A 66358-nucleotide genomic window follows, 5' to 3' on the forward strand; every position below is an offset into this window, starting at 1 on the left:
TTTTTTTTTAATGTTAGTTCATTAAGGGCTTAAACAATGATTGAAAATTGTTGCGGAGGATGAGAAAATTGGTCTGGGACACATTTATATTCCTTATTATTGTCTCTACATTTACCAATGATCACCAAATAGCACATGTTTCTTTACTGTAAATGTTTTAAGTATAACATGCATTGAAGCTTTTTATTTTTTAGATTTTTAATTATAAATATTTCCATGTCAAAGATCCAAAATCCAGTCATGGACACGTTGCGGTAATGAAAATTTCCCCCTTAAATCTGAAAAAAAGAACAAAATTGGTTTGTATGATGTTATTTAAAATCATGTGCAAAATAGTATGTGAAGAGATGTTTGTAACTGTATACTTCTTATTTTGATTTACTTTTTTATCAAAATGTTTCATGACACCTCTGAAGTCTATTTCGCTAGAATAGTGCCTGCTTTCCTGAACTCTTATGCTTTGTAAAACTTTGCAGGACTGAGCAACTTTCCCTTCCACACCTGAGGGATTTAAAACAAACACAAAACTTCACTAACTTACAATAATTGTTCGGGTCGTGTTAATTAACCCGTGAGTCTATTTAATCCTCCACAGAACACAGTTTAAGGAACACTGCACAAGAGGAAATGCAAAGCAAGCATGCATGAAATGACAAGACTATTAGAAAGGCCACCAAAGGCTGAAGACAATGATAGGAAGCTTTTAAAAGCAGCAAGTCCTCTCAAACAATTCTGAACAAAAACATCAACAATCCATACAAACCAAAGTGAGGAAGTAAAAAAAAGATGAGGAAGCTAAGGGGCTCAGAAAGGAAATTTTTAAATATTTGAACAGAAAGGAGAAATAATAGATTCTTCATTTTACTTTTTAACTCACTTCATCAATTTATAATCACTTACCGCACAAAATATGTTTCAGGGAAAAAACACTTTTTTTAAAATAGTTACTGTTCCAAAACTGACTGTTAAAGGGATAGTTCACCCAAAAATGAAAATTTGGTTTTCATTTTTACCAAAATCTTGACCAGATTTGTAATCTTCACCTGGCAGATGAAAACAGGCAAAAACATCCAAAACACTTAATTAAGGGACCTGAGCTATACAGAGACTACACCTTGGCAACTACCCATTGCATTCAAAGGGATAGTTCACCCAAAAATGAAAATTCTGTAATTGTTTCTTATCCTCATTTGTTACAAACCTGTATGAGTTTTTTTTAGAGCTGTTAAAAGATTTATCGCATACAAAATAATCTGTGTTTGCATAATATATTTGTGTGTTTATTGTGTGTAATTATTATGTATTTATAAATACACACTTACAATAAATTTAAGAAAAATGTTATGTATATTTTTTTAAATATATCAAAATCTAAATAAATACATATACATGTAAATGTTTCTTTAGTACAATCATGCATGCGTGTGTGTTTATAGATGCAAAATAATTACACACAGTGCACATATTATGCAAAAAACAACTTTTTTGTATGCAATTAATCACAATTATTCTTTTGGCCTAGTTTTTTATTTTGATGAACACAAAAGAAGATATTTTGATAAATGATGTTAAGAACACAGCTGATTGTAACTATTGACTTCCATAGTAGGAAAACAAATTTCATGAAAGTATTTTGATAAATAAGGGTAAGCACACAGTTGATGCACCCATTGAATACTATTGTATTTGTTTTTCCTACTATGGAAGTCAATGGTCACTATCTGCTGTGTGTTTACCATCATTTCTCAAAATATCTTCTTTTGTGTTCATGAAAAAGAACTTTATAAAGGTTTAAAACAACATGAGGATGAGAAAATGATGACAGAATTTTCATTTTAAAGTTAACTATCTCTTTAAATGCAATGGGTAGTTGCCAAGGTGTAGTCTCTGTATAGCTTCCCTATCCCAAAAAAACCCAACTATAATAATTTATACATTATTATGTTACGTTGTAATCTATTTTGACATCAATAGAGTAGATAAAAACCTAAAAACAAATTTTAATTTAATAAAATATTAAATTTAATTTTGAAAACAGATTTGTTTTAAATGTCTAAATATTCATCAGTTAAAAATAATAAAATGCAGAATAATAAAACAACAGCCTCACGATTAAAGGTTCAGTAAAAATGAGCACAATGCTTTTATTGTTCAGTTTTCACTTTGAAAATCAACTGAGTTACACATAAAACAATTCAACATACTAACTTTCAGCAGCCATTTGTCATAAATGTACATAATATTTGGGAATGTCACCTCAGTCAAATACTAAAATGATAGAAACATGAAGTAAAAAGCATTCTTCTATTGTAAGACGATGATGTTTGGAGTCTTTATTTAAGGGTTTTGCTGATGTTGCTGTATCCGGCTCCAACACACGTCATCAGAACTTTCTCTCCTCCTATTCGCTCATCATCTCCGGGTTTCTGTGGTTCCATTTTAAACATAATCTGAAAGAAGTCTCGGATGTGTCGGAGAAACTCAATACTGCAGGGGGGAAAGAAAACGTAATTAGTTTTCAACTTATTTATCACTTTTAAACATCAATTTAACTTATAGCAGCTTGGTTTACATTACAGATTTGCACAAAACTTTGCGATATTTTATTCAATGTTGTGGCAATGGATGTTGGTAGGTCTACATTACTCAAGCATTAATGGTAAGGAAAGCACACATTCGGGAGAAGCAATGTATTTTTACAAAGGAGGTAAAAACGTGTATGTGTGGACTAGGGCCTCAGTTTTGTGATGTATTCCTCTTTCGAACTGCCTGAAAAACCACCTCACCCAAGCGTAAACACATTTTGGCTATATATGGGAGTTAATGCATACTTTTAATTTGTGCAATTCGAAGAGTAATGGAAATGCAGCTAGTAAGACCTCATACCTCACTATCCCCTATTTCAAACAACTTGAAAAAAAAAACACTATGGTAAAACTATAGTACATGTACAAGTACATAGTACAGAGCCATACAATTGTTCTGTGCAACATGACACATGGTTTTAATCAAATTGAAAATAATTTGACCCCCCTCGCCAATGGGAGCGATGCCAGCATTGAAAATCATGCATTAAAACCTTTTATTAAACAAAATCACAGACTTCCAGAACTTAGATCGTAATGAAAAATGAATTATTAGACCTTTATACAAGATATATAAAGTTATTTATCTCTCTTCAGAACTGTGTCAACACCTAAAATATTCCATCAAAATGTCTGGACCCTGTACACAACTAAAACATCATAAAAGGAGGTTTCATAAAACGAACAAATTCACAAATTCCTGCAATGAAAGTTGGTCCAGCACAGATGAAACATGTGTTGGCACGATCAATCTTCAGTTATCATAGTACTGTACTTGATAGACATACAGCACCGGTACCATGATAACTGAAAATGGACAATTCATGACCGCTTGAGCCACAGGATGTCTCTGACCCGAACCGCTAAAAACTAGAACAGGATTAATACCATAATAAACATATCTTTATTACTCATGTTATTAACAGTCAATAAACCAACAATAACAATCACAGAAGAATAACAGGTGATGATGAAAGGGTAAAGACTTACGTGTAGGGTGAAAGGGGTCCTAGAAGAAATTTGGAAACATCTTGTTGTCCTAATGTCATGTATAACAACGCCAAACTCTGATTGGTTGAATCTACACAGCCACCCTGAAAAGAAATAATGAAAACGAGGTTAAAATCATGGGGTCAAGAGTTACGCTGGTTAGTTTGGTCCAGTTAACCTCTACTGGTAGATGCTGTAACTGCGTAACTAAATCGCTGTGGGAATGTTGAAAATTTAAGCTAATGTTTGTAATGCACGGCTCTAATCGATCATCTTTCCAAAATCTGATATGAAATTAAACCAATACATTTAACAGAATAGGGCTGAAAAACAATTAATCGCAACTAATCGTTTGCAGAATTATTTAGAAAAATTATACTTGCATCTCTGTGTATTTATATATACATAATTATTGCACATCATACACACACAGATGTAAACAAAAACATTTATTCTGCAGATGATTAATCGCAAAACAAAAGCAATTTTTATATTAAGCAATTATATTAAAACAAATTCAATCGATGTGCAAATAGGCAAATCTGCCAATACCTACCAATCTATTTTTGTTTCTTTATCTTGCACAAATAAACCATGTGGTACAGAAATGGTATTCAATAGTTTTTCATTGATTCCATATGAAGTAACATGGTGTGTAATAGGCCTGCATGATTTTGGGGGAAACTGACATTGTGATTTTTCTGCAATGTATAATACGATATGACAAATACTACTTGACATCTGCAGACGACTTGAAAAGCTCTTTGCATTTAAAACTGTTTTTAATAGTGTAATACAGGCAAAGGCATTCAGAAAAAACTGTCTGTTTTGTGATTTGAACACATTGCAATGTCGAAACGAAATCTTATGCTGCCCTAGTATGTAATCAATAAATGTAATATAATCTATAAACCTGAAGAATGATAAATGATACCGTTCATGCATTTCAATGATCGGTCCATCAGATTCGAACATCACACTTGTTTGGTTTACACCAAATCAAACAAAAAAAGTCCCTATAACAGTAACATGCAAAACAAACATTTGATTTAAAACAAATAGACTGAAGAACAATAAGGTCAATCCTCACCAAAAAATGCTGAATCTATTCAAGTAACATCCAAGAGTGAACATTCACATCCAGATCAATGTCAGTGTGTTTGAAATGTTCTTCATCTGCTTTAATACTGCAGCAATTGATATTAGTTTCATATGAGCCAATGTCTCATGATAGAGACGAAACGGACAAAAACTTTTACGGAACGGCCAACGACTCCTGGAAAAGTCCCAAACATTTTCCTCAACCTACATAAACAAGTACAGTAGAGGAACATCTCCTGAGATATCAAACCCTGACACTTCTGTCCTGTTACATAAAACCTCTCCCTGATCCAGAGACCACACCGTGTTTCTGTCTTACTGACCGTCTGACGGTGTAGAAATTGTCAAATTTAATTATCCGATAGCTCACACTGGATGTCTTTGTCAGACTTGCGTAACCAGAAGTCTCATGTTTTTAACCATGAGATCATCAGAATGAGAGATCAACAGACCCGTGTTTAGTGTTATTTAGGAAATCTCATAGAAGCAAGAACACAATCCAAACTTAAAATTAAAGCCTATTTTAAAGACCATTCAAAAAGTATTATTATTGGACCAATATCAGACTTTAAATAAAATATATAAATGTCTTTATAAAAAAGGGGTCAATACTCCACCGTCTCTGACATAACCCAAGGACACAACGTGGCAGTAACCTCACAACCATGCCAAAACACACCGTACACAAACAACCGCATACGTCAATCATTCTGATTCTAAACAACATCGACCAATAAAATAACAAAACATCTACTGATAACGCAGTGTATGATGGTCGTCAGACCACATTTAATGCCACATTACACACACACAATGCAAAAATCAAGACATTTGCATATTTATAATAGTGCTGTCAAACAATTAATCGCATAAATAATAGAAGTTTATATAATAATACAGCCTATAGTATGTAAACGTTTCTTAAATACTTTCATAACATGTGTGTATTAATATGTAAATAATAATTATTCACAGTAAACACACATAAATTCTTCAAACACAAACTTTTATTTTGTATGCAATTAATCACGATTAATCGTATGACAACACATAACTTAATTTGGAAGATTATTGATATCAGTATGGTAATAAATTAATATTAATTATATATTATGCACTGTTCGCTTTGGATATAAGCACCTGCCAAATGCATCAATGTAAATTTTTTAAATGTCCAAATACCTAAACAAATAAAAAATCATGTTATGTTTGAAATTTTCAATTTGGCTGTAATAATTTAATAACAAAAAAAGACATGACTTTCTGTTATTGTGTCAGCGATGCAGCATGAAATAACACAAGGTTTCAATACAACCCCATATGTCACTGGTCAAACAAACACGTACACATTCAGTCCAGCAGTTAAAACATTTGTGCTACCAAACAAGCAGACTGCAATTCTGTATCTTGAATCAAAATAAAATGCTTTTAAAGATTTGTGTTATTGTCTTTTTATAATAACACTATTTTGATCAGTTATGTGCAACTTTTTTGTGCAATTCCCTTACCTAATTATTAATGGCTTATTTTAAGACAATTTATTTTCAAATAATTTCAAGAAACCAAACAGGAATAACGGAAGTTGTATATTAGATTCACTTTAGTGCATAAAAAAATAAGTTTTAAATAAATATTAATTTAGAATATTAAAAGTGGATCTTTAATAGCAAACAAAATGTTATTGTGGCAAGTTAATTGCAACAATTAAAGTTAAATTAAAATCAGTTTGCGAAGAGAACAAGAAACTCACGTGATGTTTTTCAGTGTGGCATCAGATCTGATGTGTGTTCATGAGATGTTTACTACAGAGACTCAACATTAACTACTTATTAACCTCAACGCAAACACATGCACAGATCTGAGGGTGGTTGTGTGACGGCTGGAGCTCCTTCAAACATTAACTGATCTGATTAAACACCCCAACATCCCATAATACACCTTCTGGGCAAGTATTCACAATAAAATAGAAAACACAGAATCACCAGATTTAAACTCAAATCATTTACATTTAGGCATTTAGCAGACGCATGCAAGGAAAACTGCAAAGCCAGCATGTGGGAGAAAGTCTTTATAAACTACTGTACACCGCAGGGATGGACAATATGTGCAAAAAAATTAGGGATCGACCGATATTGCTTTTTCAGTGCCGATGCCGATTTTTGTTTCATCAGCCTTAGCCGATGACCGATACAGGCTGCCGATTTTCTTAAGCCGATATTTGGAGCCGATACTGCTTTTGCTTACTCAAATTTACATCACAAAAATTATGTAAAAAATGGCATGTTGTTAAAAAGAGATGTTATTAGTTTGGACAGACATTTATTTTAGTCTAGGACTAGTCTAATCCCTGTCTGGGAAACTGCCCAATAGAGATGAGAAATAAAAACCCGCTTTGTTCAGCTATGATCAGCTGTTAGGCAGAGCTTTCGATGTTGTCGTAGAAAGGTTGGTTGTTTTTAGTCACATGACCTGCAATTGCTTGCGGCTTCCAGCACTCTGTCTGATGCCGATACACATAAAACTCGCAAATATCGGCCCGTGCGTCTATCACTAAAAAATTATCATGAAACACTTTAATAAACACTTCATGTGTCAAACACAACTATGCAAAAAAGCATTTTGATATCAATCAACATTCGCATACAGAAGATATGAGCATTTAAAGCGAACAGTTTAGCACGTGTGCTTAAAGGCTAGAATTTTTATGATATTATCCTACACTTCACAGGGAATAATATGGATTTTTTTCCAGAAAACTTCTTGCAAAAAATAGATTTAAGCACTTTCAATGACTTGTATCTATTTATGTTTATTTTCAAAAACTTCCCAGGGCCTTGAACTATTTTCCAGATTCACAAACTTTCAAGGATTTCAAGGACCCATTGGAACCCTGAATATAAAACTAACTAGATAAAAACCTTTTAGTTGCCTGAATTATGTTATATGTAATGTATATCAAAACATAAAAAATACATAATAAAAAAAAAAAAAAAAATCATATCGCCGTTTGTGAAAAGTATTGATATTGAATTATTGTCCAGCCCTACTACTAAATTATTCTTGGGTGTTTTTGTTATCAGTACAGTAACTTACAGACCAATATTAGATTTCCCAGCATGCCTCTGCACCAGTGGACTGTAAACACGGCCATAAAATGCCTTTCATTGATTTCTGGGTGTCAAAGGCAAAACGCTTCAGTGGATTTCAACAACATCTCAGTATGAAGCCTTCGAGGACAAAATGTTGAGCACGAAACAGCTAAACATCATGGTTTATAACATCTTAAAGAAAATAACTAACATTCTGCATGACTGCTTTTGTGTCATGGAAGAGAAACTGTCTGATGTATGGTTGTCCGAGTCATACTCACCCTATAGATCTCCTCCAGCAGCAGTTTGGCACATTTCTTTCCCAAATCCTCCGGCAGAATTTGATCACCCTGTCCTTGTGGTGTGGACATGACCTCGGCGCTGAGGAAAGTACCATTCAGGGTTTCTGCCACAAGAACCAGACCAAACCCCGGAGACCTACAAACAGAGTCGACGAAACTTTACATTAAACCAATAACCTACGAGAAAGTGTGCGTTACAGTGATTTTACCACAGTTAAAGGAAATTTGTCCATGCACCATTTAATGTGTAAAACATGAAACCAATGCTAAAGAAATCATTATGATACAAAATCAACATTTATTCTGCCAAGTATTAAATGTATACCTTAAAATAAACTCTTTCTAAAGCAGTATCACCCAACCCTGTTCCTGGAGTGAAACAAACACCACACATTTTCCAACTCTTCCTCTTCAAAAACACCTGAATCCACTCATCAGCTTATTACTAGAGACTACAAGATGGAAAATAACGGGAGATAGCCAAAATGTGCACTGTTGGTGTGTCTCCAGGAACAGGGTTGGGAAACGCTGATCTAAGGGAATGTCGCCATCTACAGGCATTGATCAAATTTAACTTACTTTCCAGAGTTCAACCCCTTCATGTGATCTGTGTAGATATAAATGTCTGGGATAAATTTATTTAAGATGCTCCTAGCGGAGTCCACGATCCTGTTGGCTATCTGAGGAGAAACCCGCACGGACACGCTGACACAACGGGTCAAGAAATCAAACAAAACTATAGGTACAAATATATAAAACAAGCAATTCATCAATTAAAAAGAAGGTCTATAAATCCCTAAAGCCAGATTTTATCTGTGGTGAATGAGGAAAATGAATGAATCATCTCATTGGAAGGATACGCTGTTCCTCGGATCCGCTTGATTTTTCCAGGCTCTGTCAGCTGCACGGGTTTCAGGGATTTACGTACCGGACAGGAGAAATGCACCTCACCACCACCGCTGGGAGCCATGCCCCTCTTTACAACCTACAAACAGACAGGAAGATTTGAAAGCTGTTCAACATGCCAATATTTTGGGGGTCCTGAAAATGCAAACTTTTGAAAAGAGGTTTTTAAGATTTTTTTGCACCAGCCGTGTGACGTGCTAGCTTGACCTCACGTAATGCATCATCACGTCAAAAGGTCACGAATGATGTATGCAAAACTACCGCCCCAATGTTTACAAGTAAGGAGAAAGAGTAGCGTTCAGACGTGATTGTATGTCGAATGATAATAATTAATGTCTTTTGGTCAGTGAAGTTTATGGTGTAAAATGTTCCTCAAATGTGCATTTTACATTTGTAATGCGTGACCTTTTGACGTGATTACACATTACATAAGGTCGTGCTGGCGCGTCACATGGCTGGTACAAGACGTTGAAGTTGTTGTTAAAAAGTAAATATTTTTTATTTTTCTTTACGAAAATAATAATTGATTTGTTAGATAAGACCCTCATGCCTTGGTTGGGATCGTTTAGAGGCCTTTGAAGCTACTGTAAACTGTTGGGATCCAATAAAGTCTATTAAAATGAGAAAAATCCTGGAATGTTTTCCTCGACTGAATTAATAAAGACAAACAGTTTGGATGACATGGGGTGAGTAAATTAGCAGATTTTTATAAGAAAGTGGACTAATCCTTTAAACAAATACAAACTCATTTATATTAAAGGACGAAATGAAACCTTTATTAACCAGCATTCGTTTGCGCTTCTGCCATTGTCCATCAGGGTTGCCAGACCCACATAACAAAACCAGCCCAACGGCCATTCAAAATTAGTCCAAAAGCACCCAAGGACTATTCACAGCCCAAATACCAACAACTTATAAATCCTTACCCCCACAGAAAAACGTCAAAGTAGTCTAATTTAGGACTCTGTATGAAGAAACAACGCCCGACTTTAATTATAAGCTTCATACATTATTGTTGTCTGACGGTGGTTTTCACTAGTGATTTTTATTGAAGAAATTGATTAGTTGATGCAGCCCTAAAAAACATTGAATATTTTGACAATGTTGTTGTTTAAATGTAAATTTCTTTAAACGTCACACATACATGATTCTTCCTCATTTCACAAACACAACTTACAGGACTAGAACCGAAATGTCAAGATGCATTTACAAAATGCTGAACTAGATTTAGCTGTATGGCGGATAACAAAGTTAAGTCACAGAGATGACTGATTTGCTTTAGAAAGCATTTCTGTTGTTGGTTCATTTACAAGTCATACCTTTATTTCTAGACCATCTCCATCAATACCAAACCTCTTCATCAGAGGAAGAGCGGTAACCTTCAAAAGATCAACCTTCAGAAAAAAGAAAGAAACAAAGTATTACATATCACAAATGAAGAATTAACGGGGACATTTCACAAGACTTTTTTTAAACGTAAAATAAATCTTTTGTGTCCCCAAAGTATGTATGTGGAGTTTCAGCTCAAAATACCACATTATTTATTATAACATGTTAAAATTTTGGGTGTGTCCTTTCAAATGCAAATGAACTGATCTCTGCACTAAATGGCAGTGCTGTGGTTGGATGGGGCAGTATTTTCCCCTTCTGACATCACAAGGGGAGCCAAATTTTAATGACCCATTTTTCCCACATGCTTGCAGAGAAGGGTTTACCAAAACTAAGTTACTAGGTTGATCTTTTTCACCTTTTCTAGGTTTATACAAGCACTTTCTTTTCTACACCCAATTATAGCACTTAAACATGGATAAAGTCAGATTTTCATGATATGGCCCCTTTAAATAACATGATTACAGTATAACAGAATTAAAACATCTCAAACAAAGTGTTTTGCTGTCATGGGTCGATGCAAATAGCAGATAGACTGCCGAGACAGAGAGCATGATGCTTTCTTTCCCAGATATTTTCTTCAATATCGTCCAATCATACTGTAAATATGCCATCATCAGGTGACTTACAGATGGGTCTGTAGGGTCATTGGTGATTCCCTTTAACACAGCTTTGAGAGGACTCTTCATGAAGGGAGCCAACATCAGCAGACCTTCCAGATAATAACCCACCGACCGCTGGGGATTACATTCATGTTCGACAGATCCTCCATACAGCAACCCAGGCTGATAGAAGAGCATCGTTCCTACACAATACAATATACACGACACTTACATCATGGCTGTTTCCATGGTTACTCACTCAACATCCAGAACTACCAATCAAATTCTAAATGAACGGCACGTATCATAACACAGGCATTCACTAGGACTGACCTGTTTGGTTGATTTCAATTCTTGTGCCATTGGTCACCTTGTCAAGTAACCGGATGAAGCTTGCTTCAAAATCTAAGAGACAAAACACAAGAAATTGATTACAATAAAAATATCCTGACATATAAAAAGTCATTTATACATTCACGTGCTGTGCAAACATGTTTTATACTGCATGTAATGTGTTAATCGCATACATCAATGATTGTCTACACAGGCTAACTTACTGCGTCACTCGTGTTTAATGACGTGTAATTATATTAAAGTTATGCGTTTGCCCACCTCGCATGCCGGGGTTGTCATCTTTAGATCTGATGTTTTTGATTTTCACGCGTTTTCCGCTCAGTGTGGACAGCACGAGTCTCTGTCTGAAGCAACTGCAGCCCTCAAACTCCATGATGTGATAAATACACACACTACGCACGTGTTTCCTACTGCGCCTGCGCTCGCTGCTGTGCTGACGCGTTACGACAAACCGCGAGGGACAAACCAACAATAAGAACGCGAGAGCCAAAATAATTCCGTACTTCTCAGAGCCATTTATCTCTATGGCTCTGGTACTTCTAATGACCGCGAGATGACGCCAGAAAAACTACAACCAACAAACTTAAGACAATGATTTGCGAAATGAAATATTTAAAAATCTTAGTATTTTAGTTTAGTTTATTTTTATGCCATTTTGTACTAGTTTAATGTCATCTTGAGGCCCCTGGTTGAAAAGCTCTGCTTTAGAGGAATTAAAATCTTCATTCATTACAGGTGAATTGACATTATATAAAATACACTTTTTATTTTACATTGAATACATATTATAACATTAAATATAATTACACAGCACTACATTTGTTCTTAAAAACACACTTCTAAAACCTTGATACAATATTTCGATATTAATATCTCTATATCATGTGTGGTGCTCTTGGCAGTGAATTATAATGTTAAAAAAAATTATAATACAATAGTTCACAGAAACCATTCAGTCGTTTATAAAATTTCTAAAAACATTGATACCATTGATAAATAAGAAACAAGAAAGAAAACTATTGAAGTGCAATGTAACAAACTAGAATCAAATGGGCTTTTCAGCATATCATTTGTTTTCTTGAATAGTGAGGAGTTGCTTTAACTTGTCACATAAAGTCATGGTGAAATAAGTTGTGCTTATTTAAGTTTATATGTTATGGCATTCAGTACATTGCTTATTTGTAGTAATTATTTGCAGTTATATCTTAACATTTATATCTTAACAGTTATATCTTAACATCTTGTCTCTCTCAGCATTTGTATTAATTTATTCATTCTTCACACCATTCCAGCATCTACTGTATGGCTACATTAGAAGAGCCATAGTTTTTCTGACAGCTGTTTTGGTTTTATTTTATTCATAATGTTCTATTTGTTTCCTTGATGTTCTACATCTCTTAAAGAATATATTTGGCAGTAGACCTTGTTTTCTACATAGGCCTACTAATGTAACAAATTAAGGGCTTTTCAGAATACGTGTCAATGTTATAATAAAGAAGTATTCTGATGAGTGTCACAATAATATCCATATGCCAAAAATGTACAGCTATAAGATAACACAATGTGTTTTTAGTTTTTAGCATTTTGTTTATAGCTATTTAAGCAGAGACAGTGAATGTGTTTTTATGAACTCGTTATAAAAATTATGATGATAAACAACTTTTTGAAGAAAAAAAAACACTTTTTATTATAAAAAATTACATTCAGTGGTAGTTTGTGAAAGTTGATATTGTGAAATATTTTAAACAATACATTTTTGGGATGTAATTGGATAATTATTGGTTAATTAATGTAATAATTAAATGATTGCAAAAAATCATATGATGTGTTGGATATATTTAAAATATATAACTAAATTCAATTTGAGGAGCTTTTAATTCAAAATAACAAAAAAACCAAAAAATTTAAGTTTACTCAACCTTCTTTACTAAAAACTTATAATGCTCATATAGACTGTAATCAAATTAATTTAACTTGGTGGTCATGTAGGATACAAATGCATAATAAAGAGTATTAAAGACGATAGGACTTTGTCTTGTATGACTGAAACAAATGTCGGAGTGCGGAGACTTTTCTAATTTTTTTATTCTAATTACAACGTCTTCACATACACACAGCTCATTAATATTCATGAGCTAAGCTTGCGAGCTGCGCTGATATATGTCAGCGAAGTCGTACAACGTCACCATCTAGCGGTTGATTTGAAGCATTGATATGCATCGCTGGTTGCCAAGGTCAACGCGGTTCAAATTCATACACCTTACAATTACAAAGTATTTTAACCGAAACCTTGTTTTGAAATAAAATTACGATTAATGTCACTCTAAAGATCGTTTGTCGTTTAGGTTTCTGTGAATTTAGTTTCTCCTCAGATCATGGAGAGCGTGTGCCGGAGCTCTGTACCGTTAGATCAGTGCAGTGAGAAAACTGAAGATGCTGCGCAGACGACTGCAAACTCTTTATTGCAGAAATACGACAGCACGGACCTGCAGGAGCTACTCAGCATGACCACCTGCAGTTGGCTGTTCGGTGGAGGAGAACACAGCCTGCATCTGGATAAACATCCGGGCATCATCAGGCAAATGAGCGTCACCTCAGACCCAAACATAACTATTCTTGCTCCCATCGACTCACGTCTGCCCCTAGACTACAAGGTTGTTCATCAGATTGTGAGAGAGCTGACTGTGGGAATATATGGGTTTAACCAGCTGCCAGTTATCAGTCTTGAACCCAACTATGACCAGAGCTCCACGTGCCAGTTACCACCAGCATATTATGATACAAAAGTTGGCCAGGTTCTTATAAACATCGACTACTCAATGAAGACCCTCTGGCATGGTTGTTATTTTCCAAGAGAAAAACGTGTAGTCTTCTCAGACCAATGGAGAAACAGCATGGGTGTGAATGCAGATGGTTTGCCACAGACTAAAAAAGATATCCTTGCTGAGTTTCTTAATGCAGGTGAGATATTTAATCTTTTGTTACTAATGCAGTGAATCTTAACATTTTATCCATCAGCCCAACATTTAGGGCAACAATCAGATCCTTTAATAGATCTTGAATAAAGATGTGTATTTGTTAAATGTAACCAAAATAACCAAACACTAAAATGTATCTTGATTTTAAGTTTTTATTTTTTTAGTATTTTGATGTGGAGGCCCCTTATGGAGGTTCCCTGGTTGAGCAACACTAATCTGAAGTTAACAATATATATTTGTCTTGATGTTAATTAATGTAACCCTCTTATAATTCTTCTCACCAGGTTTAATGGACATCTCAAATAATCCCTGTTATCAGGACATTTATAATGAGGACATTGATGTAGACCCAACCTTCGATCCCAACCGCGTCGAAGAAGAGACCCTCTTCTCACGATACTCTGAAGACATCCTGATTAAACTGAGCTCGTACCTGACATCTGTCTGCCAGCACCAAAATCTGTTTGTGTTTGAGGGGACTCATAGCCTCTCTAATGTTGTTCGACTCACCGAGGAAGAGGTCGATCTCGCCACCTACCAGAGGTTGCAGAAAAAACTTTCTGGTCACATCAGACTGGTGAGAAATCACCTCAGAAGAAACGCAGAAGTCTCCACGGATCTTGCCTATCTAAAACTGATCACGTTCCTGGTACCCCTGCTGATTTTCTTGAGAAAAAAGATGCTGATTCCTAATCTGTCTCAAATGCTTCCACCTTTGTCAGGTTTGTTAGCCTTTTAAATATAATTCTATAAATAAATTCTGAAGATTAAATTAGGGCTGTCACAATTATGAAATTTGGCTGAGGGTTAATTGCGTAATAAATTGTGGCCATTATGACGATTAATTGTCTATTTAATTGCTTTGACATTTAATTCTCATACATTTGTTTCTTTGTTTATAAAATAATTTTCACATATTGTTGTGATTATTTAAATTAAATCTTTTGCAACGTTTCCCTGGCAGTAAATATTAATACACATAACACATAAAAGTAATCTGATACTGTCTCGTTTATATAGGCGCTGCAGCTCCCCCTTGTGTTTTTAGAGAGATGTGCAATCATTGCGGTGATCTGAAATCATCGCGATTATTTTAATATTGTGACAGCCCTAAATGAAATTTTCTATGTTATTTATTCATATAATGACCATTAATATTGAACATTAAACTAGTGATGTTTTTTACATTTTCTATACACAGTGCTCAAATTCATTGCATTTTTGCTGTTCTCTTTTGATTGACAGGATATATCGGCCATGACATTCGGCTGTTTTTGAACTATTGGCCAATAGCTAATAGGGTTAAAAATGGCTTTTTTCTGACCAATACTAATAATTGGCCGATATATTGTGCGTCTCTAGTATGTGTATGCAGTGGGGGCGGTGCCTCTTTTTTCGAGAAGGCAAAAAAGGAAAATATGTGTTCGGGTTTTAATGTGTGTAGCTCGTCATGTCAAAATATATGTTCATGGGAACCTGTACATTGCGCGTCATGTCAAAATACATGCCTGCTGCACATGCATTGAAAGGGTTCCTGATAAAAGAGACGTCTTACAAGACACTCACTTAACCCTTAATCTGTTTTTTCTCGATCGCCTCCTAGTGACTGGTCCCAGTATAGGTCATAAACCGCGCCTCCCCATGTTATTCAATGGGACTTGAGAACAACTCAAAAATTTAATTACACTTCAATTATCTTTTTTCCGAAGCTGGTTTCTGTCATTTACTGTAGTTTTTATCACGCTGATGTAAATTCAAATGTTTGTTTTTAAAATAAGTTTGTGTTTACTTAGTTATTTAATGATATAAAAACAGTGGTGTCACATCATGATTGACAGCTGTGATATCGTGTGATATGCGCATTATGCGAGAGCGAGGGCAGGGTCTTGATTTCGTGGCTTTACTTCCTGTTCTGGTCCTGAAATCGCTACTGCGCAGACTCAAGACCCAAGATGTCAGCGCCATATGGGGACAGTGGCGGCTTCACTTTTCACCAATGGAAGAGAGCGAACGGGCATCGTCCATCTTTTTTACAGTCTATGGGTCATAAGCATAGACCGTAAAAAAATATGGACATAGTGTCCGTGACGCCACCCATTGGTTTGCGTAGAGCGTTTTTGAAGCGTAAAGTAGGCGTTGCCTGCCATTGCCATCTTGGAAAACCGAAAATGGGTAAAGAGGCGGGACATGGGTGAAGCTGAGGTGAAACCACGCCCGCCTTTCGCGAGTCTAGTGACAGCAGTGGCTGTTTAACCGTCACTCAAGCGGCCACGCCCTTAATTATGCAGAAGTTTAAGGCTTAATATAATTTAAACGAATGGGTTACAATGAAATTCACCCCCCTCACAGTTGTCATGAAGGGCAAAATTAGCTATTTAGACCAATAAAACTTTATGTACCAGACTGTAAACATATTATTTTCTACTGTAAAGTTGGGCATTTGTAACATGAAGTCTATGGGAATTGACTCCCTTTTGGAGCCATCCTCAAGCGGCCAGTCGATGAATTGCAGTTTAAGTCACTTCCGTATTGGCTTCATTAGAGAGATCGGAAGATTGCCCCTCGGTCATAAGTGAATATGGACCTCTATTGGATATATGTGGTCATTGCACTTTCTTTCTTTAATTATAATTTCTTACGTTTTTCCACAAACCAGCAGATGTCAGTATTATATCTCTAACACATAGAGCAATGTCCAAAAACAATTTAGATTTAATTAAATTTTAGATATAAAATAAATTTTTTTCATGAGCCAATTTATAGCCTAGTTATAGTAACTGTGCAGTAAATAGATAAAGAACTTCCAAATTTTCACAAAAATACAGCATAAATGTATAGTTGAGAAGTAAATAAAAAAATATATATAGATATCCATATAAAAAAATTATATTTCCTTATGCAATCGCTCTTTAAAAGTTTGGGGTCTATCAAACACTAAAAAGTTATCCTTTATGAACACTGATTAAGGGTTAACACTAAACTCTGATTATACATTAGATTAAGCGAGTATCTTGCAAACGCGAGCGTCTCTTTTATCATAAACCCTTACGAAGCATCTGTAGCAGGCCCATATTTTGACATGACACGTGACGCACATAACGAAGAGTTTCGCATTCGTGCCTCCTCGATAAAGAAGTCACAAGTCGCCACTGAGTATATGTGATTATTATTGACTTTTCTTTATTTGTTTGTAAAGATGAAATGCTGAAAACCGAACGAGAGGTACCGCCACATATCGTCGGACCAGAATTTGCATGCAAGCACTTTCCATACAAGCAGGATCAATATTTTCATCTACATGGAGGGATTGAATTCGATGTTTCACCTCCTCCCCTGGAGGACATTACTGAGGAAATGGAGGTGCCACAGTTCACATTTAAAACTTTTTACAGTTCTTTGTGATACTGCAGAAATGACCCATTTCTCCTTTGAATGAATGCTTTTTTGAAAAGGTGGCTTTTAGGACTCTGCACACAGACGCTGTGAACTACCTGCATGAGCTTCTTCAACAGGACCTCACTTACAAAACAGACTTTCTAATACCACGCAGTGAGATCGATGGAAAAAGGTCAATAGGCCTTTATTTTTTTTTAAAAAACACTTCCAGAAATATCATTTTACATTTCATTGCATCTAAACATACATTTGTTTTGCAGCTATAATGTCATCTGCTTTGAGTTAGAGTCACTTTATTCCCAGAATAAGTGGTGGGGAGCCTTGAACTCGAGCATCAAAACTCTAAAAGCAGAAAGACTTCCCTTGACAGACACTGAGCTACACGAACAGTTAATGAGAACGTTTGGCCACGCTAAAACTATGAAGTACAAGGTGATAAATGGCAATTCGTTTTTGGTTTCTGAATATCTCCATGAACGTGTTCTGTATTGAAGCTAATGTGTTTGTAATGCAGAATGTGAAGTTTGCACTGAAGGCAGCAGCAGCGAGAGGACTGTGTGCAGTGTTTTACTCATTAAGTCAAAGGGAATCATATCTGAATGGACACGATGAGAAGGGTCTCTTTCTGTTGCACCACGCTGCAGCCAATAACAAAACACACATCATCGTCCAGCTCGCTGCAGCAGGCGTGAACATCAATCAAACACGCAGCATCAGATTCAGAGCAGGTCCAAACATTTAACATGTTGTCTGCTAATGTACAGCTGTATAAATCCAATCCATTACTATGTCTTTAGACTGTAGGAGAAACCTAGTTTCTAAACAAATAACTTCATTATTTTTTATGAATACCAAGAGATTCACCTCACTTTACTTCAAACCAAGGGGGTCACTTCATAGAAGGAGATGGTAAGTGAAACTTTAATGTTGGGAAAATATATTTTGTTTGTACATACATGGATTATACATTTCAAAAATAATGTAATAATTGAATTATTTAAAAAATAATGCACACCTGATGTTGCACACAATATAAATATATATTTTTTCTTTCTTTTGTAGGTCTCACACCAATGCACCTCGCTGCACAATGTGGATCCCTTGAGTCTGTAAACTGCCTTCTTGCACTGGGAGCGTGCTATAAAGTTGTGAACCGGAGAGGTTGGATGCCCATTCATTTTGCAGCCTTTTATGGCCAGGTGGCTTGCATCCAAGCACTATGCAGGAAAGACCCTACTTTACTGGAGATTAAAACTTCTGCTGAGTATGTGATATATTTACAAAAGAAAGTGAAATGCATATGTTTTCAATAGGAGTTTTAGCTCCATACTCAAGTAAAGATGATGCATATTTCACAGGTATCGCAGTTCACCACTGCTGTTGTCAGCTACCTCGGGTTCAGTGGAGGCGCTGAGCTTCTTGTTGTCCATAAAGGCAAACTGGAGAGATGAAGACAGCATGGGAAATAATATAGTCCATCTAGCTGCACTTTACTTTCACACAGATGTTCTTAGACTTCTCATTCAGCTGAATCTGGATGGGCTTCATGTGTGGAAGATTCTTGTTGGTATGGTATTGTATATTTATATTATGAAACATTATTTCCATCTTCACTCTTAAACATGAAGTGCTACACGATGCCATAGATGAACTATGTGTCACAAAATGTTAAAAAAAGCTCTGCAGACAATAAAAAGGTGCAAGAAATGATTCTTGAACTGGCTTTTTGGGGAACCAAAAATGGTTCATGGCTTCGTTGTTAAGAACCTTTTGCAGCACTTTTATTTTCAAGAGTGTTTTAAATCATTCTCATTAATAAATGATTTTTAAAAGTATCTTCACATTTGATTCAAATCTTGTGAATGTGTAAATCCTCATTGTGCTGATGTCCATGTTTTTCTTTAGAGATGATTCAGGGTGAAGACTCCTGGCGATTGGAGATGGCTCTCAGGTCCCTTGAGGTTCTTTGTATAAACACAGAGTCCTTCTGTGAAGACATCATGGAAGCAGGTCACAGGCATACACTTTTTAATATTGTTTCTGTCATTTAGTTTTGGATTGTACTTTTGCATTTGGGGAACAGTAGGATAGGATAATGCAATTGTTTTGTGATTTACAATAATTTAATGTAATGATCATTCTGTGAAATATAACCTTGATATCTTTAGTATTGACTGAGTGGTCATGTCAAAGATTGAAATCAATGATTGAAATTAGAGGTCGACCGATATGTTTTTTTTTTTTTTTAAGGCCGATACCGATATTAAGAAAGCTGATTGGCCGATATGAGTCCGATATGAGACAAACAGAAAATTGGTGAAACTAAAAAAAATTGTTATGCATACCATACCTTTTTGACAAACTTATAACATATTTATATGATATAGTTAAAGGCACAGTGCATGATTTTTGAAAAACACTTTGGAAAAAAGTCGGGCGACTACCACACTTGTAGCCAATCAGCAGTAAGGGGCGTGTCTACTAACAGACATCATTAGGTTTGTTCGACTTCATGCGGCGCTGCGCAGACCGATCGGCGGCTGACTTGAAGCAGTGCATTCCGGTTAGTATTTTTGTCCGACATCAGCTGGCGCTGCAGGCACGTGACTGTCATAAGGTTTTTAAGTACCGCGAGAGCGTTTCGAGAGTAGCCGGCTAGCTCAGCCGGTGCAGCTTCTCCAGAGCGGCTGCACGGAGTTGTGATGACGTAACAGCTTTACGTGATTGGTCGCCTCACTGATGACAACGATCACGTGCGTTTCAAGTTTAATCCAACCTTTACCTCCACTAATAAACATTATAAATTCATGTTTTAAAACAGGAAAAAACACTTTAATATGCTTAAATATGTTGTATTGTGTCGTGTAATAAAATAAAAATGAAAATAACAAACTCTATTGGTATTTTAATAATATAGGCTTGTTTCCCGTTATTTTCGGGTATACAGTATAAGCAGCAATTAAAATATTCGATATAAAATGTTTCTGGTTGCAACTTTTTATTAAAAGGTTTGTTTTTATCAAATTCAGCATCTAATTCACTTCGATCGCGATTAAAAACAAGGAAACACGGCGCACACGTCACTACGGCAAGCAGCAGGTGTCCGGCTTGACGGCTCCGTTTTCAGTTCCTCCCTTGACTGCAAGCGGCAAACCTCGCCGATCGGTCTGTGCTGCACCGGATGATCTCGAACACACCTATTGCCTGGGTTGCGTATGTGTGGGGTGGGTCTATCAACAACAGAAGGTCCAGAATCTATTGGGGTAGGGGCGTGTTTGTTTAAGTGATTTCAAATGTCAACATTGGCTTTCAGAGATCATGCACCCCGCCTTTAATCTGACATCTCAAGGTACTGTTAGTGTGTTAAACTTAGTGTGGTGTTGTGTGTGACACAACGTAACGTCATGTTAAAAAGTGAATAATGTTTGGTCATTTTATGGTCTGGCAGACTTTGGCTTTACTTTGAGTGACACAGAGGGCTCTATCATACACCTGGTGCAATGCGGGCAATGCGCGACGCAAGTGTCTTTTGCTAGTTTCAACCCGGCACAATGATCTTTTTCACGTTTAGCGGCACGTTGTTTAAATAGCAATTGCATTTGAGCCCAATTTTGCACCCATGGGCGTTCTGGTCTGAAAACGAGGTGTGGTATTCTTTATTGTTGGTATTTTGAGGCAACTAAAATAGACTATGCCATTGACCAACTAAAACCTGGTCTTAAGTCTAAAGTCAGTGGCGCAATAGTTTTTTTTTAATTTAATGAGCGCGTTAGTAATATGCGCCTAAACGGGGCGACAACGCGGGTTTGCTCATCACAAACATGAATGCGCAGTAGCACAAAAACGCTTTTAAATATGAAAGATTAAAGAATTAAAATGTAAAAGATTATTATTGAGTCTCTTGGACATAAATGAGAACCGATTATGTGACGTAAAGATTACGAAGGCGTAAAGAGCTGCTTCACCTGTAGCCTGGTAAGTAATTAAATGCTTTGCTTTAAACAAATGCATCTGTTTTCAAATGTTTTTAAATGCTACCCTACAGATTTATTGTATATGATGACTCTGTACCTGTGGATATGATGAGATGAGACACATCTTTAAGTAATGCTTTGTAAAAAATCCCATGGCGCTGTCCGAGTGCTGAAACACTTCGGCTCTCTGCACGTTTGTCAATTCTTCATCCCTTGTTTGTATTTTTAGAGTACAAACCTTTTCTTGCATATTTGCAAATTATTTTGTGAGATTACAATGATTATGTAGGATATCAATACATTTACAGCAATTAAAAGCCTGCTTTTTACATTCATGACTGAAGAAAACGGCTTTTAAAGGTTTTAATCCAAAAAAATAACAATTTCGATAAAATGAAAACAACAATTTTTTTTAACATTAATCTTAAATTGGTGGTCTTTTTCCCCCGCATAGTATTTCAGTTTATAAAACCCGCTTTCTAAATGGGGATTAGACATAGCACCAGACGCAACTTGCTTTTAAAAAGGGTATGAGAGACTCTCATTGGTTTATTGCACGTTACGCCCAAAACACACCCATTACTCATTAGGAGAATATGATCAACCCTTTTAGGCTGTGCGTTTGGCGCATAAACTATTTTTCCCGTCGTTAAATTAGCAAAAGTGGGTTCGGACACGTCCGTTTATACCGTACCCGTGCGCTTTAGACCATTCGCTTAGATTGTTAAAATAGGGCCCAGAGTTTCATTACAAACAACAAATTTAAGTAATAGAGAAGTTTACTGGTCAATTGAAAAGATTTATCACCTGATGTTATCACCCAAAAAAATAAATAAATCCAAATATTGTTCGATATATCGAAATCTGCAATATATTGTCCTATAACTAATTGAAATTAAACTTTGATGTTCCTAAACTCATCATTCAATTTTAAGACTTTAGCCGGGATTTCACAGAAAGGAGTCACCAATAATACTTTCTATGTATATCACTGTACCACAGGAGGTGTTCCCGTTCTGCTGGGGCTCCTTTCTTCAGATAAACAGGTGGTGCAGTGCATGGCTGCAGCTGTGTTGTGTCACATCTCAGAAAATGTCAAAGCTGCTGAAGATCTGGTGCATCTTGGGGCCATATCGGTCATCATCAACCTCCTCAGCAGCCGCCAGTCAGAGCTGCTGTCTCACTGTGCCGTCATACTGGCTGATCTGGCAGGACATAGTGATCAGTACAAAACCCTTATTGCTCAACTGGTAAGATAAACAGTGCTAGAACTCTTTGTGCAATAACAAACATTTAGATTTAGGCATTTGGCAGATGCTTTTATTCTTTACATCGTGCACTGAATTGATTATATAAATTTTTTTCTATAGGGTGGGGGGCCTTTGGTAGTGAAGCTCCTCCTGACCTCTGACCTCCAAGATGTTCTGGTAAATGCCATCAGGTGCATCAGTACATTATGCACCAAAAGCCCATGCAACCAAACTGCTGTCGCACACGCTGGAGGAATCCCACATCTTGTAGAATTCCTGTCTTTGAACTCTGGTACTGTTTACCTACAGAAAAGAGAGATAAAAATGTGCATTAACGAAACCAAAAAAATGCACTTGCTTGGACTTTTTTTTTTAAATATGAGAAAGGAATATAAGCAATAGCGTATTGTTTTTGACAAAAGTACTGCAGGAGGAGGCCTGCTTGGCTCTTGCAGAGTTGGCTTGGGATCACAAGGAAAACCAGGAGCTCATCTGTGAAGCAGGAGCGATCGATGCATTGGTGACAGCTCTTCAAGAGAGGCAGATGTCAGTTCGGGTCAAAGCAGCCAAAGCACTTGAATCCATAGCCAGCCATAATCCAGCCATACAGCAGTGCTTCCTTAAACAATCAGCTGTTAAACATCTTTTACAACTTTTAATGGTAATTTCCGCTTTTGTACCATATTTAAAGGAGGGGTGCATGATCTCTGAAAGCCAATGTTGATGTTTGAAATCACCTAAACAAACACGCCCCTAACCCAATAGAATCTGGACCTTCTATTGACAGACCCGTCCCACACATAGGCAACCCAGGCAATGATGTTGGTTAGTAGACACACCCCTTAATGGTTGATTGGCAACAAATGTTTTTTGGTACTCGGCACGGCTCCCTTTTCCAAGTGTTTTTCAAAAATCATGCAGCCCGCCTTTAACAAAAACATTTTTTTTTCACTTTGCAAGGACTTGATGCATATAAGACAACAACGAACTGGTAAACATTAACAAATTGAATAAAACAATAAAAGGCTTTTTATGGTCACACTACACCCTGGTTTAAATAAATATTTAAATATTTAAATAATATTTATTGAGAATCCATTGATTAAAACAACTCAACTTTTTTAAGTGTAGACTTAATTGTTGAATTATTTGAGTCATAAATATGTTATGTGAAATTGTTTAAATATGTAACCAGTTACCAAGTCAGCCTTTGGTAGAGTATTAACCTGCTGTACTTTACTCTCCATGTCAAGGTGTTTCAGGTGGACGTCCAGGAACAGGCAGCATCGTCTCTGTGGGCTTTGGCTGGACAAACTGCAAGGCAACAGAAACTCATGGCAGAACAGATTAGCAACACTTACATACTTGGCTTTCTCCTCTCCTCCTCAGATAAACTACAATATATAGGTATGGCCTGATGCATTTTTGCCGGCATTATGCACAGTCCCAAAAGTGATCAGCCAGTTCTGTTAACGCTTAACCCCCATTGACGAGTTATTTCGTCAATTAAGAGAAAACATTTGCATAAAAAACGTGTTCCTGATGAATTTTTATGTTATTCTGCAACACCCCGATTATTCACTAGATGGTGCACTTACCCATTTATGAAAAAACTGAAGCCAAAACGTTATTTATTAATTTTAAACTCTGTGTATGTATAGAATCTGATCTCTAACAAAGTTCCTTCACACAACTGCAATTATTTCAGCTTTTTGCTAATTTTTTTTTATTTTTTAAGAAAAATACCCATATTTAAGACTTTATAAGCAGAGAAAAAATATAGTTAGGATGAATTTTTTTCCCCCGTTTTGTTTGTTTGTGTGATTGTTTGAAAGCAGAGGGTCTGTTCTTTCATTTGATATATTTGTATGTTGATATATTTTTAGAAGATTTAGAAACATTTGTGAAAATCACAAAAAATACTGGCAAGCAACTTTTCAAAAAATGACTGGCAGGGAATGAGTTAAAGGCGGGGTGCACGATTTTGAGAAACGCTTCAGAACAGGGAGTCGGGGCGAGTACCAAACACACTTGTAGTGCAACATTATATCATGGAAATCCGTGTTATAGTCACGGAAAATGTAATCACTTTAACCGTGACCATGTCACGGAATTCAGCTTTTTTCGTGTAACTCCCACGGATTTCTTGTGTCATTTTATGTATGGTTTTCACATTGTTTTTTTCTATTTTCAAATTATTGTCATATGGGGATAAGGGTTAGATTTGGAGTTTGGGCTTATGTTAGGATATACTTTTATTTACTGGTTTCTAAACTATTCTCACCTGGAGTTGGGGTTAGAGTTGGGGTTTGGGTTAGGATGTCTAAAAATGTAACAGAAAGTGATTCAAACCCCAACCCCAAGAGACAATGGTAAAAAAAAAGGAAAAAAACAATGAGAAAACAAAACATAAAATGACACGAGAAATCCGTGGGAGTGACACGGAAAAGACATTCGTGGTCCCGTCACCGAAAAAAGCTGAATTCCGTGACATGGTCTTGAATAAAGTGATCAAATTTTCCGTGACTATAACACAGATTTTCGTGATATCAGGTTGTGTAGCCAATCAGCAGTAAGGGGCGTGTCTACTAATCGACATCATTGCCTTGGTTGCGTATGTGAGGGGCGGGTCTATCAACAGAAGGTCCAGATTCAATTGGGGTAGGGGCGTGTTTGTTTAGGTGATTTCAAATATCAACATTGGCTTTCAGAGATCACTCACACCGCCTTTAACATTTGAGTCACTTAAAAATGTAAGGAAAACTTGTCCAGACAGACGCCTCACCAAATGCAATAAAAGCACTTATTATCTACTAAGTGTTGACAGGGACTAACTAAACTAGACAGATGCTGTTTGGAAAGTCGCTCTTGCTTGCTCCTGTTCTGACAGCACGGGTCCCATCCAGCGGGTAATCGGCCAGCACTTCCTGTCTTGAGACATGCATAGATGAATGTCATCCCTCCAGTGGGTTTCTCTGTAAACATTGCTTACAAGAGTGTCTCCGTAGCTTGTATTGCTATTAATGTTAAGCTATGTCTCGATTACAAACGGTGATTCTAAAACTATAAAGTACTTCCCTTTCCAACAGGTGTTTGACTTGTGTTGTGCTCTGGATCATCCGCTTAAGTGTTTTGTTGAGCAGATGTTTTTAAAAAAGCTTATTTGCAGACAGAACTGTCCTCACCTTAGAATGTTTGAAACAAATTTGGATGATTTCTGGTTATATTGTTTTTTTGCAGGGTGTCAAATGGCAATTGCTCTATGCCGGGATAGTTGTGCCCATCAGGATGAGTTCTGCGAGTTAAATGGGGTACTGTGTTTGGTGTGCTTGCTTCGAGGGCCTGACATATCCCAGAAGACCTTGTTAAGTGCCATCAAGGCCTTGGGTTTTCTTTGTGTCGGTAATATATTTAGGTCTCAAATTAGTATTCAAATAATGATTTGTTTAATAATGCACATGATAGAATTTCCTCCATGGTTGCAGGAGTGGCACTAACCGCTAATCAAAAGAGTCAAAATATAATCTCACAGCAAAAGGCCATTCCTATATTATTGGAGATTTTAAAAGTCAATGAAAATCTGAAGGTCAAGGTGAGTATTTCTTTTGTGAATGACACTTTAAATAAACCGAATCAGGATGTGCCATTGGAGTAATGGTTACTTGTTTTTTAACCACATTACTATAGGTGCAGGTGGTTCAGACGCTTGCCCGTGTGCTGCTGGGAAACCAAAAACTCCAGAATGCGTTTTGGGAAAAAGAGGACTTCTCATATGAGGTCATTCTGGAACTTTTAAAAGCTGAAGACAAAGTAATTTACATTTGAATTATTACCACATTTAACTTTCCATGGAGCTCTGTTTTTTGTTATTCTAATGAACTGCTTATTAAGATATTTTATGCTTTTTCAGAACATTTCCCTGGATGCTGGATGTGCATTATCTCTATTTGTATTGCACAGCAAATCTCAACAGAGGGCAATTCAACAAACGCATGCAATTTCAATGAACACGTATGAGACCTTTTTAAAATCAGACAATGAGATTGAAAGAGCTGAGGCTGCATTTCAGGTATTTATAATAACACTAATGATGATGATGCTTCTATTTTGCATTTTCTCTTAAATTCACATTGAAAAACAAATTTGGGATTTGGGGAAAACTGATTCACCACACACTGTTGCTGGCAGAGATCTGGTTCTCTGTCACTTCTCATTGTCATGATAGACAAATATAAAGATTTATTTGGAAAGCTCAGCCGTTCTCTAAAATGTCTAAAATGGTGAAGACAGAAATCAGTTTATGCAAAATAACAAATATGCATATTTTAGGGTTTGCTTACCCCTGGTGGTTCACGGGGGAATTGTAGAGGGTTTTGAGGAAGTTGATGAAAAATTCATTCAGTATAATTGAATCATAAAATGTAAATGGTAACACTTCACAAAAAGAGTGTAATGGTACAATTAGTTAATCCATTAGCTAACATGATTTAACAATAAACAATACTAAGATTTATTGACATGTAAAGAACACATATATCCCAGCACAAAGAGTTTATATTACGCATTTATATTACATGTTTCTCGAGCAAATACAGAGCACAGTTTACCTCATCTCGTACAAATCTTATTAATATAACATTAGAAAACAATATATCAACAGATTAAACTCAAATGTTACAATTTGGCCTTCTGAACATTTGATCGCTTACCATGAATTCATAACAGACCAAAACTTAGATGCGCTCTGCACAGATTACACAGTCTTCCACAGTCAAGAACCTAGGTGTGATATTCGATAGCAATCTATCTTTCCATAGTCATATCTCCAATGTCTGCAGCAAAGCATTCTTCCATCTTAGAAATATCTCAAAAATACACCATATGATGTCTGCATCAGATGCAGAGAAGCTTATCCACGCTTTTATGACCTCAAGAACAGATTATTGTAACTCGTTACTCAGGGATGTCACGCAAATCAGATAAATAAGCTTCAGCTAGTTCAAAATGCCACCACAAGAGTGCTTACTCGTTCTAAGAAGTATGACCACATAAGCCCAATTTTGTCGTCTTTACACTGGTTACCAGTTCAATATCGCATACATTTTGAAATATTGCTAATCACCTAAAGTCTTACATGCCTAGCACCTTCGTATCTTCAAGAACTACTATCAGAATACAACCCATCACATACACTGCAGTCGTAAAACTCTGGTCACTTAATTATCCCTAAAATATCAAAAGTGCCTACTTAGCCCCTAAGCTCTGGAATGATTTACCAAATAATGTTTGAGAATCAGACACAGTTGATAACTAAGTCTAAACTAAAGACATTTCTCTTTAACAAAGCATTCAAATAATACATCTGGGCAATATACTTATGCCGCAATAGTTAGCTTGTCCAGCATTACTGTACATTCGAACTCCCCTAGGATTTTGTTTCTCTTTTCCTATTTCCTAATTAAACCAAGGCCTAGTCCGGGTTTAAAATAATCCCTGTCCGGGAAACCACCCCTATATTGTTCATGTTAAATAATACATTTACTAATGTGTGTTACCATGTAAATAAATAATTTTAGAATACAAAAGTATAAATTGCTAACAAAAATATACTTTATATGTTTAATCTGCAATGCATGCCACATGACAATTACACAACAATACAATTAATCTTAAACTTGAGAAATTAACAGATACGTTTAATGTACCTATAAAATAACAATAACTACGTAAAATACTATTGATAAAAACATTAAAATCTCAAGGGGTACTTCAATTAAATAATGTGGGACAAGGGTTTTTTGGTTGACAAAAAAGAAAACCCCTGCTATAATCCACACACTGCAAAAAAAAAAAAAAAATGACTTTCTTACTTAGTATTTTGCCTTGTTTTTAAATTAATATGTCTTTTCTTGATGAGCAAAATGACCTAAGAAAATAAGTCCTGTTTTTAGACAAAACATATACAATTTAAGCCAATTTGTGCTTAAAACAAGCAAAAAATCTGCCAATGGATTGAGAAATTTTTTCTTGATTTAAGTGTTTATAAAAAAAGTAAACTAAGTCAAGAAAAATGTTCTTATTCCATTGGCAGATTTTTTTGCTTGGTTTAAGCACTAATTTACTTAAAGTTGATATTTTTTGTCTTAAAACTACACTTATTTTCCTAGATCATTTTGCTCATAAAGAAAATATCTTAATTTAAGATTTTTTAGATATTTTTACTAGAAATTCATTTTTTGCAGTGCATGAAACAAAAACAAAGTCTAGTTGTTATTCCAATATAATCTGTATGCATAAAGGTCTGTACACAGAGGTAAAACAATATTCTGTGCCATTTTCAACATGCTTGTCTTTTGTATATCAGATAGTTTTGTTAGCCCGAGCGATTACAGGGTCAGATGAAGTTACTTTGACTGCAAGAGGCATCACTGTTCTTGTTGAATTATTACAGTCGCTGCAATCTACTACTGTTATCATCGCAGGTGAGTCATTACATTACATTGTCCGTAGAAATTAAACCGTAGAATGAGAACCAACACATCAATAATCTCACAGTCTGAATGTGCAATTTGTTATTAATGACTGTGTTATTTCAGCTCAACACCTTGCTAGTCTGGCACACATGAGAGCAGGTTTAATTGATGCTATTATCACCACGGGCACTGTAGAGGATCTCTGTGCTCATTTAAACTCAGAGGACACAGAGGTAGATCTTTTATATTCACCCTCTGCAAATCTAGTGTTTCCCAGTTAACCAAACTGTTCATTTTTAATAATTTCTCTTTAGTGTCTGCAACAATATACCAAACTCTTTCTATATTTCAGGTTCAAACTGCTTGTGCAAGCGCTCTGGGTTACCTCACCTTCAATCGTCAAGCTCATCGACAACTTTTGGGGAAATGCAGACGGGTCCCTGCCATGTATGATCTTCTAATGAACAATATAGCAAGAGATGCCAAAATCTCAAAATTCTTCACAGGAGAGTTTAAAAGACTAAAAAGAAAAGGGTTTCCATCCCTAAGGTGTGTCACAGGAAGTAAATGAATATGAGACCTAGGCTAGCGATAGAAAGCATCATCTTTTTCTTTCTGTTTTCTTCATTGCAGTTTGGAGATAAATGGTGCCCCCCCTGTGGCTCAGCAACATAAAAGTGAGTCATTTTTGGGTGAAATATCCCTTTAAAGATATCAAGGTATTTTCACAGAATGTTCTTTATATAATGCGTTCACAAGTCACAAGTGAAATATATCTAAAACACATGTTTGTTTGTGCTATACCACTTTCAGGGGAGGATAGTTGGAGTGCTGGACGTGGTCAGTCAGCAAGCTATGCGAGGGAGACGCCAGCTGGTGTGTCGCATCATGAAAAACACAGGACAAGAAACATTAACCCCAGAGTCAGGGTGGGACAGAGGCCTTAAAGCCTCTCCGACTGTCTATTAAATTAAAATGAGTACATTGAAAGGGCATGAACAATGTACATTTATCATAGCTTTGCAATGCAATTCATGCAAAAATGTTTAAAAATATACTTTGAATTTACACGCATAAACAGAAACATTAAAAATTCTTTAAAGAGCACCTATCGTCCGATTCACGCTTTTACATTTCCTTTGGTGTGTAAGTGTTTATTAGTACATGTTAACGTACTAACGTACTCCAACGTAAATCTCTTTTCTTGGACTACAACAAACACAGACATTGTAGGCAACAGTTTACTTCCTGGGATTGATGTAGATTGATTGTCATAATTCCTTAGCCTGTAAGTTAACTCCTGTTAGCATTGCATTGTGAGCGAATCTTTCAAACATGGTAGGGAGCTTCACATTTCCTGCTTCAAGACCTATATCTCTGCATCAGAACATGTAAGAGACATGGGGGTGGCATGACATCATGATCATTACCTGAGGTTTGTCCGTTTGTGCCATTGTTGGGTTTGACCCAGGTGTTTGCAGCTATATTATCAGAATTAATCTACTCTGAAAGTTAAGTTTGGGCGGCAAAAGATGTCTGTTTATGTTGTTGCTGCTAAAACCATCTGGTCTCTGGGCATCTTTTCACACAGGGATAGATCTTATAGATGGATCATTTGTTCAAATATTTTTATTTAACACAACATGATAATGTGCTCACAACTACAAACACCATGGAGGTGAAGCTACTAATATAATATATTTTTGCTTTGGTGTTACTGAAAGGCAAACTTCATTGTAACAGCAAGACAATTTAAAACAACATAAGAATACAATCTGCAAGAAATTAAATCTGCAAGATTTGGACTGCAGGGTCTCATCACTGTGACTCAGGATCTCTGTGGAGTGACAGACATGTTATGTTAATTACCGGTAGCTACTAAAAATATTAATTTATATTTTAACACAATTTTATACCTCATCTTTTAGAAAAGTTTTCTTTCCATTCTGTTAATTTCTCCTTGGTTGTTGTTGTGGCATGTTAAGTGGAGTTGTTTCTTTCTCTGAAACACTCTGCAAAGAGAAATGTTCAAGTTTACAAAATTATTGCTTGTTAGGATTGAACTGCTTGAAACCCTGGGTATACATTGTAGCTATTTCATCAGCACTAATAAATAGTTTACCTGGTTTATTGAAACATTGACCACTGAAGACCACCCACATGTGGCTTTGCAGGCAAAACCCGAGATGCTGATGGAAAGAATGAACTGAAGGACAGACAACAGCGGCAATACTACAACAATCCCACGACCTAAAACCTACAAAAATGATTATTATTCCCTTTATTTAACCAGATAAAACTTTCTGGGATTAAAAATCTGATAAATCTGAAAAATCTGATGAAAACAGATTACGAGTCCCATTGACTTCCATAGTAGAAAAAATAATACTATTGAAGTTAAAGGGGGTCATGATCGGTTTGATCACATGCGTCTTGATAGGTGCGTCAACTGCATGTGGAGCTGCACAGACCGACTGACAACTTAAAGTATCGTGAGATCAGACTGCTTGTTATGCTTTCGAATGGCTCTTGTGGCACAATGGTGTCATTTGCCAGCTGGTCTGTGCAGCACCGCATGAAGTTAAGAGCAAGAGTGCCATGCGTATTGGGAGGACCGGCTCTGCGTTTATGGGTGAATTATCCCTTAATGTATACAATATATGAAAATAATTTAACAAATAACATCCCATCCACTGGATTTAGTGAGTTTCTAAATATTATAATTATAGTTGAAGGCATTACTTTAATCCAGTTGATGAACTCTCTCAGGGGCAGTTTCCCAAACAGTGCTTAAAGCCGGGATACACTACACGATTTTTACACTCCTGTAAGAGTACCCCATTTAAACTTGGGGATGAAAAGCATGTAGACTGTAGGATGATGACACCTATAGTCGGAGGCTTCCATGGCTGGGACACACGTTAGCATGAACTTAACCAGCATGCGCTAATGGTAAATAAATACTGCACTCTGCGTTGATCATGCTGAATTTCTAACACTGAGAAAACTATCGTAGGCTATCATTAGACACAAGACCAGGAAAACGTCTGTTTGTGAATCGACATAGGACCAGGACCACCGATTAAATCCACAATCACAGAAATTGGCACGATTGTTTCACGATGGTACAGCCAAAAATCGTGCAGTGTATCCCTGGCTTAAGTCTAGACCAAGACCAAAATGCTTTTTTGAACTGTCCTAATGGTAAACACTAAAATTCTTAAAATATCAGTAAAATATCAGTGCCATTGTTTTGTCTCAGGATGCACACCAGTAATAGTTTTTGTAAGTTACATACTGTACCTGGCTTAATCTAAACTCTGTCTGGGAAACCACCCCTTGGTTTGGGGAGTTCTGAATTACTTGATAAAACAAATGAAAACAAAAATATGTAAATGTAGTAAAAGTAATTATGGTACCTGAAAGGCTAAAAATAAATGTGCATTCCCTCTGTAAAAATCTCTCCATTCCGCCACACATAGCAGTTCTATGGAGAACAGAATGATAGCAACACCTGCAGTTATGGCACTGACCACATTCATTCCAAGTGAAGCTTTTACCTACAGAGAGAAATCCATTTAACAGACTTCAAAGAAAAGGAAGGACAAAAATAGATTTTAAATTTTGATTTGTTAGTTAAAATGGGTTTTATATCTTCTTGCGCAAAAAGAAATCAAGAGACTGAAAATGCTTATTAATAAACATGACATGGTTTAAGTGTAAACTTATTAAGGGGCGGTTTCCCAGATAAGGATTAGACTAGTCCTAGACTAAAATAAATGTAAGAGCTGTCCAAACTGAAAACAACTTGCACTGACATATCTTTAAATTAGTGCTGGGCAAAGATTAATCGCGATTAATCGCATACAAAATAAAAGTGATTTTTGGCATAATATATGAGTATGTGCTGTGTGTAATTATTATGTATAAATAAATACACACACATTCATGTATGTATTTAAGAAACATTTACATGTTTATATTTATTTATATTTTTCTATATTCTATATTAAAAATAAATGTAAAAAAATTATATAATTCTGAAATGAATATATGAATGTGTGTGTGGTTAAATATACACAATAATTAGACACAGTACACGCACATATATTATGCAAAAAATCACTTTTATTTTGTATGCGATTAATCGCGATTAATCTTTGCCCAGCACTACTTTAAATAAATCAGTGCCCTTTGTTTTGCCTCAAAAAGTAAGCAAGGCGTGTTTGTTAAAACTAGTTATATTTCCTAATTAAACTAAGGCCAAGTCCTGGGTTAAGATAATCTCTGTCCCGGAAACAGAGGTGGGCAGAGTACCCAAAATCTGTACTCAAGTAAAAGTACAAGTACTTATACAAAATGTACTCAAGTAAAAGTAAAAGTATCAATCTAATTATTTACTTGAGTAAGAGTTAAAAAGTATTAGATGAAAAAACTACTCAAGTAGTTAGTTACTCGTTACTTCCGATCTGATAGAGAAGTAGCGCAAAAGCACTGAATTTCAGACTACTTGGAGGGTTTTCACAAACCTCTCCTTAAAAGTCTCATTGTTCTGCTTATATACAAGTAAAGCAGCCTATCTCAGTCCTGCAATGGGACATTAACACACACAGATGTTTTTCTGACGGTTAACTCTGTATTTATTTTCATGTTCACAACACAAACTTGTCAGCATCTGCCTTTAAACATGCAAACAGTAAACAAAAAAGAAGGTGTGTGTGTCTGTTTGTTATCATGTTTTTATATGAATTGGTTATTTTCATTGCCATTAAAGTGCAATTACTGAACATAAACAGGAGCTTAATAAAAATTATCATTTTAGAATTTCATATGAAACTTATCTGTTTGTGCAAATCAACTCTAAATTTATTATAATATATAATACATGTTTCTTTAAAATCAAACTTTATTCTTTTATTTTTATTCATTCATTCTTAAGGAAGGATTTAAATAAAATACAATCCCGTTTTTATTTGAATGTATTTTCTACACATAGTGAGGTGATAATTCCATTTTTGTGAAGAACTTTTGTAAGAGATCAGATTCAGAGCCGGATCAAAACTTACACAAGGTGCGTTCCATTCGACAGGGTCCCTGCGGAGTGTTCACTGCTCCCTACTCCCTGAGCACGGTATATCAGTTGAAGTGGACTTCACGGACAATAACCGCTCATTTGGAACGGCCTGCAAACGTCATCAAAGAAAGTCAACGACGGGGTCGCACAGATTGATATAACATAAATATATATAGGACTACATTCATATTTTAATTTTTATTTACGATCACATTTCAAATATGTACACTATACAATAAAAAAAACATTGAGTACTACGTAATGAAAAACGTATGTTTATTATACACTTTAATTGACTATTGCTGCTATTACTTGACTATTAACAGAATTGAAGCCCTGCTGTAACTGTCATGCAAATATGAAAGTAAACTTTAAACTTTGGTTAACTATGTGTATATATGTGTTTTTAAACGCTTGTCATATAATTGCATAGCGGTCTGACCGTTCCGACGGGTGATCACGTGATGCGCGCAATGACAGTTGGGTGATTATCGCTCTCCACTTCCGGTGAAGTGATGTATCGATGTTCCCTGATTCCCTATGCCGTGCGCAGTGCCCTTCGAACTGAACATGTTCGCTCCCTTCGGATTGGAATCTCACTTAAGATGGCGGAATACCCTGTGAAGTCCACTTCGCAGTCCACTTACGGTCGAATGGAACGCACCTACAGTGTTTTTAGTGTTGAGTGAATGCTTATTCACTGAACGCGTCAGAGTTTAAGTTGGGTAAGATCGCCACCTAGTGGATAGCGGAAATATGAATTTGAGGTAGAAACTGTCAGGAATTAGGTAACACAGAACACGAACCCAGATGCGGACGTAAAAACAAAGGGATTTATTACAAAACACAGGGATGAACAGGAAAACAAAACCCACGAGGGGTTAAAACAAGACAAGGGCAACAAGACACTAAACTAATACTAAGCTTGACAAAGACTAACAATAAACTCTTAAACAGATTAAACAGATCACGACTATGAACATCAAAAAACTCACAGGAACCGACAGGGCATGAAACAGGGCATGAAACAAGACGAACGTGCACTGGACAACAAACACAAGGACTCTTAAATAGGGAGAAAGTAAATTACATACAGCTGGAAATAATTACAAGTAAGGGATCGGGGAAAAAGTGACGAGACCCGGGAAATGCGTGGTCGGAATAAACCAATACTACAACCACACATTTCCCACATAGAACATATGTACTGTCAGAACCCTGCCATGCTAAACTAGATCTAAATACCAACAGGATCCGGCAGGATTCTGACAGAAACTTCTCAGGGAGATACAATATTTATTGACATGTATCTGGATAGCACCATTAATTGTGCAATTGTATACAAATTAAAAATATGATTTAAGACTGTGGTGTTTATTTTCAGAAATCAGTACGCAGCAACAGTGGCGCAGTGGTACTTATGTAATGTAAAGTTTAGGAAAAAGCACTTGTGTAATTTTAAGCATTTTAAGTGCTTATACAGTACTGCAGTTATATGGTATCTGTTCAATTCACATTTAAAAATAAACTAATGTTGTATTGTTATTATGCCTATTATTTTAACTTATTGCTGGAAAAATATTACAATCAAGAAAAATATTTAAATTAATGTCTTAAAATTGAAATATGAAGAGTTTTGTTGCAAAACGAGATAACTCCGTTTTTTTAATTGTTCAGAAATCTCGTTTTTTGGTTGTGCATTCCAATTAATGTCAATTCAACTGCAGTTGGTTTGTTTTGATTTAAACCTTCATAACTTACAAAATACAGCTAAGTAGCACCATAAAACAAAGTAATAACATAATAATAAACATGTTTTTGACAAAAATGTTAAAAACTGAGTTATCTTGCTTTGCAACGAAACTCTTCATATAAATACAGATGGCATTTTAATGTAATTGATGCATAAAAATATTTTACCTGAAAAGTGATTTGTTGACATTGCCCTTTTGCTGTTACGGTGTCTTTGTGTGTGTGATTGTATGGACTGATACAAAGAAACATTGAGAAGGAGCTTGCCAATGTAATTTACAGGAAGTTTCTGTTGATGTGTTTCATCTTATTTAAAGCGACTTTACAGATGACAAGCAAGACTAATGAGTGTAAAAAAGTATTTTTTTTGGTAAATGGTAGATAATGTTATTAAGATGTCAATGCTTATGCATTTTGTACAGGCTACATACAAAATAATTTATTTAAAACTCTTTCTTGATTTATTATTTTTTTACATGTCTTATTTTAATTGCACTGATGCTCTTTGGTCAGCTGTATTGAGCTTTTTAAATGCTTAAAAAAAAGAGAACTTTTTTGCAATAAAAACTACAAGGACTATTTAATATACTACTCCATATAATGTGTTATGTGTTTGTTTGGTGAGCTTACAATGTGAAAACTGAACCAGAGTTTGTAATGTGGTAGTTAAACAGCAACAGCAGAATAACCATTTCAGATCACTCAGGTAAATGTCACTTTACCATGAAACCTATCTGTGATTCATCTGAGAATTGTTGCCAGGGGCGGAGTGGCAATCGGGAAAGTCGGGACTTTTCCCGGTGGGCCGGTAGTGTTTTAAGGCCGCGAAGGCGGGTCTGGTAATAGCCGTGCTTTCAGTCTTTAGTCGTGCACTCCGGCCACACTAAAACCTATTTATCATATATTTAATATGCTTCAGCGCTCAAAATGTATCTGGCCGCACCGCTCTCTCTATCAAGCCCGTCTCCCCTGGAGTTCTATCAGCCAATCAAAAAATAAAGAAAGAGGCTACACAATAGCCAATCAGAAAATAGGACTGTTGTATCTGGGTAAGATTTAACGCAACAACCAATAAAAAGCATAGCCTCGCACATCCATCGAGGAATGGAGCTCCGAGCATCACTTTGAGCAGCACATAGTAAGTCTGATCTCCTGTTTTAATGTTACAACAAATGCACATCTTTGACACAAACAATGACAACTTGACTGCTGTTAGAGAATGTTTCCCAGATAATCAGCATCAGTTTTCACGAGTGTATGTAACTTAGCCAACAGTTTACAGCCTGTTCACTGACAACACCTGCTCAGAACACGCAAGTTGCGTTATATTTTCGTTATCACACGATGACTGACATTTTGTCACATAAAACATCTCTCTCCAAACAGGCTTAATAATTTTATAAGCAATTGCTTTACAACCATAGTAAGCTTAATCTTACTTAAAACTAACTGTTGTTGACTTTAAGATCTTTTAAATAATAGTTATTACACTTGGTATTTCATGTTGTTGTACAGTCATTTTATTGTAATTTTAGATTTCAGCATTTGCTTATTTTTTTTGACCATGGAGGGCTGGTGGTCTATGAAATTTCCCGGTAGATTTTTGGGTCCCACTCCGCCCCTGATTGTTGCTATGCTTTTGTCAACGCTCTCTCATGAAAATTCGTACATATTTTACAAGTTGGCTAATTCGTATTAATTCATACCACTACCACATTTGTACATTTTTTGTACGATTTGCCTTGACTCCTGTGACATAAAATATGTATGAATTCTCGTGAGATCATGCTGGTTTTTGTGAGCAGCACTGTGAAAAGTTGGTGCACAAAATGAACTACAGTGGTTTTGTGTTGCCATTGCAGTTTCATTCTTACAACATTCTTGATCTGTTCAAAAAACACAGTCCAATCGTACAATTTGGTATAATTGCATAAATCTTTTAATGTGAAGAACAAAAAAATTACCCTGGACTTGATGAGCCTATATTTCCTGTGCACTTATGTATTGCTGTTCTCGTGTTGCCATATTGCTTCTATTGTTTACCTCACTTGTAAGTCACTTTGGACAAAAGCGTCTGCTAAATAACTAAAAGTAAATGTCTGCTGAATGACTAAATGTAAATGTATACACCAGGGCCCATATTCACAAAACATTTTAGCGCAAAGAGTTGCTCCTAGTGACAAAATTCTACGAAAATTCTTAGAAATGTGGGCGTTTCCACTTAGAATGGAGATAAAGATACTAGTAAAGAAAGAAGGAATTCAGAAAGCATCTTTACCCTTAAAAGAGGTCCTAAGGTCCAAAATATTAGGAGTATGAATGAAGACATACAAGTTTCTTTAGCAGCAGGGAAAGTGGACAAAAGGTGAAGAGGGAGAAAAAAAAGGTGTTGCACACAATGCATGACGGTTAGTTAATAAGACCCAACGCATTAGATCATGTTTGTGACCGACCTTATAACACCGTGTAAACACACACAAACATGCATAATTACCACATTTGATTTGCCATGTACTTTTTCGACACAGTCCTGATACCTTAGGCATACAAACCATTTTCCCTTCGCAGTGCTGTGAACAAAGCTTGTATATTGTGTATACTTGACTTTTTTCACATCACAAGCAAATGTGGCTTTACGTTTTGCAAACCCAGTGTAGGTTGATAGAGAGAGATGGCAAACAACTGCTGATCTGTGCATTGTAAGGTTTTCTTCACAAGAGAGAAGTGTCAGAATGAACCACATAGAAGTATTCGGCCCCAAAGAACAAGTCTGAATGAGTGGTTCAACCCCCCCCCATGTACCCAAATTTCCATGGCAGAGACTTTATACAGACTCCAATCACCAATTCTGAATGGCCTTTTCTAAAAAGATATTAGTCCAAGGCCACGTTTCACGAAATAATTTCTCCAGTTAGGGGTTGCTATAATAGCTGGTACAAATGCAGTTAATTGATACAAAACTTTTTTGACCCTAATCCACGCACATCCATCCAGTAAAACCTTTCATAGAAAACACCAGTGAACATTAAATAAAACTAACTGTTCAAAAACAACTAATGCTAATAAAATAAGCAGATTTAGGTTAGATTTAGTGTTGATGCTTTCAAGTTTTTAAAAAAAAATAAGCTTAATATGTGTTTGGGAAGATATTCTGTTTATGTTTTGTTGAAATATCGAGTGTTTTCGGAATTATATTTAGTTTTTTAGACGCTTTTTAGAATGTTAAATGCTAATTGGGATATTGTTTAGCAGCTAGGTAAATTCAGTTATGTATCTGGCATGCAATGTATAAAGTAACTGTGATGAAGAAGGCAGGGAATTGACGAGGAGAAGGGACAAATTGATTTAGATTTATTGAGCATTGTTTGTTGATTAGCTCAATACTTTGTGGATACTTACCAGTTGTGTTATATTGTAACTGTTGAGAAAAAAAGAGTGAGAAATTAAGACATTGTTTGCATACCTGTTGATGAACTATAAAATAAAAATGTAATTATTTTAATGTTTAAAAACGGTAAATTGTTACATTATTTACATCACCAGGGACAAAGCTTTATTTATGTTTTTTATAAAACACTGCCCAACCACATCTTGTCGACCTTGATATAAATCAATCACAATGATAGTCTTTGCCAAACTTTATTGTTAGTGTATTTAAAACTGAAGCAGTTGTTTAACATCCATATCTCATTTCAATAATGATTTGTTATATTTGCATGTATTTTCTTATGAATAATTTGATGTGATTTATACTGAACTACACTGTAAAAAAAATCCGTAAAAATTACAATGTTATTGCAGCTGGGTTGCCGGTAATTTACCGTAGATTTGCATTTATGTTATTAACTGGCAAGAGTTTGTTAAAAGTTAAATAAATTTTAAATATTAACAAGTCTTTATCTTCACAGAATAAAACTATACAATAATAGCCTCATGCAAAGCATTCTGGGAATCAGAAATCATCATCAACCTTTTTCTGTTTTTTTGCCCAGATTTTGTTTCCCAGAATGCTTTGCTTGATGCTGTTTTTTTAGTTTTACTCTGTAAAGACAAATACTTATAAATGTTTAATGTTCATTTAACTTTGAACAAAATATTGCCAGTAAAAAACATAAATTTAAATCTACGGTAAATTACCGGCAACCCAGCTGCAATTTCTACGGAATTTTTTTACAGTGTAGTTTTAATTTGTCAGAATGTGATTTTAATACACACATTTATTATTGTATGACATCTTATATGAGATACACAGATATATAGGTTTTAAGATTAGGATCTTTTAAGGCAAGGTATAAAGGCCTCTGTTTAGCACCAAAAGGGGTTCTGCTATTGTTACAAGCTGATTTGCTATTATTTATTTAGAAAAATATTTCTTTTTAATGCAAGCTCGAATCTCATCCAGCAGTTTCTCTTTGTTGTTTGTGATGTTTTTTCCAGCGACATCCAGAAGAGGATCAATCATATCATCACTGTAGGGAAATTGAATTGTGTGATATCTCTTTCTCCACTCCTTAATGTCATCTGCAGAAACAAAACCACACAGAAATCACAACCCAGTTTCATTCAGGACTTCAGAACAACTGAAAGATTTAAACTCACCTCCGCAGTTGACCGTGTTGAAGAGAGGGATGTGGATCACGGTCGGTACTTTATCATGGCCTTTAAACACATAAAAGTCCTTTGGGTATTCCACAGGCAGTATATCAACTTCAGGAAAAGGGATTTTTAGTTCCCTGCACATTTCAGCAGCTGTCTTTACTGTCTGTAATGGAAGAATAACACAAAAGTGATGCTAAGAGGAACAATTCATTCATTCATTTATCATTTACGCTCATTCCAGAACTTTCATGCAGATCTGTACTCCGGTTTTCTCCCACAGGCCAAAAACAGGCAAGTTGAATTGGAGATACCAAATTGCCCAAATAGTGTATGGGTTAACCAGATCTTACCATAGATGCTGAAATTGTGTGAAGAATTAATGGTAACACTTTATTTCGATAGTCCACTTTAGACATTTTAATTATAAGTAACTTTGCAACTACTTATCAAGTACCAATCTTTAGAGAATTAGTAGACTGCCTGCTTAATATCTACTAACACTTTATTGTGATGATATCTCAACAGACATTCAACTGACTATAAGTATCTTTGCAGGTGCATGTCAACTTATTCCACTAACCCAAACCCCTTCCCTAACCCCAACCCTTACAGTCTACTATTACACTAATGACAGTTAGTTGACGTATAGTTGCTAATTATTGACAGTTAGTTGACATGTAGTTGCAAAGTTATTTATAGTTAGTAGAATGTCTAAAGTGGACTATCAAAATAAAGTGTAACCGAATTAATAAATGAATAAAAACGCTGAGAGGGACAAGAGTCAACTATAACTGCAAATTATAAACTGTAAGCAATGTACTGAACACCATAACATATAAACTTAAATTAGCATAACTTATTTCACCATGACTTTATGTCGCAAGTTAAAGAAACTCCTGACTAGTCAAAAACCAAATAATACTTATATACTTAAGCATTTAAGAGATCAGTTTGTTAGAGTGCATTTCAATGGTTTTCTTTCTTATTTCTTATTTATCAATGTACAAAAAACCAACAGTAAGTCTTGTGCAAGTTTCTCCTCTGCATTTCAGGAAATAAAATCAAAATGAGCAAATTCTGACAGAATTGTTTTTTAGGTGAACTCTCATTATCGATGAGCTTTATGAATGTGTGTGTGGACAATACCAAGAAAGGATCTCCTTCACTGAAATCCAGGGAAATGATGAGGTCAACGTCTCTCTTCTCTCTCAGCACTGACATGTAGGGTGAGTTGAGCAACATACCGGCGTCTTCAAAGTCTCTCGTCTCACTGTCCTGAAGAACGGATGGCACTCCATCATCTATCAACAACAGTATAAATCTATGATCAATACATGGACGTCATTCATTCATTAATATTATTATTAACCATTGGTAATATTCTCACCTTTCATGTTGTAGAGAAAGTTGTACGTTCTGCCCCAGATCCACTGAGCCATGCACTTAATAATACTACAACAAACATCTGTGTAGGTAAACAAAATGAAAATGATTAAGGTTCATTAATGTTTTATACTGTAGATTGATCAAGAAGCTTCTTTGTGATTTATGTTGAGTATTAATCTGTCTAGAAGATCATTGTGAGTATAGAGACACTTCAACATACCAAACGGCCAGATACTGAACCAGTTCCTCAAATAATCACACACATCCAGACTGTACTGCATCATTTGTTGTTTAACATCGCCCGTTTCTATCTGAAACACCAGCTGACATGTGTCTTCAGTGAGTTCTGTGAATTGGTGTTAAAACATGAATCGACATTGATTCTTGAAAGAAACGACGTGACAACAAGCACAAATCATTTTGAATTTTAATGCACTCGACCTTTTAGCTTTGCTCTGATCTCATCATTGAGATGAGAAGGATCTTCGCCTTTCAACACTAAGAGATTCATTTCCACCACATCCATGAGCACTTGGTAAACAATCTCTATAGGTGGAGTTTTATCTTTGGAGGAAAACATACAATGAAGAAATATAAATAGACTACAGAATAAGGTACATACAATGTGATGATCATTTTGATAATTTGTGTATCTTTGTTGTCTGGTGGGTTTAAAATTATGTGAGACTGTGAAAGATTTAGAAGAGTATGATTTTGAATATGGCAGCATATATATATATATTATGTGTAATAACAGATTCTCTCCATAAAGTCATGACTCAAGATAGATGAAAAATATTTACATTTACATCAATAAATAAACGCTAAAAAAATGGTTTACCTTCGCACCTTTCCCCAAAAAACTCTTTAAATAAATGTTCAAATAATTCTGAAAGAAAGCAGAAGAAACCAGAATTAAGATGGTAATAAATCGACTTTGAATGTTTTCTTCAATACAGATTAAGTAAAGCCAGCAGATGCTGGTACCTCTTATTTTTTCCCATAGGTATTCTTCATCAGCGATACAACTGCCACACAGAGCTACAAAAAACAACACACCAAACAAATAATGGATCATATTTACTTTTACAATGGCAAAATACTTAACACAAATATATGCAATAGTGTAAAATATGTAATAAAAAAGTTCTCTGTCTTAAAACCTTACCAATAGTTGGCAGTACAGTAATGAGTACAGTTTTTCTGATTTGCTAAAACACTAAACCACATTCCCTTTCAAGGTAATTAGACGCTATATCATGAAATGACACTTTAGGGAAAAACACCACAGCGTTCGCAAATCTGAATAATCTGTAGCCGTTTCTCAATGTCAAGGAAGGATCCTCGGAAGCCGTTGAAGGACTGTTCCAAGGGTCCTCATAATTTCAGCCAAGGACTCACGCCCCATTCAGACAGCCCATGACCAGCAGTAGCAGAGCGATGCGATCTCATTAATTTTAATGGAAACCCGGCGACTTCTGGCGACACGAGCGAAAGTGACCGTTGGCGACCGTATGGGCGTGTCCAGCGACACGAGAAAGTTAAGAAAAGTGTAACTTTATGCAAATGTCGAGCGAATTTCGGGAGCGACTACCAATGAGAACAAAGCAGTGGAGTTCATGTCATCCTTCTCTCGTCAGTTACTGGCGTGGATGGTACTCATTTGTTTATGACAAGCAGATTTAGAAACGCCTCATTGAAAGAGACGGGCGACACACAGCGATAACGTCGCTGGCTGTCTGAACGAGGGGTGAGTCCTTTGTCCGAGAAATATCCCATATACAGGAAAGGATGCATATGTGTATCCTTCATGATCTTCGCGCACAGAAATCACCCACAATCCTATGCGCCCAGCGCCGAAAGCACACCTTTCATTGACGCAATGATGCAATGACGTGCACTTGCTAGCCTGTACCATTTAAATTTTCTCAGAATGCTTAAGAGGAGCCTCGCCTAGTCTCTGAAGGAAGTGACTTGTAAGGACTACAGTAGTCCCGCCAAGGAAGTATCCTTGACATTGAAAAACGGCCTTTAAAACTAACCTGGCGTATAGGAGGCGAGTGATGACGTCAAGATTGTGACGTAAACGGAATGAATGAAGGGGAGGTGCAAACAGCGCATTATAGCATAACAACAGTCAATCAGAGAGTGCTCGTTATAAAATTGTGTGTCAAAACTGTGTCTTAGTCAGAACTAGTTTAAGAAATAGTTCAACTGGCTAATGAGCAGTTTAGGAACCGCTTTGTTTTTCCTCAGAAGGCTGCAGGTTTCCTAATGCCGACAACAGCAATATCATAATGTGGCATGCATATCGAGCCCCCCCTCACAGAGCTTGGAGGCTGACCTCAAATCAGTTATCATTGCGATTTGTAAGGCATCATCTAAGATCCTGACGGTCTGTCAAGGCTTCACAGGTCTTCGCAAAACAGACAACTTCTGTTCTTACAAAGAGCCGTTAGGGAAATTTTACATGAACCCTGCCAGTTATAACGCTTCAATGCATGTTAATTTCTTAATCGATTTAAAGATTATTCAGATTATTCATTTCATATTGTCATTTCATGATGCAGCGTCTCGTTCACTATCTCAAGGGAACCGAGGTCACAGTCATAACCCAGCCAGCAGCTCTACAAATGTCTGTCCCACAAGGAACCACAAGCTAATGCCCAAGAGCATGCCACACTTCTTGTAGGATGCTCTGCTACTAACACATTTACTAGATTCTATAGTGTTTGTGTCGAGCGGGTATCCTCTCGGGTTCTCATGAGAACACCCAGGGTCGGCTCATGTGTTGCCTTGCAGCATTATGGAAAGCTGAAAGGGTTAACACAATATAACAAACTTGACGGACAATGTTTCAGAGCATCGGCTGTCAGGCTCACACTAGCTGCATCCCTGAGAACCTGTGTTAGGATAGGCATCCACTTTGCGTCCCCATGAGGGTTCCTATGTAAGTATTTTCTGTGGAGCTAATCTACCACATTTCCCTAAGCAGAGCCTGCTCTGCGTCTCTCTCTAGCATGTGGTTATTTAGACAGTTCTCACGTCCAGACCTATTGAGTACTTCAGACACCACCAAGTAGTAAACCTCTTAAGGTGTGGCTTCTGCAAGCATTCCCAGTTCCGCCCAGGCAGGATTCGCTTCCCAGTTTGCCTAGTTCACTATCGTAGATTGACCGTGCGAGTGGGACTAAAGGCACCACAGACGTACCCACAGTGGGGTAGCTGAGCGGAGCGGAGTTGTTCACCGTGGTGTGCTCTATGGCTACACAAGGGGGGGGGGCAATGTGTGGTGAGTCCTTTAACTTTTAAGGTTTTCGCTGAGGAAAAAAACCCAAGATCAGCTTGTTCCTGCTTTTTAGGGAAAGCTCTTTTGTGCTGAGATGTCTTCAATGAAGCACCGCACACCCAAAGAAAACTGAGACAACTGCTGCTACGCCTTGACTCCAGAGAAGTCTCAGCTCGCTCTCCTTTAACACACACTTCTCACGAGCAGATAGTCTGCCAGATTTCAAAGCAAAAAAGTTGATTATGCAGCGCACCTGCTGTATATTTTATATTTTATACATGACGTTGAAGTGACTCACTGAAAGGAAAGAGCAGGACAGACCATGCAATTGGCGAAATTTTGCAGTTTAATTGCTGAAATGTATGCAAATGTTTATTATTCCTTGTCTTATTTATCATTTCTTATAACCGAGTTTGTTACCTTGCAGGTAAAGCATGTCCTTTTCAGGCTGGATCTTAGAGTCACAGCCATCCTGAAACTGACAGCCAAATTTAGAGACGTCCACAAACGCTCCAGTAAGAGAATAACCTGCTTCATGTGGGCTGATCTCAAACCAGGGATCTGCAGACAGACAACTCATTCATTTAAAGCTGACACACAAATACACTGATCTTCTTTCATCTTTCAACACATCTACCTCCATCATGGTGCTGTTTGAATCCCTTGTCAGTAACTGTATAGATGGGAAGCGGATCTTTGTCATGTCCAACCTGCTGCTCTGAAACTTTGTGTTCATTTATCTGAAGAAGAAAAAGATAAACCTATTATAGTTTTTGGAGGACAAATGTCAGATACAATAAAAATATGCTTGTTTATTTTATTAGTGGCCATATCTGGCATAAAGATCATACAAGGTTCAAAGATGAAGTGACGATCATCACTGCCCAAAGATCTGTTAAACTGAAGATATCTTTCTCATAATAATATTTCTTCAGTTTGGAAATCGCATCACCCCAGGTTACAGCAGGACCTTTGAGTCTCTGAATGATCTTCTGTTTCACTGAATCCAGGTTAGTGGACCAATTTGACTCCTCATATAAAGACGTCATGCACCTTCATAGGATAGAGATACTGATTATAGATTATCTCAGTCATCTGTGTGTGTGTGTGTGTGTGTGTGTGTGTGTGTGTGTGTGTGTGTGTGTGTGTGTGTGTGTGTGTGTGTGTGTGTGTACCAGGTTGATCCAGAGATTCCACTCAGATAAAGGATGCAGTCCAGTAGACCTATTTTGTCGAGTTCAACCAGAGATCCCAGTAAACCCAGCATGGCTCGTTCTCCTCCTCCAGAACCCAGTAGTGCAATTTTTGGCAAACCATCCTAAAACCCATGTACCATATTTATACACTTAAGTCCAAAAGCATTAATGACAACATTTTTCACAAGAACGCAAACACTCTAAATGTTTGTCTTTCATTTGTTAGTCGTTTTAAGAATATGTAGTCAGTCTGATACATAAAGTATAAGACTAGATGTGACTGAATGTTTTGTTTTACCAGAGGGCAGTCTATCCCGAACTTCTTCAGACATTGTTGAACAGTTTGTTTTCTTTTTCTTACAAAGTCTTCCTCATGTTTATTCAGAGTATGTCCAATTCTCACCTCACTGCTGCAGGAGCGACACACAGATACACAAAATCTTTGAACGTAGGGGAGAGTAGGGGCGAAAGTACAATAAAAAAAAACTTAATTTTAAAAGCTAATGTTTTAGATAGAGACATATTTTTGCTGTGTTGCAAGTGTTGTCAGGTGAAATTTTGAACAAATGTAAAATGACTTTAGTATAATTTCACTTTGAACATAAGTAGTGTATTGTAACTTTTGACCCCACCTGCAGGGACGAAAATAAAGGGGGTCACACTGGCCGCGTAGTGCTGCGCTGTTCTAAAAAACTCGAACACATTGTTTTCTCTGAGTATTAGCGTACAGGCCTGGCGCCATCTGTCCGCTGTGACTCAGGACACTGCTCAAATCCCTGTGGTGCAACTCACATAGTTTAACATTAAATAACAACATATTTGTCCCATTAGCGATTAACATTGGCTGCTAACGTATATTTTGCATTTTAAAGTAGACGCTATCTCACTAAGCTTGCGCTATTTAATGTGCACTTCCGTTGTACGATACCTCCGAGCTGTCCTAGACTTGACGCAGCGCGACACCGCTCTTCTCGTTCAGTGTGCAACCCCCTTAACATACAGGTGGGTCAAAAGTGACACAACAGAACAAGACAGATTTTTGTGTTACACTTGTTTTTAGTAAATATACATGATTGTGACCTTGTTTATAACATATTTTGTTGTGTATCTTTGCAAAAAATTATGAAATTACAATATAATTTTAAATTTCAGTTTTATCAAATGTTTCAAAAGCAACCTGACAGTACAAACTTGAATTGTTGAAAAACAATTTAAACACTATAAAATTTTATTAAATCAAATTAGCATAATAAATATTTTCAACATAACAGGAACTCCTGACATTTAAAGGCGGGGTGCATGATCTCTGAAAGCCAATGTTGACATTTGAAATCACCTAAACAAATACGCCCCAACCCCAATAGATTCTGGACCTTCATAGACATGCCCTACACATACGCAAACCAGGCAACGATGTTAGTTAGTAGACACGCCCCCTACTGCTGATTGGCTACAAGTGTGTTTTGGTACTCGGCCCGACTCCCTTTTCCAAAGTGTTTTTAAAAAATCATGCACCCTGGATTTAAACCTGATTTACTTTTATTTTGAAAAACTCTTAGAAGTCAAACTTCATGATGTGTTAAATAACCTGTAGATTGATCAGTACTGTTACACATATAACGAGAAACACAACGCTTTATAAGAAAAAAAGACCGCTTTAGTAATTTATTTATCATGGTTGAAAACAGCTTTTCGCACCTAGACGTGCAAAACGGTGATAAAAATATGCAATATTTTTCATCTCTGTCAAGGGTTGCTAAAGATGCCGTCATAGTTTGGAATGTAAATGTTATCGGGGCTCGGAGAAAATCATTTTGTGACTTTCGTTCTGAGTTACTTTTGCCCCAGTTCACCCGTATGCTAAAAATCTAACTATTATATCACTATTGGTATTTGACACATCAATACAATTCATTTAATTAAAACAATTACTTTCATAATTCTTTTTTTAGTGTAAAATATTTTTGCAACACATTTAATTAGATGATGTGCTTGTATTATATTGAGCTGAATCTACCTTATCTGGAGTTTGGAGGCACTCATCTAGAAAACAAGAAACATTAGTTTTGAGAACAGTTAAAAATAAACTTTTATAATAACTTTCCAATAAATTTCATAAATAATAGCGGACATATTCATAATTGATCACTGATAAGCAAAAATAAGACTGGGGAGATGGAGAAGGTTAAAAAGACAACTAATGAGGAACTATTGAGGATTGCTTAACAGTAATATTTGTTAAAAATATCTGTCTATGTTGTAGCTAAATATAAGTAATTATTGCAGAGATACTTAAAATATTTTCATATTTACGTTAAACATAAAACTTAATCAAAAGTTGCAGATGCATATGGCTCAAATTTATTTTAATAAATATTTTTAATTATTTGTCTTCTTGTTTTTGTATTAATATGTCCTGTTTTGAATACATTGCAAATATATTTAAAAAATCTCTGTATGTCCCAACATTAAAGCGCTGATAGCTCCTTACAGCAAATGCTCAGTCTTCTAAGGGGCAGATCGCGTTTATCTCATTGACAAAGATTATATTTAGAGCTGTACTCACATTTATACTGTCGTGGTTTTGATGTTAGATGAAGGAGGCAGTCAAGATAAAACACTGTCTCGGCTTTGGTGATCACCAAATGTCTGTTTAAGACTGAAGCCTAAGTTTTCTTTGCAGGCTCCTTTTCTAGTTTCTTAAAACCCACTCCCATCTCCTGACTCACGTTTACATGCACACCAAAAATGCGATTTTTCCAATAATGCCAGTAAGGTCTTAATCGCAGTAAGATGTTTACATGACTGGAGCTCACCTCTTCACTCCGGTTTACATGCAGTTTTTATTTTCGGATTATTCACACAAAGTTCAATGCAGCTCACAAATGATTAACTCACATATATGGTCCACTGTTTTAATTTACTTACGTTAAATGACAAACACGTTGTTATAGATGTATTTCATTATCCGGTGCCGTGATGAAGATATAAATATGACAGTGCCTGTAAAGGGCGTTCACATGATATAAAAATATAGTTTTAAAAATCGTTTTATATTAAAGATAATAGCAGAGCTCACACAACAACTATAACGATAGCGATTTTGGCACATGATGAACGATTGACAGCCAATCAAATCTATTTGAACTTGAAGTGCACGCGCACTTAAAATGCAGCAGAAAGCTCATTCATTGCTGAGGTTTATAACATAAGATTACCTCAGGTATCCAGCGCTGATGCTGTGAAATTTTTCTACCACACTGACTACGCCAAAAGGTATTATATTATTACACAAACTACTACATTCATTCAGTTGAGGACATCTGCTGGTTTCCCGCTGTGTAAATGCAACAAGAACAGCATATGTACATATTCAGTGACATAAACAATTGCAAAAAAAGTTTTTATTACAAGAAATATCCAATATTAGGTAATGCCGCGCTCGTTTTATCGAATTAGCATGAAGTTATCATTATGATGTGGTCACTAATATATTTATCGTTATAATTATCGTTATAATGTCATTTAAAGGTTTTATACACTGCTGTCGTGTTATTTGAGCTGTTTCTGAATGAAGGCAGACTGCTGACAGCGAGTCGTGTTGGCAGAGTTCATGTAAAACTGCATGTAAACCGGAGTGAAGAGGTTAGCTCCAGTCATGTAAACATCTTACTGCGATTAAGACCTTACTCGCATTATTGGAAATAATCGCATTTTTGGTGTTCCTGTAAACACGAATTTGTGCTTAAGGTGCGTGACTAAAACACACGTGCATTTAATTAGTGCGGTATAAACAGAGCCGGCCCTGGGCATAGGCGGAATAGGCAAATGCTAAGGGCGCCGCCGACCCCTTGGGGCGTCCGTGCGCCCAAATTATTATTTTTTTAATATATGTATATAAACATTTAACAATAAATATTTATATATTTTATAATATAAATATTTTGCACAAGAAAACAGCAGTTATCAATGAATTATTAGTAGCATAGTATCTCGGAAGATCGTGCTTGTTAAATAGCTCTGTGGCTATACTGCACTGAAGCGGCAGTTTAAAATATAAACCCAGAATTAAATTCAGCGAACGTCAAGAACAAGAAAATGGAAAAAAACAATCAGACAGAGACGCGGAATTTACATAATGTTACACAGACCATGTTTAAATTGCAATGTTTCTGCACAGAAATACCAACTTATTCACTTTGTTTGGTATTAATAAGCTGCTCATTGGAGTGCTGGCCGCGGTGCTGAAGACGCGCTCGGATGGAGTACTGGTGGCAGCACAGATATTTACGTGCAACCTATTGGAAACTATTATTCGTTATTATATAATTAGTATTCGTTGTTTTACTTTATTACTTCCACTTAAGAAGAGTTCTGCACTTTTTTTTCAATATTTCTCTTTATATAAATACTATTTTGTACTTAAATATATAATTTCATTATTTTACTAACCCAACTAACTCATCTGCGCTTTCCGATAGGTTGCACGTAAGGAGAAAAGTATAGCTTTCTTCCCCTTGAGAAGAGTTCTGCACTTTTAAACTTAAAAAAAATATATCTCTTTACAAAAAAAAAAAAAAACGTTTTTCTTCTATTTAAAAGCTTTAATTTCGTTATTTTACTAACCCAGCTAATGACTCCTCCATTTCCGATAGATTGCACGTACTGTAGATATCTGTGTATATGTGCCATCACGCGTCTTCAGCACCGCGGGGAGCAGCCAGCACTCCAATGTGCAGCTTATTAATACCAGACAAAGTTGGTATTTCTGTCCAGAAACATTGAAATTTATACATGGTCCGTGTAACGTATAAATCCCGCGTCTTGGCCTTATTGTTTTTTTTCTTGTTCTTGACGTTCGCTGAATTCTGGGTTTATATTTTAAACTGCCGCTTCAGTGCAGTATAGCCACAAAGCTATTTAACAATGAGCACAATCTCCCGAGACACTACAACATGCTACTAATAATTCATTAATAAGAGCTGTTTTCTTGTACACAATTAAATATTTTAAGTTAAATGTACAGTGTTAAAACATTTAAAAAAGACAAGATTTTAACAATGTCAAGATCAAATGCCTGAGTAACAGGGTATTGTGTGTATGTGTTCGTGTGTTTGTGTGTGTTTCCAAAACATTTTCAAAATAAAGAAAAACAAGACAAAGCTGTGCTGTTTGTTTCTGTGTAAGTTTATGAATAAAATGATTGGAACACAATTGTGATTCTGTGATTCTAAAGGGCACCAGGTGAAATCTTGCCTAGGGCAGCAAATTGGCCAGGGCCGGCCCTGGGTATAAATGCGATTAAAGCGTTTACATGGACGCATACTGCGATTATAAACGGCGTACGCCACCTCTTTTAATGCGACTTTACTTATTGCGATTATGAGCTTAATCGCATTATTTTTATCGAATTATTGCGTTTACATGAGGTAAAGTATAATCGCAGTATTGACAAAATCCCATTATAATCGCATTATTAGGGTGCATGTAAACGCGGTGAATAGAACATCAGCTGTAGTTGACAGGGAACTGTTTATTTGCCAATATTGCCAGTTTGTCCTGAAATTCTCTATTAGTCATTCTATGTCATGTTTCCCAGAAGAGAGATGGTGTCACATTCTCCTACCCTAACTCAAAGAGAGTTGGCTGAAAACCCAATTTCAGCAGTTTTATCAGAAACAACTCATATGGTCATTCTTGTAGACATTTTTGTAGTGAGTATACTGTGATTTTCCCTCTCACCCTTATGCTCACTCGTCCCAGCAAGACACCCCATACACACCACCACACTCACAAATACATACAGCATGCATCTACATGTAACTGTTTATTGAGAGCATTCTGAAAGACTGCTTATGTGTTATCATCATGTCAGTATATTATAAGCAAAAAACCTTTAACAAAAAAATGGTATTTACAGCTGGGGAGACTGGACTGATTTTTAGACTGGTTTAGGTTTAATCATCATCTAACTCAGGCCCAAAATGTACTCAGAAGAATTTAATAAATTGTTTACAATCAGGGCTAACACATGCATGAAAAGGAGAAAAATTATCCACTCTTTTTTAATAGCTATTATCTGACAATATTGATAGCTAACAATGGTGTAAATGTTTGAATTAATACGCATCTTTTTTGCATATAATACAAGCAGTGTCTAAGAATCAAAATAGGCTTTTATTTAAATATTATTACAAGATTATCATGTAGCATATATTAGAAACCAAAACCAAAGTGGAGAAGATGATCTTTAATTCTGAACTGAAAATTAATGCAGACGGAATTACCTCACAGATCCTATACATTAAAATCTTCTTATAAAAATATATATAAAATACTTATTTTTACTGTTTTATGATTTTGGGCATTACTGTTTTTTTTTTAGAGTTTTAAGTGTTTTAAACTGCATACATTAACTAGGCTACATTTGTCTGTCTTGACTTTAAGTTTAGACAGGCCACGGCCTGTTGGCTACGTGGCATATAGCAGCAGTCCTGTGAGTCATAGTGTCCACCCTTCACCAGCTCCAAGTCCCAACAACCGACAATCCTTGCTTGTTTGCACTTTTATTTTATCATAGCACTGCATGAAAAGAGCTGTATCCGGACAAATACAAGATGGGAAATCCTTGCTAACTTTAGGTTTGCCAGATTTTTGAGTCAAAGAACTTGGAAAGGTAATATACAGAAGTAAACTTGTAGCCTGACGTTGTCATACTCAATTCTAGTCAGAATTTTAGTCTGATACCGCTCCATTGGGCTATGATTATGGGGCGTGTCTCAACCAAAAAATGTCTCTGCACTCAATTGGATAGACCTACGACCAATCAGAGCAACGGAGTGTGTGACGTATGTTGAAATGTCATCTTTTGCAGCCTGATCGAACTGCTAGTTATTTCGCTACAATGACACTAACATTGTGATTATACTAGCGAACGTACATCAACACCTGTTTATAACATTTCATTTATTTCACAAATTAAGTTTTTACTAAGTCATACAGTCAGACTATCTCTTACCATTTGTACGTTAGGTGAACTTCATCCATGACGATAGCTACCCATTACGTTGGCTTCAAAAAATATCGGAGCCTAGCATGTCCCTCCACTTCTTACTCGGCAGCCACAATTCCGGGCTTCCGAAAAGAAGCTGGCAACGACCGCTAATTATATCCATCTCGTCATGCACGCCGAGTTGCATCGCCATGATACCCATTTCAGTTGCTTCTTTAACTTGGTCCTCCATAAGTGCGACCAAAGGAGAAACAACAATGACAATAGGGTTTTCATGTCTCGTCTTCATAGCGACCATCGGAGCTAGCTGATAAATGAAATGCTTGCAGAATCCCGTAGGAAGGACGGCAAAAACATCTTTCCGATCAAAAAATGCCTTGATCACGTTTCTCTGTTCCTCTTTTAAAATCAATGCTCTGTCGATATCTTTTAGAACAGACTCAATGTCAGAATCCACACATCTGAATTCTACAGCGGCAGCCATTTCGTTGTAAATAGATTCAACACACGCGCTCTTTGGTGACGTGGTTGATTACGTTACTGTTGATCATCTGTCCATCATTGTATAAAGCCCGCCCTGACAATTTGTTTGGTCGACCAGCTTTGAATCTGGCATAGAAGCTCCTCAACGGAGAAACCCCAGACCGATCTTCCCGTCCTCAAAATGTTGTGGGCGAGGCTAATATCGGCTGGCACCCAGGCTAGTAAACTTGTGAAACATCCAGAAACCTTATGTATGTGGATGTATATAGGAACTGGTGGAAGTTTCCAGGAATCTGTGAGGAGTGGTGGGTGTGTACACACCCTATTAAATGTGTGCACAAGAGAGCATGCACGAGCCTAGTTCTTCTTTTCGCTCTGTTTACAAGTTTGTCACAGGCCGGAGCGGACCCAAGATCTCTAAAGGGTCACGCCCCTCTCTAATTGCCACCTCGAGGAGTTTCCCAAGACCACCCCAATGACCAGACAGACAAGTATACTATAATTAAAATGTATCTTTATTTAAATATCTAAAAGCAAGGGGGAAAGGGCAGTTTAAAACAATCTGCTTCTTCTTGCTTCCAGGGCGGTGTGGACCATAAGACGGGGGCTGGGACTCCTTTCCAATTTGGTCCTTTAATCCGTGGCGCCCTCCGCTTCTTCCTGGAGGCAGAAAAGGAAATACACAATTAGTGGCTTGTTTTCGTCCTTGGTTGCTACTTGCCTAATTTCTCCTGCCTCTCGTTCGCCCTCAGGTTTCCTCGGCTGAGACGTCCTAGTCCCTCGGGGATCTCTCCGTCCCACGGGCGCGAACCAGTGACCAGAGGTGGATACTCGCACTACAGAGGCGGCTCGTCTGTCGTTCAGAGATCGTCGTAGCAGATGTAACTTGCGCCTCACCACGGTACGTGGTGCACTAGGCTCGGCGTCCCTTTCCTTCGGAGCCTTCGCTGGAGCAAGGGTAAGTCGTTGACGCTATTAACACTACTCGGCCTTTCTCTAGGCGTTGCTGTAGGCAGAGGTAGGTTAACACACCATGAAGGTAAGTTACTCACAGGGTTTGGGATCTTCGTTTGCCTCGGGGCATCCACTGGTACACAGGAAAGCGTTCCACACTATCTGCACAGTTCGTTCCTCCTTAGGATGTTGCTGTAGGCAAAGGTAGGTGGCACAGCACAAAGATAGGTTACTCACAAGGCTTGAGCTCTTCCTTCACTTCAGGGCATTCACTGAGACACAGGTAAGTGGTTCACACTACTGACACTGTTCGCTCGTCCTTAAAACGTTGCTGTAAGCAAAGGTAGATAACACATCACAATGGTCAGTTACTCACAAGACGTAGGCTTTCCATTCACTTCGGGACATTCACTGGGGCACAGGTAAGTGGTTCACACTATTGGCACGGTTCGTTTCTCTTTGAGACGTTGCTGTAAGCAAGGGTAGGTAACACATCACAATGGTAAGTTACTCACAAGACTTGGGCTTTCCATTCGCTTCGGGGCATTCGCTGAGACACAGGTAAGTGGTTCACACTATTAACACAGTTCGTTTCTCCTTAAGACGTTGCTATAAGCAAAGGTAGGTAACACATCACAATGGTAAGTTACTCACAGGGTTTGGGATCTTCGTTCAGTTTTACAGGCAGTGGACTTTCGCAGCAGCGTCCGTACACAGTATACCTCCACCCGTCCACTTGTACTTCCTGGGTGTCGTAGGGACTGATGAGTTGAGTGACACAGAGCCGAACGCTTCCCTAGCTCCCCCTCCTTCTATAGCGACAGGGGTCGTGAGCTGGGGCGAACTCTCGACGAGGCTATGCACACACCCGGGGTTGCTGTTGGATTTATCTTACACAACTTTGACCCTCAGTCCGTACAGTGCACTTTAACTGCTACTCACTCTGATGTACCGCCGGGCTTCGCCATTGCCTGCTTACTAGAGTGGTGGAACTCCTACTAACACACAGGGAGGCAAAATAAAGAAAGTTTAGTTCCCTCTGCTCGTGGGGCCCGAACCACAGTGTGTCCTTTCTTCTCACGACCCGTCTGGGGCCAGGGCAGTTCTGGTCGCTACAAGCACAGCATACACAGCAAGCTTAGTGTAAACACAAATGATAATCACAACTCACCCACAGCACTCTGTACACACCCTTTACGTGAATTTATGGACTAGACCGCCCGGCTTCGACTACCTCGTGAGGCGGGTTGAACGTTGTTCTTTCCACAGAGAAGACGGGTTAGTACACAGTTTAATCAATGTAGCCCCTGTATGCTTGTCGTTACCTCTTTAGCTCACCCACGCTTCTTTTATCGGCAGGGCCTGATGACAAAACAACACACGGTTTCTCCAGTTGGGTTTTCCTGCCCGTGTTTCCGGTCGATCAGCGGCTCGCCCACACCTCCCTCTTCAGTGGGGCCGGGGACCTTCAACACACTTAGAATATACACCAGCAGCTCTTCTTCTAAATGCTTAATCAAACACACATCCGCCGTTACTCACGCTTCGTTGTCAGCCCGTTGATAACAATGCACTCGATGACTCAGTAGTAGCCCATGCACAAGTGAAATCGCCCAATAGTCTCTTCACCCGATCGTCTTCTACCTCTTCCGTCCCCAAGGGATCAATATAGGTTGGGAAAAGCGGGTCTGAACAGCAGCAACACAGCGCACACAAAGTACACCAAAAGCACCCTCGGTGTGATGCCCCTTTAATTTTCACAGCCCCGTCCTTTTCGCCTCTCTTTTGGCAGCCGCACTCTTTCCTTACACCATAAGTGATTCACGGATCAACGGCGCCCTTCGGCTCCTCCAGGGATGGAGCGTGTGGTTAGGTTTGCCCAAGGCATAAAGGGACTCACGCCCGAAAACAACTCTCCCTTTGTGCTTCTTTGGACCTTTTTATGTGGCTTGTCTTCACTCCCTCCTCCAATCATGGGTTGCTCCATTAATTCGCCACACCTGTTGCTCATTCCTCGTAATTTTCGTTGTCAGGGAGACCAGGAAGTAAAATGGTGTTTTAAAATCGGGTCCGGGCGGAAACCATCTTCAAGCGGAACCTTCCTCCGCCACCTTTGGTTCCGCCCTACCATAGTCACCCGGTGACAAGTTGCTGTCGGCTCGGCATGGCTCATAGCTTACATCAACTTTTGCCAAACTTTACCTGTGGAGTAGAAACTTCAGTGGGAAGCACAACCTGTGCTTTAGCGCACAGGAGCGTTTGAAATATTCTCCCAAAAACACTGGTCTTGTTTCTTTCTTCAGAGGCCTTCCATATTTCTCTTCTTGTCATACAATTCATAGACACTTTTTCTCTTGCGAACCTCAGACATTTAGAAAAAACATGATGAGATTGCGAGCTTCAATAAATGGCTGAAACCGTAGCTCACCACACATATACACCTGAAAGTGCGCATGTGCAGAAAGCGAACCTAGGGACGAGCACGTACGACGGCCTTACGTAAACATATCACCAGAATGACTGACAACTGGGACAGTGGGGGATCTAGAAGTTTTACATGGGGGGCAAAGGGGTGGCAAGAGGTCTTGGCAGGGTAGCAGGGGGAGACGGTATATGGGAATCCTTATATGTGAATGGCTTAAACAAAACAAAAACACTTCTAAACTACGATAGTTATGGTTTCATCATGCCCTTACACACTACAAGTGTTTTTAATTCACAACAGGATGGAATAAGCCCAGTGTTCAAACAAAACAAAACTGCATCAGGACAATAAAGACAGATTTCTCTGTTTGCTGTGGAGACAAATTGGTAAGATGAATATAAAAAGTACAGAATGTCACATTTTATTAACCTTTGATAATGTTTCAACACATACATGCTTTACCAACAAAGAACAACAACCTTAAATACTGACTTATGTGTGTTGTCATCAAATGCAAGACACTCAAAACCATTCACTCTTACTGAAAAAACAAACATTTCCCTCAGACATCACACACAAGCTTTAAAAAAAAAAAAAACACACACACAACAACATAGTCTTACACACTGGTGCAATCAATTCAAAACTGTCATGATTCACAAGAACGGGACCCAAGTGCAAGGTAACAGTGAACTCAAACAGGGTTTATTAAACCAAAAAACAAAGGCCCACGTGGGGGAAAACAGCACAGGAACAGATGACACAACAGACAAGACAATTACAAAGACTAACAGACTTGACTAGAAACTTTGACTGAGTTGCTAAAACCAGCAACGGTACAAAACATACAAAACGATCCAGCACAGGACAGAACACACTGGGGCCTTAAATAAGAAAACTAAACAAGACAACGAGGGAAGGACAGGTGAGGAGAGTTAACCAATAATGAATTATTAACGAGGAGACAAGGGGGCGGGGATATAAACGAGACACAGCAGCACACTACCCAAACAAAAGGCCATGTGCTGCCACACAAAACATGGGTACCACCACAATCCTGCCACAGGACCATGAACAACTATGAATAACTATGACAGACTGGCAGGATCATGACAGTACCCTCCCCTTAAAGGAATGCCTCCAGGCATTCCTCAAAGGGGTACACAAGACAATGGACAAGACAAGACTATGGCACAGATTATGACAGAAAGCATAACAGATCAATAAAATAAACTAGAAAGTCCAAGGTGATCAACACAACCAAAAACTCCAAACTAAAGATCATAAGGGTAAAGTCCAGGGAGGCTTGGGCAACGGTCGCTGAGGTAGTGGCCGGTCAGAAGGCTGTGGCTGAAGCCGGGCAGACGGCTGTGGGTGTAGCTGTGGCCGGGTAGACGGCTGTGGCTGTAGCTGTGGTTGCGGCCGAGCAGACGGCTGTAGCTGTGGTTGCGGCCGAGCAGACGGCTGTAGCTGTGGTTGCGGCCGAGCAGACGGCTGTAGCTGTGGTTGCGGCCGAGCAGACGGCTGTAGCTGTGGTTGCGGCCGAGCAGACGGCTGTAGCTGTGGTTGCGGCCGAGCAGACGGCTGTAGCTGTGGTTGCGGCCGAGCAGACGGCTGTAGATGTGGTTGCGGCCGAGCAGACGGCTGTAGCTGTGGTTGCGGCCGAGCAGACGGCTGTAGCTGTGGTTGCGGCCGAGCAGACGGCTGTAGCTGTGGTTGCGGCCGAGCAGACGGCTGTAGCTGTGGTTGCGGCCGAGCAGACGGCTGTAGCTGTGGTTGCGGCCGAGCAGACGGCTGTAGCTGTGGTTGCGGCCGAGCAGACGGCTGTAGCTGTGGTTGCGGCCGAGCAGACGGCTGTAGCTGTGGTTGCGGCCGAGCAGACGGCTGTAGCTGTGGTTGCGGCCGAGCAGACGGCTGTAGCTGTGGTTGCGGCCGAGCAGACGGCTGTAGCTGTGGTTGCGGCCGAGCAGACGGCTGTAGCTGTGGTTGCGGCCGGGCAGACGGCTGTAGCTGTGGTTGCGGCCGGGCAGACGGCTGTAGCTGTGGTTGCGGCCGAGCAGACGGCTGTAGCTGTGGTTGCGGCCGAGCAGACGGCTGTAGCTGTGGTTGAGTTGACTGTGGGAGCTGAAGAAGGCTGATCCTCACAAGCAAACAGTCAATAAGTGTACATGGTGAGTCCACCGATACCTGCTGGGTCCCTGACTGGCTGGATCGTCCTGTCATGATTCACAAGAACGGGACCCAAGTGCAAGGTAACGGTGAACTCAGACAGGGTTTATTGAACCAAAAAACAAAGGCCCACGTGGGGGAAAACAGCACAGGAACAGATGACACAACAGACAAGACTAGACAGACAACTTGACTAAGACAATTACAAAGACTAACAGACTTGACTAGAAACTTTGACTGAGTTGCTAAAACCAGCAACGGTACAAAACGATCCAGCACAGGACATTCTTCTTCTTCTTCTTTTCCAGTTTATTGGCAACCGCACTTAACAGTGCATTACTGCCATCTTCCGGTAGCATGGAGCTTGGACCAGAAACCTTTCTTTCTCTTAACCTTTCTAACCCCCTCCCAAGTAAATTAATAAAAAAACAAAAAAAAAAAACAACAACAACACTTTACTTTCCCTGATTCTCTCTATACTTCATCCACTACTTAATTCTATAATCCTATCCATATTTAATCCTACACTCGTTTCATTAAACCAGTACTATTCAAAAACTGAAACAACACATCAACCGTACTACTTCCTATACCTAGATCTAATATATTCTTTACTGTTAATTCTTTCCCTTCATTGTTCCACACTCCTTCTCTTAACACTTTCCTTTCTTCATCATATCCATTACAACTCATAATCACATGTTCTACTGTTTCACTCTGTCCACATTTCTCACACAAACCTGTTGGGTGCTTAGATATTAAATGCAATGTTTTATTCAAACCTGTATGCCCCACTCTCAATCTCGTAAATATACTTTCCTCTCTTCTATTCTTTCCTCTTTTCCTACCTTTTCCCACTTTCTCTTGTATTGCATATAAATGTCTTCCTCTACTCTCATTATCCCAATATTGTTGCCACTTTTCAATCACTTTCTCTTTTATTACTGATTTTATTTCTTTTATACTATGTGGTAACTCAATTTCTATCCTCTCATCATCTACTGCTTGCTTAGCTAACTTATCTGCTTCTTCATTACCTTTAATTCCTACATGTGCTGGCACCCACATAAACTGTACTTCTATCTTGCTTTGCCTCAACTCATAAAGATTTTGAAAAATTTCAATGATTAAATCTGGCCTTGATTCTGATTTTTTATTTTCAATGCTGACTATTGCTGAATATGAACCTGAGCATATTACTGCATTTTTTTATTTCCCTTTCCTTAACTACTTGCACTGCTAACAGCATAGCCATTAGCTCACCTGTATATACTGAAATTTGGTCACTAATTCTGACTTTTTTCCTCACCATTAACTTTGGCACATTGACTGCCACTCCAACTCTTCTTCCTTTCTTGGATGCATCTGTGTATATCTGTACATTGTCCTCATACGTACTACTCAAATACTCTTTTGCTCTTATTACTTCCATCTCATAATCTCTTTCACTTTGTATTATCTTCAGTAATGTTAAGTCTACTACTGGCTGAGGGAGAATCCATATTGGGATATGTGGATATATCACTCTGGGTACACATCTATAAATGTTAATCCCCATCTCCTTAATGTCATTTTCTACCACCCATCCAAAACTCTTATATTTCTTCATTCCTTTTTCCCAACATACCCCCAAAATTTTCCTTGTTGGGTGTACCTCGTTTTGACAATTCAGATTTGTCCAATACACAGCCATTAACTGTTGTCTTCTCATATTAAGCGGCATTTCATTTGTTTCTACTTGCATTGCTGCAATAGGTGTTGTTGGATAAGCTCCACAACAGATTCTCAATGCCTGCGCTTGAATTCTATCCAATTTCTCTGTGTTTTTGCCGCCATCCCATATGCTATACTTCCATAATCTAGTACAGATCTTATCATTGCTATATATACGGTTTGGAGCGCCCCTCTATCTGCTCCCCACTCTTGTCCTGCCATACATTTCATTACATTTAAGACTCTTTTGCACCTGATCACTATCTTATCAATATGATTTTTCCATGTAAGTCTAGTATCAAACCACATTCCCAAGAATCTAACTAATGTTACTCGATCCATTACCTTGTTATATATCCTTATCTTCAACTCATTGGATACTTTCTTGTTTGAAAATATAATTACCTGCGACTTCTCCACAGATAACTTAAATCCCCATTTATATGACCAATTCATTACCTCATCCACAGCCTTCTGCATTTTCCCTATAATGAACTTATTATTTCTTCCTCTGAACCACAAAGCTCCATCATCTGCAAACAGTGATCTACCAACACTCCTATCCACCTTACTAAATATATCATTTATCATTACTATAAAAAGCACTGGGCTTATTACACTTCCCTGAGGAGTGCCATTTCCTATTATTCCTTGAGAAGATATAGAACCTCCTACTCTCATTCTTATTACTCTTTGCCTGAGGAAATAATTGATCCAATTAAACATTCTTCCCCCTACCCCCATCTCTTCCAACTTAATCATCAGCCCCTCCCTCCATAACATATCATAGGCTTTTTCAATATCAAGAAACACAGCCACTACTGACTCTTTATTTGACAGTGCTTTCTTTATTTCCGCTTCTAAACACATAACTGGATCCATAGTTCCTCTTCCTATTCTGAATCCACTTTGATAATGTGTTAATTTCCCTTCTTTTTCTAAAAAGTATACTAATCTATCAGTTATCATTCTTTCCATCACTTTCCCTAGATGAGATGTGAGGGCTATTGGTCTATAACTAGCCGGTTTACTTGGGTCCTTCCCTGGTTTCCTTATTGGCAATATCAATGCCTCCTTCCAACTATTCGGTAGCACCCCCATTTCCCACACTTTATTATAGAACTCTAATATTACTCTCAATGATTCCTCACTTAACTGCTTGATCATATAATAGCTAATTTCATCTTGTCTCGGACTACTTTCTCTCATTCTCCTCAGTGCACGTTTTAGTTCTGCCATTCCAAACGGGATATCCATTATATTATCACTTTCCTGTCTCTTTTCCAGCAGATAAGGATGCTCACGTAATGTTTCCTCCCTTTCTCTCTTAAACTCTTCTGTAAGATTTTCCATACTACTTACTTTTATAAATGAATTACAAAACATTTCTGCTTTATCACTGTTTCCAATTGCTAGTACTTCCCCTTCAATTAAAACAGGATATTCCATATCCTTCCTTATTCCATTCATCCTTCTAATCATGCTCCATACCTCTCCTATTGGTGTACTTCTCCCTATTCTATCACAACAATCTCTCCAATATTGCCTTTTTGCCCTTCTTACCACCAATTTTACTTTCGCTTGTTCTCTCTTATATTCAATTAAATCTGGATAACTATGCATTCTTCTTACCTTCTTATATGCTCTCCTTTTCCTTCTAATAGCTTCATCACATTCCTTATTCCACCATGGTACCATCTTTGTCTTTCTACTACCTTTACTCTTAGGGATGTTACTCACTGCTGCATTTTTCATGACTCTTACAATTTCCTGATTTATATTTTCTATATCATCTGCACTTCTTACTTCATTTATGTGTAATTCCTCCTCCACCCTTTTCACAAATTCAGTCCAATTAGCTTTTTCGTACTTCCATCTCCCTTCTCTTCTCTCACTTCTTTCTACATAGTTATTCATACACATTTCAATCAATACAGGGAAGTGATCACTACCTATGGTACACTTCCTTAATACCTTCCAGTGAATTATTCCCCCTAACCTACTTTTTGCCAAAGTTAAATCCAACACCGCTTCTTGACCTGTTCTCATGTCTACTCGTGTACCTCCCCTATCATTCAAACAAATTAAATTCTTCTCATCCATTAAATCTTCAACCACCTTCCCATTTCTGTCCGTTACGCTTCCACCCCACACACTACTATGAGCATTAAAATCCCCACACCATATCACCCTCTCTCTACTTTGCCCTTCTATCTGCAACATATCTTCCAATGCCATTTGTTTACATGGATTATAAAAATGTATTATTACAACACTCTTTTCATCCTTCCATACCTCCACCACCACATACTCCATTCCTCTTCCTTTCCCCAACATTCTATACTGCATTCCAGACTTGATGAAAGTAACACACCCACCCCCATTACCCTCTTTCCGATCTCTTCTCATAGATACATACCCTTTAATTACAAAATCAAAACTAGGTTTCAGCCAAGACTCTTGTACACATATCACATCTGGTTTTACCTCCATACTATTTAGATAACCCTTAAACTCCAATCCATTAGCCACCAGGCTCCTAGCATTCCATTGCAATATTACTAACATCATTATTATGAACCATCCCATATTTCTTGACTAGGCTGTACTTCTAAAGTTAGACCATCTCTAACCATTTCCCATGTCAGCCCTTTGATATCCAGGAACCTTTCTGCTGCTCTCACTATTATCTGAATCTTTTCTGTTCTTCTTTCAGTCTGTGCTGAACAATTTATGACCTCTGCAATAAATAACACAAAACTCTTTTTACTTACTATCATTGCATCTTCCGATTTGTTTCCTTCCTTTACTTCATTACTGTTTCGATCTTTCCCCTCCTCCTCACTTTCTCTCATTTTTTTCCTTGAGTCCACTTTGTTCACTGCCTCCGCATATGACAATTTATTTCCATCTCTCTCCTTCTGGATTTCTACTGCTCTCTTTCTCACTTCACACCCACCAAATGCTACATTATGGGCCCCTCCACAATTACAACACTTTGCTTCCACCCCTCTTCCACATTTTCCATACTCATGTTCTTCCCCGCAGTGTGCACATCTCTTTTTGGACTTGCACACACTCGCAATATGACCATATCTCTGGCAGTTATAGCATCTCAGCGGAGCATGAACATATTCTCTCACCCGAAAGCTAACATATCCAATCATCACTTTACTTGGTAGCATTCCTCCACTTTCAAATCGCAACATTATAGAAAGACTTTCTTCCTTGTTACCTTCCCTATTCCTTTGCAATCGTTTTGCTTCAATTACATTTCCTCCTTTAATATTTCCCACCACCTCTTTCATATTAACCTCCAATGGTACCCCTGTAATTACTCCACATACCCATGAATTTCCCCCAATTTGATTACAACTTGAAATCACTTGTTTACACACCACCTTCATTTTCATTACTTTATCCCTCTGCTCCTTATTATCACATATAACCATCAATGCTCCATCTTGAAGCACTCTTGCACCACTTATCTCTCCTAACTGTATCTTCAATTCATTTGTTAATTCAATGGGATTTACTCCTTTTACTCCCTGTCCTTCTTTAAATCTTACAATCATTTTAATTTCCTCTCTCCTTTCACTTATTACTTCTCTTTCACTGTCCTCATCTGTGCTTACTGAATCCTCTTTCTTTCTCTTATTATTTCCTTTTTCCCCACTTTTTATTCTCCCTCCTTCCCTTTGAGTCAAATCCATCTCATATTCCTCTTCAATCTCTGATTCATCTAATCTAGAGCTTGTTTCTGGTCCTAATTTTTCTTTTTTCTTTTTCTTCAATTTCCCCATCGTCTTCTTCTTAAATCAACTTATTATAATATACTCAATAGCACTCAAGTATATATATTGAACTCAAACTTCTCCGTTACTCCTTTCTGCACGCTGCTTTCTACTCCGATCCACTTCCGTCCTACTTCCGGGTTCGCCCCACGGCGCGTTTCAAAACAGTTGGGGGCTTTTGAGACTGACCTTTTTCCAGCACAGGACAGAACACACTGGGGCCTTAAATAAGAAAACTAAACAAGACAACGAGGGAAGGACAGGTGAGGAGAGTTAACTAATAATGAATTATTAACGAGGAGACAAGGGGGCGGGGATATAAACAAGACACAGCAGCACACTACCCAAACAAAAGGCCATGTGCTGCCACACAAAACATGGGTACCACCACAATCCTGCCACAGGACCATGAACAACTATGAATAACTATGACAGACTGGCAGGATCATGACAAAAACAATATATCCAAAACTGGTAAGTTGCTTGTGGTTCTTCCCCTCAAAAACCTTTTCAAATGACCAAAAAAAGACACAATCAGTGTATGCATTAGCACAATTTTATTCATTCGTGTGCTACACAGCACAACTGTTTTTTTTTATTATTCCTCCTCAACATCCCGTCTTTGTTCTGGGTCAGGCCAGAGAATCTCATCCACATCACAGACTATATTGAATCTAGCGAGGGTAAAATCCTCCTTGAAAAATCCTTGCATGATCCACCCCTGGCATTCATCCGTTTTATGCATTTCTTTATTCCAGTAGCTTAGTCCAACAGTGTATGCACACTAAAGTTACTGTACAGAGCAGTCTTACTGTAAGTACATCTATCTGTATTACTCCCTGAAGGCTCTGAAGACGGAGGCAACAGTGAAGTGACTCAAATTAGGCTTTTCTCATTGCTCAGCCTCCCTCATAGTCATACCATGGACAAGGACATGGTCATTTAGAGTGGCTCGAATTTCATCTGACACTGCTTGTCATCTTGCCCTTCGTCTTCCTCCTCCTCTTTCACCACGTCCTTCTCCTCTTCCTTCACCACATCCTCCTCCTTTCCCTCCTCCTCTCCCTCTTCCTCTCCCTCCTCCTCCTTGACCTATTTCTTCATCATGTCCTCTCCCTCCTTC

The 66358-nt window shown here is 37.7% G+C and overlaps 3 protein-coding genes across 3 annotated transcripts; 1 reads left to right on the top strand and 2 right to left on the bottom strand.

Annotated features, from left to right (window-relative positions):
* Positions 1 to 2112: 2112 nt before the first annotated feature.
* Positions 2113 to 11737, bottom strand: rcl1 (RNA terminal phosphate cyclase-like 1). The gene is made up of 9 exons (XM_065251092.2): positions 11577 to 11737; positions 11298 to 11369; positions 10992 to 11167; positions 10293 to 10367; positions 8928 to 9052; positions 8647 to 8772; positions 8047 to 8203; positions 3576 to 3679; positions 2113 to 2487 (listed from the first exon to the last, which is right to left on the bottom strand). Exons 1-9 carry the CDS (start codon positions 11689 to 11691, stop codon positions 2334 to 2336), a joined length of 1104 nt encoding a protein of 367 aa, XP_065107164.1. The 5' UTR covers positions 11692 to 11737; the 3' UTR covers positions 2113 to 2333.
* A 1956-nt stretch (positions 11738 to 13693) lies between these two features.
* On the top strand, positions 13694 to 30657 carry LOC135732221 (ankyrin and armadillo repeat-containing protein-like). Its single transcript, XM_065250113.2, has 23 exons — positions 13694 to 14279; positions 14581 to 15018; positions 17493 to 17656; positions 17749 to 17864; positions 17953 to 18124; positions 18207 to 18420; positions 18578 to 18601; positions 18755 to 18956; positions 19051 to 19259; positions 19598 to 19702; positions 22669 to 22916; positions 23037 to 23208; positions 23339 to 23577; positions 24170 to 24323; positions 26157 to 26318; positions 26402 to 26508; positions 26604 to 26726; positions 26827 to 26985; positions 29281 to 29398; positions 29513 to 29622; positions 29742 to 29938; positions 30023 to 30066; positions 30203 to 30657. Exons 1-23 carry the CDS (start codon positions 13694 to 13696, stop codon positions 30334 to 30336), a joined length of 4197 nt encoding a protein of 1398 aa, XP_065106185.1. The 3' UTR covers positions 30337 to 30657.
* Positions 30658 to 40399: 9742 nt separating this feature from the next.
* LOC135732222 (cytosolic phospholipase A2 gamma-like) lies at positions 40400 to 49325 on the bottom strand. Its single transcript, XM_065250114.1, has 15 exons — positions 49252 to 49325; positions 48703 to 48728; positions 46984 to 47095; positions 46665 to 46807; positions 46341 to 46542; positions 46127 to 46229; positions 45910 to 46050; positions 43188 to 43241; positions 43042 to 43089; positions 42642 to 42764; positions 42421 to 42546; positions 42202 to 42279; positions 41961 to 42115; positions 40815 to 40977; positions 40400 to 40736 (listed from the first exon to the last, which is right to left on the bottom strand). The coding sequence occupies exons 2-15, from the start codon at positions 48726 to 48728 to the stop codon at positions 40570 to 40572; spliced, it is 1641 nt and encodes a 546-aa protein (XP_065106186.1). The 5' UTR covers positions 49252 to 49325; the 3' UTR covers positions 40400 to 40569.
* Positions 49326 to 66358: the final 17033 nt, after the last annotated feature.

The sequence above is a fragment of the Paramisgurnus dabryanus genome, chromosome 5, assembly GCF_030506205.2.
Source record: "Paramisgurnus dabryanus chromosome 5, PD_genome_1.1, whole genome shotgun sequence".
NCBI lineage: Eukaryota > Metazoa > Chordata > Actinopteri > Cypriniformes > Cobitidae > Paramisgurnus > Paramisgurnus dabryanus.

Coding starts and splice junctions, on each gene's coding strand:
- rcl1 (XM_065251092.2), bottom strand. CDS start 11,691: ATGGAGTTTGAGGGCTGCAGTTGCTTCAGACAGAGACTCGTGCTGTCC. Junction 11,370..11,576: donor TGACAACCCCGGCATGCGAG/GTGGGCAAACGC, acceptor TTTGTCTCTTAG/ATTTTGAAGCAAGCTTCATC. Junction 3,680..8,046: donor TGCTGGAGGAGATCTATAGG/GTGAGTATGACT, acceptor ATTTCTTTTCAG/GGTGGCTGTGTAGATTCAAC.
- LOC135732221 (XM_065250113.2), top strand. CDS start 13,694: ATGGAGAGCGTGTGCCGGAGCTCTGTACCGTTAGATCAGTGCAGTGAG. Junction 18,421..18,577: donor CAGCATCAGATTCAGAGCAG/GTCCAAACATTT, acceptor CTTCAAACCAAG/GGGGTCACTTCATAGAAGGA. Junction 23,209..23,338: donor ATTCCTGTCTTTGAACTCTG/GTACTGTTTACC, acceptor TTTTGACAAAAG/TACTGCAGGAGGAGGCCTGC.
- LOC135732222 (XM_065250114.1), bottom strand. CDS start 48,728: ATGAGTGCCTCCAAACTCCAGATAAG. Junction 43,242..45,909: donor GGACATGCTTTACCTGCAAG/GTAACAAACTCG, acceptor TGTTTTTTGTAG/CTCTGTGTGGCAGTTGTATC. Junction 43,090..43,187: donor CCTATGGGAAAAAATAAGAG/GTACCAGCATCT, acceptor GCTTTCTTTCAG/AATTATTTGAACATTTATTT.